The sequence below is a fragment of the Mus musculus genome, chromosome 7, assembly GCF_000001635.26.
Source record: "Mus musculus strain C57BL/6J chromosome 7, GRCm38.p6 C57BL/6J".
Classification (NCBI taxonomy): domain Eukaryota; kingdom Metazoa; phylum Chordata; class Mammalia; order Rodentia; family Muridae; genus Mus; species Mus musculus.
Genome location: NC_000073.6, coordinates 9,315,918 through 9,388,006, shown reverse-complemented (window position 1 = coordinate 9,388,006; position 72,089 = coordinate 9,315,918). Strand labels below are relative to the sequence as shown.

General features: G+C 38.0%; 2 pseudogenes; both read left to right on the top strand.

Moving 5' to 3' along the window:
• Positions 1,579 to 14,459, top strand: Gm3616 (predicted gene 3616; annotated as a pseudogene).
• Positions 40,299 to 61,983, top strand: Gm3623 (predicted gene 3623; annotated as a pseudogene).

Sequence of the window (72,089 nt, the reverse complement as noted above, 5' to 3'; positions counted from 1 at the left end):
TTGTGAAACTTCTTTCAATAATTTTAGTAAATATTAGTACACATGTTCCCAATGTGGTATCAATACCCATTTTTGTGGATTGCTGATCATTGCTTTAAAACACAGCCCTTTAGACTACTAGGCTACAAAGACAGCTTAAGTAACTGATGTTTCCTAAAGTTTATTTGTAGGAAGTAGTTTGACAATTGTACAACATCTACTTTCAAATTCCATTTCTATATTAGTAAAACTTTAATTGAGATTTTGTGTGTCTGTGTGTGTGTGTGTATAGTAATAAAGAATATTCAAAAATGAACCATTGTATTGGTTATAGAATAAAAATACAATAGTTGTATAATTTGTAGTGAAAACCTAATTGTATTTACTTCATTTCAATCATTAAATATGTAGGTGCATATTTAGTGTTTATTCATAAGATTATATGAAATGACAAGGATAAAACAGGTTGCGTTTTTCTCTACATAAACGTAAATGATCTCAATATGGTATTATTCCATTCCCATTGCCTAGTGGCCCACTTTTTATTTTTACAAAGAAATATATGAACATATTCTATAAATTTACACCAAAATCTCTTCTGTTTTATAAGTATATAATACTGGCATATACAAATATCACTGCAATTTCCTTATTTTCCTAGTTCTCAATAGGATGCTAATATTGTTTTATTGTACCTGGAAAGTTTGCCAAAGATATTTCCTATAAATTAATTTATAATGAATGAAGTACCCAGAGTGAATATATCACATTCCTTTGTAAAAAGAAATTAGGAGCAAGATACATTGGTGGTAGGACAACCCCTTAATCTCTGCACTAAATACCTGGCACTACTACATACCTGTGCATTTGAATTTATGATAGTCTACAGGAAAGTATCTTATAAAACATTTGCATGTATTGCAATCTTATAACCTAAATAATACTTGCTCAAATACATACAAACGTAAACATTGACATGTATCAGTTACCAAATTCATGTTTGATATTTGAATTTATTTAAAAATATATCTTTCTAAAAGATATTCTTTGAATAAAAGATTGAAAAAAATAACAAGATGAGGATAGATATGAGGGGACATGTCAAGAATTTTGACCACTAATTATAAGTGATTATAAGTACAAGAATCAAATATTGCTGGAGAGAGACCATTATGCATTGATAATTCATGTTATTACTGCCTTAACAAGTTCAGTTAATTTCACAAGAAAATATGAACTCAGTGGCTCTAATAACAAGTTTTTTATATTGCTCAATAATTTCAAAATGAAGACATGATCAGAATTACTGTTTTGTCAATATCTGTGATTTTCTCTTTACCTTCTGATCAAGCACTCAAAAGAAGAGATGGGAATGTTCTCTGTGGATGAGGTCAATACCATATCTTATTTATGAGAGAAATACTGTCATGAACTTTAAAAGAGTTTACTATTTTCCAGGTTCTCATGTCAATTCAACCTCACAACAAAAACCATTTGTTCCCTTCTTTAGATGTCAGATGCAGAAACTTCCAGTATACCATAGTGCTTCTCTTGAGTACAAATAATCATGTATAATCATCTGGCCATAATAAACACTGTACTCTTTTACAGAAAAACGACTAAAAACCACAAATACGCTTTGGCATTGGCCTTTGCAATGGATGAAATCAACAGGAATTCTGATCTTTTACCAAATATGTCTTTGATTATAAGATACACTTTGGGCCGTTGTGATGGGAAAACTGTAATACCTACACCATATTTATTTCATAAAAAAAAAAACAAAGCCCTATCCCTAATTATTTCTGTAATGAAGAGACTATGTGTTCGTTTCTGCTTACAGGACCCAATTGGGGGGTATCTATAAGTTTCTGGAAGTACCTGGACAGCTTCTTATCTCCACGTGTGAGTTATCATGGGACAGAAATTCTTAACATCATGTTTCTTTGGGAGAATTTGATAGCTATTAAGAAAGTTAATGGATGTGGTTGGACTTATGCTTATGTCAATCTGGGTTGTTCCAGGATACATACTATTCAGAAGTATGATAGGCTTTCAAATAGGGACTACCACCAGAAGTTGACAGATACCTTCATGGAGGAATAGAGAAGGCCATGTAGAATTAAGTCGGGCATGGTGGAAGAGAGAATCTTACAGCCTTGACGGACTGTCAGTCAGAGAGTTTCATTATATATACCAAGCTCAGCAAGAAAAGATTTGTTCGTGCTGTTCCAAAACATAGAGCATATTATTTCTGTCCCCAGATAGGAGTTATCTTCATCTTGGTCACAATTTTACATTATCATTGGTAAACTGAAATAACAGCATTATTATTTACAGTCATGGTAGTTATATAAATTTAGTCATCAGTGATAAACTGTGAGGTTTTAGAAATAAATTTTAACAACATTTCTCTATAACCCAGCTTTTAAATATCTGGGGTATTTTTTTTTGAAAAGGCATGAAATACCATCCTTAGCCTGACTACTCATGACATTTTAGCAACAAGAAAGGATGAAAAACTCCAATCCAGTATGTGGAGTTCGCCATTTGACTACCTGTGAGTGTATAACTAACTATTTAGAGTCAGAATTTAAATTGGCATTAGATCTCTGGCAAAGAATTCAGGCCCATAGTGTTATAGACATATTAAGTCCTTTTCTTTAATAATATAATAATTATATATCTCTGTGAAATTTATTGCTATGTCTCATATATTTTTTATATTCTGTTATTTCTATGTCATAAGATACAAGATTAGAACTTCACAAGTGAATTTCTCTAAGAAAGAGGGGTTATGAGAATTTGATGCATCATTCTTTCATATTTTTTACACTAAAATTTATCTATCATTATAAGACACTTTGGATGTAGGAGATAACTTCATCCAATCTAACTTTATTTCTGTATATTATTATCAAGAGGTACAACTTATAGACCGATTTATTTTGCCCTATAATTACCTGGGTATGACTTTTTCTAATCTGATTTGCTGGTAACACTTTTAGGCTGCCAAATCTTGTTTAAATATTTAGATTTTATTTGATCTTATTATCTGTCTCATGAAGAGGCACAGAGGCAGACATTGCCAGAATATTTCAGAAACTTAGTCTAAATAGGAGATCTCTGACATTTTTATGTGAGTCAAAACCTCTAGTGTACGATATTACCTTCAACTAGGGCAATATAAGAATATCTCTTCGAAATGCTAAATCAGTATTATGTACAGGACTCTCCTGCTCAATAGTAGAAGTAATCCTGAATTATAGCATAAAGACCTTCTTTAAAAAAATATTAATCAAATACCCCAAATTGTAAAAGTATCAAAATCCCTTCAAACATTGGAAACATGGATATCAAGATTAAAACTGGAAGACAGAAAGGCAGATATTATAACATGCAAATATATTTTGTTACTTCTTGTCAAACAGCTATGCTTGCTGTTCCCATTAGAAGTGGATCTGCCAGGATTCCATATTTGCACATTTGAATTAGAGATGAGAGTATAAGTCACAGGTAATCAACAGTTTGCTGGTAAGTATTATTACAAGTGTTTTCAAGGACACTACACCTCATGCTGCTCTCTGTGTTGTAGATCCTTCAGCTTACCTATGGGCCTTTCAGTTCCATCTTCAGTGATGATGAACAATATCCCTATCTCTATCAGATGGCCCCAAAGGACACATCTCTAGCATTGGCAATGGTCTCCTTCATACTTTACTTCAACTGGAACTGGATTGGCCTTGTCATCCCAGATGACGATCAAGGAAACCAATTTCTTTTAGAGTTGAAAAAACAGAAGGAAAACAAGGAAATTTGCTTTGCCTTTGTGAAAATGATCTCTGTTGATGACATTTCATTTGAACACAAAACTGAAATGTACTACAAACAAATTGTGATGTCATCCTCAAATGTTATCATCATTTATGAGGAAACAATCGATTTCGTTGATTTGATCTTCAGAATGTGGGAACCTCCAGGTTTACAGAGAATATGGATCACCACAAAACAATGGAATTTCCCTACCAGTAAGAGAGACATAACTCATGGCATAATCTATGGATCACTTACTTTTCTACCCCACCATGGTGGGATTTCTGGCTTTAAAGATTTTGTACAGACATGGTTCCATCTCAGAAGCAAAGATTTATATCTAGTAATGCCAGAGTGGAAATACTTTAAATATGAATCCTCAGCATCTAAGTGTAAAATACTGAAGAACAATTCATCTGATGCCTCATTTGATTGGCTAATGGAACAGAAGTTTGACATGGCCTTTAGTGAGAGTAGTCATAACATATACAATGCTGTGCATGCCATAGCCCATGCACTCCATGAGATGAATTTGCAGCAGGTTGATAATCAGGCAATAGACAATGGGAAAGGAGCCAGTTCTCACTGCTTGAAGGTAAAGTTTCTTCTATTGGACAAGGTTTGATGTCTTCAATTGCATAGCTGTTTAGAGTCTTTCAGATGCCCAGACTTAAAGAAATAGGAAATGTTTTCCAAAATAATAAGTTTCTGAACATTTTTCCTTAAAGAAAGGCAGTCTAGAGATTGTTATGAATGTGAATGGAAAAAGAATTCATAGACTAGCAATGAAAATGGGTGGTTTTATACAGAGCATGTGAATATCCATTAGCATACCCCTTCCAATATTGAATATAAACTATCCTTACTCATTAATTTTCTCCATGGTTAGAAGATGAGTTTTTATTTATATTTGTCAGTTATATGGAAATCATTTAAGGAGTGGTCTCCAGTGATTCTACCAAGAGTGTAGGCTCTGGAGATCATTCTGGGTTTTCTGAGAGTAACTAAACAAGAAATAGTGTTGGTATTCAGTTCTGTCTGTAGAAAAGTGTTTATATGTGTGAATGTAAGTTTCTCACTGTGTATATGTCTATTTTCTACACTTTCTGTGTATCTGTGTTCATTCTTGTGATACTTTCAACATACATGTTTATCTCTATATGAAAGTGGAAGTAAGTGACAATTTTTTCTATGTAGGAATTTCTTTCTATAAGTGTGTTTGTTTATATATGTGCATATGTTTCTTTGTGGTTTTGTCAGAGTAGGTTTCTTTGTGTACATTGTGTGTATTTTGTGAGTGTTTATAAGTACTTATACGGATTTGTACCTGCTTTGCTGTGTATGAGTCTGCCCTTTGTACTTGGCATGGACTTTGCCTGCCATTTTGTATTTACGTTTGAGTATAAATTTCTCTATGTGTCAATATCATTCATGGCTGGTGCTTATATATTTATGCCTCTCCCAGTGTTTTTATGTCAACGTGTGTGTGTGTCTGTGTGTGTGTATGTGTGTGTTGCATAGCTGTGTTTGGTTCTGCTTTTTTCTGTGTTTGGTATTCTTGACTGAGAGAATTGAAATTCTTGAAATATTATGATAATTTCATTTATCCAATTGCTTTGTTGTGATTTCTCTCTTTCTGTCTTTCTTTCTTTAAATGTAGTTGCCTTTGCTATAAAATCAGAATGCATTTTATGACTTGAAAGTATTTTAAATACATAATAGTACAATGCTTGTATTTTAGGTAAACTCCTTTCTAAGAAAGATCCACTTTACTAATCCTCTTGGGGACAAAGTGATTATGAAACAAAGAGTAATAATGCAGGAAGAATATGACATTTTCCATTTTGGGAATCTCTCACAACACCTTGGGATTAAGGTGAAGTTAGGAAAGTTCAGCCCATACTTTTCACATGGTCGAAACTTTCACTTATATGTAGACATGCTTGAGGTTGCCACAGGAAGTAGAAAGGTGGGTGTTTACTAACTTACTGGTTTGTTATACACAGCAATAAACAGTGTCAAGTGGATTCATGGCAACATATTGAAATGAACAATTATGTCACATCAGAAACCATTTTTCTAGTCTCCTGTATATTTTTTTTTATTTTTGACAATTTTACCAATTTGAAGATTTCAAACATGCATAAAATATACCTTTGTTATATCAGAACCATTATCTGACATTTAATAAATAAAAAAAAACTGTTCTTCACCACTGTTTGATATACTTTCCTTTAAATTGAACATATTTTTCTCCATATAATTGCTCTTTGGACAATGTAATCTCCTCTCTTAATTAAACCTCTGGAACAGATATTCATATGATAGAGTCTAATGTTAAAGTTATGAAATAAAAAGAGTCATAAGAGTTATCCCTTTTCATTGTATCCAAAAATGTTTACAATATAATAAAAGGACACTTACCACATTCACTAATGAACACAACTATGGAAATTCATATTTAAAGAAACATCACTTTTTAATAAATTTGAAGAATCCATTCATGCTTTTATGTAAGATGAACAGAAGGTCAAGGGAGCCTATAAACAGCACTAGAACAACAGACAAAGAAATGGCTATTAACGCACCTCAAATACAGGAAATGCAGTAACCAGACAAAAGCAACAAATAATTTTCCATTATGATAGAACACATTTCTTAAAATTCTCTAAATTAAACCAAGGACAACAAGGCTGGTTTATTTTTTGAGACATTCCTAATTTGCCTACCGAGGGTATGAAGACACATTCATATACAAGAGGAAAACTTTTCTTTATTAAAAAAATGGAGGAAAACATTATAATGTTTAATAAGAGGGAAAAAGGTAATTCAGGAACAATACATTTGATAGATATGCATGGAATAATACTTGACAAAAACATGTAACAAAAGAACACAACACACAACAGAAAGATCATTCTCTGAAAACAGAGAATTTTTTTGTAATTGTGATTGTTTTATTTTTTGACAATCACTTGTTATCCTCACATAATGTATCCTAATTACAATTTACCTCCCTTCTATTGGGATGTGACCAACTGTCAGTTTTGCTGGCAAATATATCATAGTTAATATTCCAAATTCCTTCCCAACTGCCTTTTCCATCAGATCCACTTTCTGTCACTCATTAGAAAATGACAGGATTCTATAGGAGAATACTAAAATAAAACAAGATTAAACAAAAACTAAGCCATCATAATGGGACAAAATTTGCATATCACATTATGGTAACTAGTCATATGAAATGGTGCTAGGTGAAAAGACCAGGAAATCCTACCTCATAGCTTATATGAATAGTAGTGAGTGAAGCATGAGCTAGTGATAGACAATGGAGTGATATTTATTCCCGGTTTAGTACTAAGAATACTTTATTTTTGAAACTATAATTGAAATTGTAAATTCTATAATCAGAACATATGGAATTATTGATGCCAATTATTTATTTCATATTTGCATGTGAATAAGCATAATAAGATGCTCCTAAAAACTATTAATGTCAAACTGCAAAAGGAATTCCTTGGACAAAATTAAGTTATATGTCAATGGGAATTCTACATAAAAACCCTGAAATAGACTGTCCTTTTCAAAGCCAGCCAAAACACAAAAATCTGGTAGTCAAACACTGTTGGTATCTTCTTTTATCACTGATTAACCATAACATAATTTCCAAATACAAAGAACAGTAGGAAATTTTTGTGACTCACAAATGCTCTGTTCCTCTAGCTGGAATTTAATCTTATGTAAACTGAATGTCCTCAGGCCTTGGGAGCATAAGACTTATAATACAATCACATTGACATTTGATCCCAAATGAGACCAACTCATTGCTTCCACTTGACTATTCCATCTATTGTAGACAGGATTTTTTTAACGTTTCTGGGATGAGACCAATTCTCTATTTTGATTGCTAAAATATTAGAGCTAATATTCCTCAAAAACTGCTGATATCCCTGGATTGCTCATTCTTTTCCCTACTTTGGATTTTTGTCAACTTCCTAGCATTCACACAGAAAATAATTATTTTTGGAGTTGTGCTTCTTATAACATATTTAGGAAGCACTACTTGACCATAAATGAGAGTTATATACCCCTCATATGTGTCCATGTCGCACATTGCATGGACATATAAGCATCATTTATTGCAGTATACTTTAGCATTTTATGTGGAGAAACAGTAAGTAAATAACAAGTTTATATATAGAGAAATTTATTATTTTTACCTATTGCCTGATGTATAGTAGCGCTTTGAAAAAAATTGCAATTATATTCCTAACATTCAACTGGTATACTTTTTAAAGGAGGCTATAGACAAAACCAAACCTAGTTTTATTATCAGGGCTAATTTTCAAGTTGGATATCCTAACTCTTTCTTTATTTCTCACATTTAAAACATCATTGCATGACCTACTACAGGCAATGTAGGAATGGGGAATTATCTTTTGACATCATTCTTTCTCCAGACATTCTGAGCTCTTATTCTGAGCTTTCTCTACCTGAAGCATCGCAAAGTATTTATCAGGTCGTCTTAAGTGGTGCTTTATGCTTGAGTTTTACTTCCCTATTGGACTTTTTCCCTTCAAGGTCACATTATAGTACAGTGGTGCTCTAAAGAATGGTGATCTTGAGTTTTGTTACAAACTTCTATATTAATTGTCAGCAAATGAATACATTAAGATTCATGTTTAAATAAGAAAGTTATAAAAATTAGTATTTTATAGCTTTATTCACGATGTAAAATTAGGTTAACAATTTTCAATAAGCATGACAAAAGTCTGAATATAATACTATAAACTAACATATCTATAAGAACATATAAACTGATTATCGTTTGGCTCTTAAAAATATTGATGCCTTTGTTTTGTTTTGTTTTGTTTTGTTTGGTTTTTGTTTTGGGTTTTTGTTTTGTTTTGATTTTTATTTTTTTTTTGAGACAAGGTTTCATTGTATAGTCCTGGCTGACCTGGAATTCACTCTGTAGATCATGCTGGCTGTAAACTATGAAATCTGCCTGCCTCTCCTTCCCAAATGCTTCGATTAAAGACATGAACCATCACTGCCCAGCTGCCTTTAGCTTAATACAAGTATGACATGTAAAGCCTTACTAAATAAAACTGCTTTTATATTACAGTTGTTTATTATATTATTAGGGTTGAAGATTGAAATATACTCCCATTTTTATGGTGATTTTGTATTTGTGGATTTTTTCAATTTTATAAATTGTAGATTGCATTTGTTCACATTTCAAATTTTGTCCCCTTTCACTATTTCCCTTCTGCAAATCCACTATGCCATCCCCCCTTACCATGCTTCTATGAGGGAGCTCCCCTACCCACATACCCACTCTTGCTTCAGCACCCAAGCATTCATCTACACTGGGGAATCAAGCCTTCACAGGGCCAAGGGACTCCCCTCACATTGATGACAGATAGGGAGCTTTAACTACTTCAGTCCTTCCCCTAACACCTTCATTGGAGTCCCTGTGTTCAGTCCAATGGTTGACTGTGAACATCCACATCTGTATTGGTCAGGATCTGGCAGAGCCTCCTAGAAGACAGCTGGATCAGTCTCCTTTCCACAAGCACTTCTTGCCATCCACAATAGTGTCTGGGTTTGGTATCTGCATTTGTGATGGATCTTCAGGTGGGGCAGGCTGTGTGTGGCCTTTAATTCAGTCTCTGATCTTCTCTTTGTCCCATTATTTCCAATAGATAGGAACAATTCTGAGTTAAAATTTTGTAGATGTGTGGGTGGTCCTATCCCTCAACTGGGAGCCATGCCTATCCTCTGGCTATTGTCTCGACAGATTCTCCTTCCCGATTCTGGGATATTTCAGCTAATATCATCGCTGTACGTCCTGGGATGCTCTTGATTTCCTGGCATCTGGGACTTTCTGGTTGCTACAAACAGTTCCCCGTCCCTAGTTGCTACACACCTCTGTTCAATTTCCTGACCTCTGTACAGATCTTCCACCTTCTCTCATACCTGATTCTTCTCTTATTTTTCCCCTCCCACTATTCTCTTCCTCCAGGGAGATTTTATTCCAGGGATGCAAGTATAGTTCAATATCTGTAGATCCATTAAGAGTAGTACACCACAAAATGTGGAATTACATTATTTTACAAAAACCTTCACAAATGGCTCTTAACCAAGTCCAACATTCATTTAGAGATTAAAAAACAAAAATAGTGATAGAACAGGAGGGGCACTTACTGATATAAGAACACTTTCTTTCACAAAATTATTGACAATACTATAATACATGAAGAGAATGTTATTATCCATGAAAATCAGAAATGATATCAGGTTGTTTTTGTGATTCATATTTTATCCAAGCACTTTAGAGGCAGAGATCTGGAAATCTCTGTCTGTTTCTTGCCAGTCTGCCCTATATAGTGAGTACGAAAAAAGCCATGTGTGATATGGAAACACTACCTTAAAATAAATTAACATAAAGTACAAACATATGTCCACATTCCTTACTCTAACTCAAAATAGTCTTTCAAATATTACAAAGGGTTAACATACATTTAAAGAAAATGATGGGAGAAAAGAAAAAATGTGTTTTCATCTTCATTGGTAATGTAAGTGTACTTCATGGTAAGATCCTGTTTCAACAAAACCAAAAACATAGAAAGAATGTTTCAAATCTTCAATTAAACTTATACAAACTAATTTTTATCTGGATTTTTCCAGCATTGAAGCCACTGTAGAGCATTTTGACATCATGGAACACTCCATATTCAAACTCAGTACACATTAACATATCATTTCCAACCATATTAAACCACTGTCTGCATACTCCACTGTTTTTTATATACAGTTTTTCATGCTTTGCGATAGTAATTTATTTGATGCCATATTTGTTATCTGTGACTTAAGGACATGTTTTTCCTGTTTCAAATTTTTTCAAATACTAACATGCTTCTCTGTTGCTTTAATCAAAATTTGATAATAAGCATAGTGAGAAGGAAGGTGTGATTTGAGATATGGCTTATAGTCCTAGAAAGACAAGTGTGGATATCTGGAAACTGGAACTAAAAAATAGATCTTAAAAGAAGACTACATACTGGCCTAACTGCCCACAGTGAGATGGGCACTCCTATATCAATTACCAATTAAGAAAATGCTTCAAAGATATGAGGACAGGCTAGTGTTGGCTGAGAGAATATCTCAGTTAAGTTCCCTCTGTCTGTTCAGAGCACTTAGTACTAAGATGAACATAATTAACTAAAAAACAACAGGTTGCTACTTCTGTAGTTTTTACACACAGCTCAAAAATCAGCTGTTTTTCCTGAATTACTAGACACTCAGAAACTATACAACATTTCTTCAATGCATTTCCAATATTCATATCTGGCCATTAAATAATGGACATAGGGAAATGTCAATCAGATAGTGTGCAAAAAAGGATCTTATTGAAATCTTAAAGTGCTAATATAAAACATAAAAGAAATATATAAGACTCATTATCAGTATATGTCTAATTTTTTCTCAGATGCCATCCTCTGTGTGCAGTGCGGAATATAGTCCTGGATTCAGAAGATTGTGGAAGGATGGAATGGCAGCCTGCTGTTTTGTTTGCAGCCCCTGCCCTGAAAATGAAATTTCTAATGAGACAAGTGAGTTTTTGCTGCTCTGATAAATATTACAAATATGGATTTCTCTTGGTCCACACTGGGATGATGAAGTCAACTCAAAGGAAACTGCAGATATAAAATATTAGTTATCAAATTTACTAGTTGTAGATATAAAAATACTTAAGAAAATCTTGCAAAAACAAACAAACATATCTTATGCCTTAACCCTCATATTGACTTATTGCAAATTCATGGAAGATTATATTGCACAAAGAAATACTTAGAAAATATAACTGCAATTTGCAGGAACACTGCACAAGACTTTCCAAATAAATTATCTATTGTAAAACTACATTTATATTAGATTTTAGTCACAATAGGAGCCCATGAAGAACTGAATATAATATATAATCTACTGGATTAGCTCATGAGACTGCTAGATGCAAAATCTATTTTCTCTGTAAGATTAATATAGAAGACAAAAAATTGCAAATATATGAGAAAATGCTAAGGATGCATCATTTAGAGGGCCATGAAGGATCTTTTAGTACAAAGTATCTACAGAGATAATATTTTCCTTCAGTGCTAAAATTAGTGCATCTCATGAACAATAACCAGAACTTTTGATTAATTATTGCCTTATGAGGAAACTTCTTAAAGCTTATTTCATTAACATTTCCTGCTATTCAAACATAAGCATTATATTTCCTCTCTATTCAAACTTCTTCATATGACTTGTTACAGGAATCACTTAAATTCAATAATGCAAGTGCTACTTTGGCATGAGCACACACATATCAATATTTACACATACACACAGCCGATCTGTTTAATTTAGTGTTGTTTCTATGTCAAGGAGTTTGAACTTGTGAATTCTTGAGTAGCTATTATACTTATCTCAGTAGAGGACAGAGTCTCAATGTGTCACAGGGAATAAATTTATAAAATAGTCAGTGATCTCAGAAAACAGTGAGTGCAGGGTTTTGAAGTTCTAAAATAGACCCGACCACATTGTGGTTTATGAATATATCTTCTCTGAATTAAATAATCTACTTGATATCAAAATAGAAACAAAAATGGCTTAGGAAATTTTTGCTTTCTGATAACATTATTTTTTATTTTTTACATTTCATATTCTATTCCCCACTCCCCCATACCCCATCCAATATGTCACATTCCACACCTCTTCCCCACCCCAACTGTCTTCATGTTGATCCCCCTATCCTCCAACCCACCTGACCTCTAAACTCCCTGTGGCCTCCAGGCTTTTGAGTGTTAGGTGCATCATTTTGGTATGATCACAGACATGGAAGTTCTCTACTGTATATGAATTGAGGGACCCATATCAGCTGGTGTATGCTGTCTGTTTGATGCTCCAGTGTCTGAGAGATCTCTGCAGTCCAGATTAATTGAGACAGCTGGTCTTTCTGCAAAATCGCCTTTCCCCTCAGCTACGTTCAGCCTTCCCTAATCCAGGGGTTAGTTGCTTCTCTCCATTAGTTGGTTGGAAATAACTGTATTTAGGAGGGCAGTCATGACAGATTCTTTTTGTGAATGCTCCATAGCCTCAGTAAAATGTGAGGCCATAGGACCTCCTCTTGACCTAGATCCCACTTTGGTCCTGTAATTGGACCTTCTTTTCCTGAGGCTAATCTCCATTTCATCCTTGCATTCAGACAGGAAAAATTATGGACTGGAGATGTGACTATGGGATGGGAACCCCATCACTCACTTGATGTCCTGTCTTCCCGCTGGAGGTGGGCTCTGTACATTCCCTCTATCTATTGTAGTACATTTCATCTAGGGTCTCTGACCTCCCAAGTCTCTGGTGCATTTTAGTGGGTCCATGCACCCTCCTATTACCTAAGGTTACCTGTTTATATTTTTTATGCTGGTCCTCAGAGCTTGGTTCCCCTGTCACGCCCACACTCCACAAACTCCTTTCTAATAACATCATAAATGATACAAAATGTTAACTAGACAAAGAAAAAATTGCTTGGTTTTATTTCTGTTAAATCTTTATGAATATTATGGATTGAAAGCAATGCTCAGCAACAATATCCTTCACATTACATGCTCAGCATCAAAGGCAGCATTTCAAGGCTTCTCTCATTACCCTTACTTGAAATACCTTGTCAATAAAATTTGTAATTAAGACCTAACTAAGCTTTACTTTGGAAATCAGATATGGATCAATGTGTGAATTGTCCAGAATACCAATATGCCAATACAGAACAGAACAAATGTATTCAGAAAGGTGTCACCTTCCTAAGTTATGAAGACCCTTTGGGGATGGCACTTGCCTTAATGGCCTTCTGTTTCTCTGCATTCACAGCTGTGGTACTTTGTGTCTTTGTGAAGCATCATGACACTCCTATTGTGAAGGCCAATAACAGAATCCTCAGCTACATATTATTGATATCACTCATGTCCTGTTTTCTGTGCTCTTTTTTCTTCATTGGTCATCCTAACAGAGCCACCTGTGTCTTACAACAAATCACATTTGGAATTGTATTCACTGTGGCTGTTTCCAAAGTTCTGGCCAAAACAGTCACTGTGGTTCTTGCTTTCAAAGTCACAGACCCAGGAAGAAGATTGAGAAACTTTCTGGTATCAGGGACACCCAACTACATTATTCCCATATGTTCCCTACTCCAATGTGTTCTGTGTGCAATCTGGCTAGCAGTTTCTCCTCCCTTTGTTGATATTGATGAACACACTCTCCATGGCCACATCATCATTGTGTTCTACAAGGGCTCAGTTACTGCATTCTACTGTATCCTGGGATATTTGGCCTGCCTGGCACTTGGAAGCTTCTCTCTGGCTTTCTTGGCCAAGAATCTGCCTGACACATTCAATGAAGTCAAGTTCTTGACCTTCAGCATGCTAGTGTTCTGCAGTGTCTGGGTCAACTTCCTCCCTGTCTACCATAGCACCAAGGGCAAACACATGGTTGCTGTGGAGATCTTCTCCATCTTGGCATCCAGTGCAGGGATCCTTGGATGTATTTTTGTACCCAAGATTTATATCATTTTAATGAGACCAGAGAGAAATTCTACCCAAAAGATCAGGGAAAAATCATATTTCTGAACAAATATTTAGGAATTCTGTCAAATGTAAAGTTGGTGCATACCCACCAAATATTGGGTTATAGTGCATGTGTCTAGTTTTTGAATCACTCTCACTGGTTGCTCTAGTGATATCAGGAAGTATCATATCTACTGAACTTCCATACAGTGTCCATAAAATCTTGCACTCATTCACTTTCTTCATTTTCTCTCAGAGAACTAAACTCTCTAATTATTACAATTTTATTCTTCGTTTTGCTTTCATGGAGATTGCCCTCTGGTAACTTCCAAAAAATGTTGATAAGGCAATTGAATCCACCACTTTGCGTAGAAAAATGAGATCTAGGACAGACATGGTTACACATAGAAACAATCTACCAAATCAAATAATCAATGAGAAACAGACAGAGAGTAACTAAATAATCAGCAAAGATGAAATCTGAACATATTTTCTGATTTCCCGTAAGAGCACACACTGAAGAAAATACTGACTTTTTTCTTTTGTTCTTCAAGCTACTGGCCAATATTCTAAGGAGGAAATGTTCCTTTTCTGCTGTCAAATACAAATATATTATATCCAACAATGATCAGAAGCCCAGGGACTCTGTGGATGAATTGGGAATATGTGGAAGAAGCTGAAGAGGAGGGTGACCAGCATTCTCAACAAACCTGGAAAAGCAAGATCTCTCAGACATTGAGCCTCTAACCAGAGATCATACACTAGCTGATGTGAAGCCCCCAACAAATATGCAGCATAAGACTTCCTGGTCTAGCATCAGTGGGAGAGAAACACCTAACCCCAGAGAGACTTAATTCCCCAGGGATTGGGAAGGACTGGATGTTGGGGATGTAGTGATATCATTTTGGAAATGGGGGAGGAAATGTTAGATGAGGAAGTCAGGGGGCAGACCAGGAGGGGGATAACTACTAGATTGTAAAAAAAATTGAGTAACAATAAATAAAAAATGAAATGAAATAAGCTTGTAGATATGTCAACATGCTATTCATATTGTAATTATGGAAGGGATAGGTAAAACTACTGACATTTGCATGAACTTAATTTCTTTCAGAGATTGCCCTCTGTGTGCAGTTCTGATTAAGGTTCTGGACTCAGAAAATTCTGGAAAACAGAATGAGAGTCAGATGCTTTAATTACGCTGCATTCTAGGAAACGACTTTTCAAAAAGACCATTGAGTGTTTGTGGCTACACTAAATATTTCACATTTATCAATTCTCATTATATAATGGGAAACCAAATGGGTCTAAAGTGCATTAACAAAAACAGTCACTTCCCTCAGTCAGTCTTCATATAAATATGATCATTAGCAATGTCCCTTTAAGGAACACATTCTTCATTAACATCCATATTTTACTCATTGAAAATTCATGGAAGGTGGCATTGTTGCAAGAAAGATTTGATATTCAAACTACAGTTTAATGGAATTCTTCACGAATTTATTCTTTTTAATTTTTTTATTTTTTTATTAGATATTTTCATCATTTACATTTCAAATACTATCCCCTATAAACTCTCACCACCCTGCTCCCCAACCCACCCACTCCTGCTTCCAGACACTGGCATTCCCCTCTACTGGGGCATATAATCTTCACAAAATCAAGGGCCTCTCCTCTCAATCATGGTGGAGTAGCCCATCTTCTGCTACATATGCAGCTAAACAAATGAGCTCTGGGGATACTGGTTAGTTCATATTGTTGTTCTTCCTATAAGGTCGCAGACCCCTTCAGCTCCTTGGGTACTTTCTCTAGCTCCTGCATTTGGGGCCCTGTGTTCCATACAATAGATGACACTGAGTATCCACTTCTGGATTATCCAGGCACTGGCATAGCCTCACAAGAGACAGCTATATCAGGATCCTGTCAGAAAATGTTGCTAGCATAGGCAATAGTGTCTTATCAAAACTTATAATAACTTACTCTCTTATATGATATATATATCTTATATTTATATATAAATATGTAATATAAAAATAATATAAATATACTAATATATAATTATAATATATAATATATGAAATTATAATATATAAAAATATAAATGTATAATATAAACATATATGGACTCTACCAAAGGCATAGATGAGTTATACCATGGTGGTGCAAATTTCAGACCTGTCTAGGCTATTGGTGATGACGTCATATCTGATGTGTATAACTGAGAAGAGTTTGAATTCTTGAGATCAGTGGTGAAACGATACTTGATTCCAAATATGTCCTTTCTTTCTTCTTCTGTGGTAATTTCCCGAGTTTTCTTTGCAAGAAGACCTGTCAAGTATCATTCCCACAAAGACCTATAACCTGTTGGGTCTTAATTTCAAGGCAAAAATGTTGAACTAAAGTGTCCATTAACATATCAAACTGTGCAGTGGACTCAGCATCCCTCTGTCTCTACTGCACATAGGTCCCTGGCTGGCATGCCTCCCTCCCTGCAGCCACCCCCCCAAAAAAAAATAACTCCCCAGTCCAGGTGATCCCCTGGGCTTTACTCGTTCCAGCTCCTCTGACACCTATATAACTCAGCCACTTTTAGCTGTGCTAGTCTCTTGGCTCAGGTGGTCCCTCTTGGTTGGAGTCCCCTCTTTCTCTTTTCAGATCTCCTCTCCTCACATGGCCCAGTTTAGGGTCATGTTTACTCTGTTAGGTTTCCTGTATGGTCTGGAACTCACTGTGACAAGCTAGTCTCTAATCCCAAACATCAACTTGCCTCTGCCAGCAGTTCTGGAATTTAGGAGTGTTTCAGCAAGCCGGGCTTTTGGAGCTCAAGGAAATACTGACACATCTATAATCACAACACTCTCCCTAACTGATTGAGTGTAAGGCTCCATCTGGGGAGGTGTGTCCACTTCCTGGCGCTTGATCACACCACACAACTGAACTACATTGTCCAGAAGACATTGCACCGAGAATAGCCAATTAAAATAGGCGCATTAGTGACAACAAAAGGACTCTGGGCGGGACTTTCGACTTTGCATGCAGGAGGTTCTTTGAAACTTTTTTTTTTTTATTCAGCTTCACAGAAAACTGGTTTTATCAGTATTGGTCATGGCAGAAAAACGCTAGAGTTGAGGCATTTTTCCTCCGTCACGGAGACGGAGCTGAGGTTTTCGAAAGCCCGTGTGATCTAATCCAAGCTTCGAGGAGGGATGTCCACGTCCCATGGCCGCCTGGCCAGTGGAGCCCAATGGTGATTGTGGAGACTGCAGGTAGAACCCTGCCCCAGGTGAGTGCCTTGTGATCTCCCACCTACCTGAGTTCTAGAGCGCTGAGATCAGGGTCAGGAGCCAACAGGGTAGACTCCATGTCCCCGACTGTAGGGCACTGGTGGACAAAATTATGGTAGTTTTGGTAATGTTTTTGTTTGTTTTTTGTTGTTTTGTTTGTTTGTTTGTTTGTTTGTTTTTGTTTTGTTTTGTTTTTGACATCTGTGTGCTAGATTGCTAAGGCTTGTGGGCAGGCCTGGGCTTGGAGGGAGAGCCCTGGGATGACCTCTACTGGCATTAGATGAGGGAAAGGGCTCAGTGCACCTAAGGACCTGACTTTTGTATACAGAGACTCTGGTGGCCAAAAAGATTAGAACAGGTGAGAGATTCGATCTAGTCAGTTTTCCAAGGGTGGTGTGGGGGTAATTTGGGTGTAGGCAGAGACCTGTGAATCCTTTGATAAATCCTGTGCACTTATGTTTCATTTCGAATGCAAGCTGTAGCAGGGGTGGGGGAGTTGTAGGGTGGGTGCTGGTGGTGTTCAGATCTTTGATGGAGTTATTTTATTCTCTCAGTATGCCCCTCTCCCCCACCTCCTTTCCTCCTCCATCGCCCCCAGGAGCTCTGGTGGGCTCCTGCTCTCCCTCCCTCCCTCTCCCCTTTCCACTCTGTCCTCTTCCCTCTTCCTTCACCCCTCTGCCTATTCATTTGCCCCTCTCCCTCCCCCTCCACTGCCCCTCCCCCTCCCCCTCTCCCTCTCTCTTTCCCCTCATCCCTCCCTCTCCCTCAGACTGGGCCTCTCTATGTAGTCATGGCTGTCCTGTCTCTCTATGTACCAGGGTGTCTTCAAACTCAGAGAGATTCTTCTATCTCTTAACTCACAAGTGATGAGATTAAAGAACCCTTTGTTATATTTTACTTTATTTATTCACATTTAATCTTGCCTCAAAATCACTGTTTACACCAGACTGGCCTCAAATTCACAGAGATTTGCCTTCTTGTGGGTTAGGGTCTACTTTGAGTAAGGGCTGCCAACTGAACGCTGGTTCATGGTGGAAGTGCCCTAATCGGAGCCAACCTCTTCTACATTTCCAAAGAGTTTTAAAAACTCAGCCATCAGGATGTGCTGCTGTGCTAAGCATAGCTGTGAGGGAAAAATTAAATTAAAAATGAATTTTATTTTTTTAAATAATATTACTAAGTTATATTAGTAATTGTCTTAGTTAGGGTTTTACTGCTGTGAATAGACACCATGACCAAGGCAAGTCTCATAAAATAACAACATTTAATTGGGGCTAGCTCACTGGTTAGATCTGGTAATCTCTGGAGTCAGTTATTATAGTTGTCTCTGGTTAGAGCTTGATCCTTTCATGATTCTGTTAGCCTTTATCAGCAGACCCTCGAGACTAGCTCACTCCTGATTTTCCGTGGTTAGAGCCCTCTCTGCAGGCAAGCTCTCCTCTTGCACAGAAGGTGCACAGATATCTGTTGTTCAGGTTTGCTTCCAGGCACAAGATGAAGGCCTGAAACAGGGCCTGTCCCAGAAACTGTTAGCTTCTGTAGTCCATACTCTCACAAGTGCAGACTATTCTTGGTGGGATCCGGGAAGGAGGATGGCTCCCATGGATGCTAAGGCAAAACCCTCCTCAGCGGGGTGAATACCTCTCCTCTGGCATGGCAGGTGCCCGGATGTCTGGAGCATGAAAGAGGGTGGACCACAAAAGCTCTGTGGCTCCTGCCTGACCCAGAAGCTGTTAGCTTCTGTAGTCTACACTCTCACCTCTGCAGACTTGTCTTGGCAGGATCCAGGAACCAAGATGTCCCTGGCAGATGTTCTGTCACTGTCTTCCTGGGCTGGGCCAAGGCCTCTCCTCTAGCAGAGAAGGTACCTGGATGTCTCATTAAAGTCCTTGTTGATGTCCTCTACCATAATCATGAGATATGCTTTTAAATCCAGGTCTAGTTTTTGGGTGTGTTGCAGTGCCCAGGACTGGGCGAAGTGGGAGTACTGAGTTCTGATTATGGTGAGTGGTCTTGGTTTCTGTTAGTAAGATTCTTATGTCTGCCTTTCGCCATCTAATAATCTCGGGAGTTTGTTGTTATAGTTGTCTCTGGTTTAAAGATTGTTTCTCTCGTGATTCTGTTAGCCTCTATCAGAAGACCTGGGAGACTAGGTCTCTCCTCTGAGTTTCAGTGGTCAGAGCCCTCTCTGCAGGCAAGCTCTCCTCTTACAGGGAAGGTGCACAGATATCTGGAGTTCGGACCTCCCTCCTGCCAGAAGATGAAGGCCTGAAACAGGGCCTGTCCCAGAAGCTGTAAGCTTCTGTAGTCCACACTCTCACCTGCACAGACTAGTTTCAGGGATCCGGGAACCAAGATAGTGCCTCCAGGTACTCCTGGAAAGCCCTTCTGGGTGGGGCAGGCACCTCTCCTCTGGCAGGGAAGGAGCTTAGATGTCTGAAGCCCAAAATGGGGTCTGCCTCAGAAGCTATCCTCTAGGGACCTTGGGGATGTCTACCGACCCGCACCTAGGTGACCCATTGCTGGCACTGACTGGAAGGGATTTGTGACCCTGGTCAGGCCGGCTTTTCTGCTTCCCTAATGCTGTCTCAGGTCTCACACGATTGGATTGGAGAGGAAGTTGTGTTACACTCACAGATGGTCCTAAGATGGTATGGAGAGTCCTCTAGGGACCTTGGGGGTGTCTGCCGACTCTGCACCCAAGGTGACCTAGAGCTTGAAGTCATTGTTTTTAATAGCTCTACTGTGTAAATGGAGTGAAATGACACCATAATCAAGGCACCTTTTATAAAGGACAGTGTTTAATTGGAGCTGGCTTACTGCTTCCAAGATTTAGTCCATTGTGATCATGGTGGAAGCGTGGCAACATTCTGGCAGACTTGGTACTCTAGAAATCAAGAGTTTCCAGCAGTCTTAAGGTAGAAAGAAGGAGACTGTCTTCTGCAGGTAGCCAGGATGATGTTGTCTTCTACACTAATCAGAGCTGACATGTAGAAGGCTTCAAAGTTCACCTATGCAGTGACATGCTTCATCCAACAAGGTCTCCAATAAGGACACAACTCCAAATAGCACCACTCCCTATTGCTAAGAATTCAAACCATCTCACTATGTTTATCCTGATTTTATTATCCATCACAGTGTTGTGTTAGATATTATCCCTGTATTATTACTATTTAGTAGTAGTAGTAGTAGTAGTAGTAGTAATAGTAGTAGTAATTGCCTTATTTTATTTGTTTACTTTACATCCCAATTGCAGCCTCTCCTCCCTTTCCTCCTTTCAGTCCTCTCATTACATCCCCTCCACTATCCACTCCACTTCACTTACCTTTCTCCTCAGTAAAGGGGAGGCCTCTCATTGATATCAGTCCACTTTGGCATATCAAGTTGCAGTAAAACTAGGTAAAGTTTCTCCTACTGAGGCTGGACAAGCCAGCCCAATTATGGGAAAGAATTCCAAGAACAGGAAGCAGAGTCAAAGACAGTTTCTACTCCAGGTGGTAGGGTTCCCACATGAAGATTCTGCTGCATATCTGAATGTTTCAGTTTAAATAATTGGTGGGTTTTATTTGGTATTTATTATGGGTTGACAAAAAATAGCTTTGTACATAAAGCACCTATGAAACAGATAGATATACTTCCCAAGCGTGTAATCAAGTGGTTCTTTAAACCTTTCTAAAATTTTAAGCTTCATATAGTGGTGATCCCAACAAAAATATTCAGTTTTTACTTCACAACTATGATTTTGCTGCTGTTATGAATCATTTTGTAAATAACTGATATGCAACCCCAAAGGGGTTACAGCCCACAGATTGAGAGGCACTTTATTCCAACACTTTGGAGGCAGGGGCAGACAGATACACTAAGATACAAACAAGCCTGGACTACATATTGTATTCCAGGCCATCCTGGGCTTTACAGTACACATTTCTCAAATAACAAGATACAGAAACTTTTTTTATTCCCTCAGCATTAGCAACAGAGAATTGAATAACAAGTAGTTCTGCTGAATGCACATTTGAAGATAATACACAGTACATGATATCACTTCTTTTATAAGCTATATATGATTTCATATTCTAATTCCTTTCAGATTACTGTGATAAAATCCAATGAATTATTTGATTTATCAAAGAAAGCCTTTAATTTGGTTTACAGTGTCAGTGGGTTAGAGTGCATGCAGAACAGATGGAACAGCTGAGAGCTCTCCTTTTGGACCACAAATACAATTGAAAAAAACTGGCAATTTTAGGTATAAGTATGTAATAACTCAAATCTTAGTGCAGTGGCAGATCATTTCCAACAACATCAGTTCTCTTCTACCTTACCAAACATATCTCCAATCTGTGGACCAAGAATACAAACATACCAGGTTAGGGAGTCACTTTCATTCAAACCACCATATACATTAATCTAATTTTCCTAAATCATGAGGAAACTAGAAATTTCCAAGATACTAGGTTGAGCCATTGATGCCAACATATAAATATTGAGGACCTCGAGGGAGTAATACTATACACCACATCTTAAGATTTAAAGGTTTTGAAGCATCTGCAGGAGATATCTTGGATCCCGGACTCCATCAAGACTACTCTGCACATGTGAGAGTGTGGACTACAGAAGCTAACAGCTTCTGGGACAGGTCCTGTTTCAGGGCTTCATCTTCTGCCAGGAGGCAAGTCTGAACACAACTTGTCTGTGCACCTTCAGTGAAAGAAGAGAGCCTGCCTGCAGAGAGCGCTGTGACCACTGAAACTCAGGAGAGAGCTAGTTTCCCAGCCAATAGGAAATAACAGAATAACAAGAGGAACAATCTCTCACCAGAAACAACTATAACAACTGACTCCAGAGTTTACCAGATGGCGAAAGGCAGACATAAGAATCTTACTAACAAAATCCAAGACCGCTCACCATCATCAGAACCCAGTACTCCCACCTCAGCTAGTCCAGGGCACCCCAACACACCCGAAAACAAAGACCCGGATTTAATGGCATATCTCATGATGATGGTAGAAGATATCAAGAAGGTCTTTAATAACTCACTTAAAGAAATACAGCAGAACACAGCTAAAGAGTTACAAGTCCTGATAGAAAAACAGGAAAACACATCCAAACAGATGATGGAAATGAACAAAACCATACTAGGCCTAAAAAGGGACGTAGACACAATAAGGAAACCCCAAAGTAAGGCAACACTGGAGATAGGAACTCTAGGAAAGAAATCTGGAAACATAGATGCGAGCATCAGCAACATAGTACAAGAGATGGAAGAGAGAATCTCAGGTGCCAAAGAGTCCATAGAGAACATCGGCACAACAATCAAAGAAAATACAAAATTCCAAAAGATCCTAACTCAAAACATCCAGGAAATCCAGGACACAATAAGAAGACCAATCCTACAGATAATTGGAGTAGATGAGAATGAAGATTTTCAACTTAAAGGGCCAACAAATATCTTCAACAAAGTTATAGAAGAAAACTTCCTAAACCTAAAGAAAGAGATGCCCATGAACATACAAGAAGCCTACATGACTCCAAATAGACTGGACCAGAAAAGAAATTCCTCCCGACACATAATAATCAGAATAACAAATGCACTAAATAAAAAGAGAATATTAAAAGCAGTCAGGGAAAAAGGTCAAGTAAGATATAAAGGCAGGCCTATCAGAATTACACCAGATATTTCACCAGTGACTATGAAAGACAGAAGATCCTGGACAGATGTTATACAGACACTAAGAAAACACAAATGCCAGCCCAGGCTACTATGCCCAGCCAAACTTTCAATTACCATACAAGGAGAAACCAAAGTATTCAAAGACCAAACCAAATTCACTTTGCACAAACCCAGCCCTTCAAAGGATAATAACAGGAAAAAAAATACAAGGACGGAAACCATGCCTTAGAAAAAACAAGAAAGCAATCCTTCAACTAACCTAAAAGAAGACAGCCACAAGAACAGAATGCCAACTTTAACAAAAAAAAAAAATAGTAGGAAGCAAAAATTACTTTTCCTTAATATCTCTTAATATCAATGGACTCAATTCCCCAATAAAAAAACATAGACTAACAGACTGGCTACACAAACAGGACCCAACATTTTTCTGCTTACATGAAACCCATCTCAGGGAAAATACAGACACTACCTCAGAATAAAAGGCTGAAAAACAATTTCCCTAGCAAATGGTCTGAAGAAACAAGCGGGAGTAGCCATTCTAATGTCCAATAAAATCGACTTCCAACCCAAAGTCCTCAAAAAAAGACAAGGAGGGACACTGCATGCTCATCAAAGGTAAAATCTTCCAAGAGGAACTCTCAATTCTGAATATCTATGCTCCAAATACAAGGGCAGCCACATTCATTAAAGAAATTTTAGTAAAGCTCAAAGCACACATTGCACTTCACACAATAATAGTGGGAGACTTCAACACACCGATTTCATCAATGGACAGATCATGAAAACAGAAACTAAACAGGAATGCAGTGAAACTAAAATAAGTTATGAAACAAATGGATCTACCACATATCTACAGAACATTTTATCCTTAAAAAAAAAGATATACCTTCTTCTCAGCACCTCATGAGACCTTCTCCAAAAATGACCACATAATTGGTCACAAAACAATCCTCAACAGATACAAAAATATTGAAATTGTCCCATGCATCCTATCAAATCACCATGAATTAAGGCTGATTTTCAATAACAAGATAAATAATAGAAAGCCAACATTAAAGTTGAAACTGAACAAAACTCTTCTCAATGATACCTTGGTCAAGGAAGGAGTAAAGAAAGAAATTAAGTACATTTTAGAGTTTACTGAAAATGAATCCACAACATACCCAAACTTATGGGACACAATTCAAGCATTTCTAAAAGAAAAAGTCATAGCTCTGAGTGCTTCCAAAAAGAAACTAGAGAGAGGACACACTAGCAGCTTGAAAACACACCTAAAAGCTCTAGAACCAAAGGAAGCAAATTCACCCAAGAGGAGTAGAAGGCAGGAAATGATCACACTCAGGGGTGAAATCAACCAAATGGAAACAAGAACTATTGAAAGAATCAACCAAAGAAGGAGCTGGTTCTTTGAGAAAATCAACAAGATAGATAAAACCTTAGCCAGACTCACTAGAGGGCACAGGGACAGCATCCTAATTTAAAAAATCAGAAACAAAAAAGGGAGAGATAACAACAGAACCTAAAGAAATCTAAAACACCATCAGATCCTTCTACAAAAGGCTATACTCAACAAAACTGGAGAACCTGGATGAAATGGACAAGTTTCTAGATAGATACCAGGTACCAAAGTTAAATCAAGATCAGTTTAATGATATAAACAGTCCTATATCTCCTAAAGAAATAGAAGCAGTCATTAATAGACTCCCAACCAAAAAAAAAAAAAAAAAAGCCCAGGACCAGATGGGTTTAGTGAAGAGTTCTATCAGACCTTCAAAGAAGATCTAAACCCAGTTTTTCACAAACTATTCCACAAAATAGAATCAGGAGGTATTCTACCCAACTCATTCTATGAAGCCACAATTACTCTGATACCTAAACCACAGAAAGACCCAACAAATATACAGAACTTCAGACCAATTTCTCTTATGAATATCAATGCAAAAATCTTCAATAAAGTTCTCGCTATCAGAATCCAAGAACACATCAAAATAATCATCCATCCTGACCAAGTAGATTTCATCCCAGGGATGCAGGGATGGTTCAATATATGGAAATCCACCAATGTAATCCGGTATATAACCAAACTCAAAGACAAAAACCACATGATCATCTCGTTAAATGCTGAGAAAGCACTTGACAAAATCCAACACCCATTCATGATAAAATTCTTGGAAAGATCAGGAATTCAAGGCCCGTACATAAACATGATAAAAGCAATCTACAGCAAACCAGTAGCCAACATCAAAGTAAATGGTGAAAATCTGGAAGCAATCCCACTAAAATCAGAGACTAGGCAAGGCTGCCCACTTTCTCCCTAGCTTTTCAACATTGTACTTGAAATCCTAGCCAGAGCAATTCGACAAGGTAAGTAGATCAAGGGAATACAAATTGGAAAGGAAGAAGTCAAAATATCACTTTTTGCACATGATATGATAGTATATATATATATGTGATCCTAAAAATGCCACTAGAGAACTCCTAAGCTTGATAAAGAGCTTCAATGAAGTAGCTGGATATAAAATTCACTCAAACAAGTCAATGTCCTTTGTCTACACAAAAGATGAACAGGCTGAGAAAGAAATTAGGGAAACCACACCCTTCTCAATAGTCACAAATAATATAAAATACATTGGTCACCTTCCTTGCAAGAGGAGAGCTTGCCTGCAGGGAGTACTCTGACCACTGAAACTAAGGAGAGATCTAGTCTCCCACGTCTGCTGATAGAGGCTAACATAATCACCTGAGGAACAAGCTCTAACCAGAGACAACAATTAAAACTAGCTCCAAGATTACCAGAAGGTGAAAGGCAAACGTAAGAATCCTACTAACAGAAATCAAACTGCTCAACATCATCAGAATGCAGCACTCCCACCCCACCTGGTCCCGGGCAACCCAACACAATCTAAAAGCTAGACTCGGATTTAAAAGCATATCTCATGATGATGGTAGAGGACATCAAGAAGGACTTTAATAACTCACTTAAAGAAATGCAGGAGAACACAGTTAAACAGGTAGAAGTCCTTAAAGATGAAACACAAAAATCCCTTAAAGAATTACAGGAAAACACGACCAAACAGGTGATGGAATTGAATAAAACCATCCAAGACCTAAAAAGGGAAGTAGACACAATAAAGAACACCCAAAGTGAGGCAACAATGGAGATGGAAACCCTAGGAAAGAAATCTGGAAACATAGATGCAAGCATCAGCAACAGAATTCAAGAGATGGAAGAGAGAATCTCAGGTACAGAAAATTCCATAGAGAACATCAGCACAAAAATCAAAGAAAATAAAAAACGCAAATGGATCCTAACTCAAAACATCCAGGATATACAGAACACAATGAGAAGACCAAACCTACAGATAATAGGGGTTGATGAGAATGAAGATTTTCAAATTAAAGGGCCAGCAAATATCTTCAACAAAATTATAGAAGAAAACATCCCAAACCTAAAGAATGACATGCCCATGTACATACAAGAAGCCTACATAACTCCAAATAGACTGGACCAGAAATGAAATAACTCCCGACACATTATAATCAGAACAACAAATGCACTAAATAAAGAGAGAATATTAAAAGCAGTAAGGGAAAATGGTCAAGTAACATAAAAGGCAAGCCTATCAGAATTACACAAGATTTTTCACCATAGACTATGAAAGCCAGAAGATCCTAGACAGATGTTATACACACACTAAGAGAACACAAATGCCAACCCAGGCTACTATACCTGGCCAAACTCTTAATTACCATAGATGGAGAAACCAAAGTATTCCACGACAAAACCAAATTTACCCATTATCTTTCCATGAATCCAGCCCTTCAAAGAATAATAACAGAAAAAAACAATACAAGGATGGAAATCAAGCCCTAGAAAAAGCAAGAAAGTAATCCCTCAACAAACCAAAAAGAAGACAGCCACAAGAACAGAATGCCAACTCTAACAACAAAAATAAAAGGAAGCAACAATTACTTTTCCTTAATATCTCTTAATGTCAATGGACTCAATTCCCCAATAAAAAGACATAGACTAACAGATTGGCTACACAAATAGGATCCAGCATTCTGCTACTTACAGGAAATCCATCTCAGGGAAAAAGACAGACACTACCTCAGAGTGAAAGGCTGGAAAACAATTTTCCATGCAAATGGTCTCAAGAAACAAGCTGGAATAGCATTCTAATATTGAATAAAATCGACTTCCAACACAAACTTATCAAAAAAGACAAGGAGGGACACTCATACTCATCAAAGGTAAAATCCTCCAAGAGGAACTCTCAATTCTGAATATCTATGCTCCAAATACAAGGGCAGCCACATTCATTAAAGACACTTTAGTAAAGCTCAAAGCACACATTGCACCTCACACAATAATAGTGGGAGACTTCAACACACCACTTTCATCAATGGACAGATCGTGGAAATAGAAACTAAACAGGGATACAGTGAAACTAACAAAAGTAATGAAACAAATGGACTTAACAGTTATCTACAGAACATTTTATCCTAAAACAAAAGGATATACCTTCTTCTCAGCACCTCACGGGACCTTTTCCAAAATTGACCATATAATTGGTCACAAAACAGGCCTCAACAGATACAAAAATATTCAAATTGTCCCGTGCATCCTGTCAGACCACCATGGATTAACGCTGATCTTCAATAACAACATAAATAATGGAACTCCAACATTCACGTGGAAACTGAACAACACTCTTCTCAATGATACCTTGGTCAAGGAAGGAATAAAGAAAGAAATTAAAGACTTTTTAGAGTTTAATAAATAAGAAGCCACAACATACACAAACCTATGGGACAAAATGAAAGCATTTCTAAGAGGGAAACTCATAGCTCTGAGTGCCTCCAATAAGAAACTGGAGAGAGCACACACTAGCAGCTTGATAACACATCTAAAAGCTCTAGAAAAAAAAGGAAGAATATTCACCCAAAAGGAGTAGACGGAAGGAAATAATCAAACTCAGGGGTTAAATCATCAAAGTGGAAACAAGAAGAACTATTCAAAGAATTAACCAAACGAGGAGTTGGTTCTTTGAGAAAATCAACAAGAGAGATAAACCCTTAGCTAGACTCACTAGAGGGCACAGGGACAACATCCTAATTAACAAAATCAGAAATGAAAAGGGAGACATAATAGATTCTGAAGAAATCCAAAAGACCATGAGATCCTTCTACAAAAGGCTATACTCAACAAAATTGGAAAACGTGGACGAAATGGACAAATTTCTAGACAGATACCAGGTAGCAAAGTTAAATCAGGATCAAGTTAACGATCTAAACAGTCCTATATCCCCTAAAGAAATAGAAGCAGCTATTAATAGTCTCGCAGCCAAAAAAAAAAAAAAAAAAAAAAAAAAAAAAAAAAAAAAAAGCCCAGGACCAGATGGGTTTAGTGCAGAGTTCTACCAGACCTTCAAAGAAGATCTAATTCCAGTTCTGCACAAACTATTCCACAAAATAGAAGTAGAAGGATCTCTACCCAACTCATTCTATGAAGACACAATTACTCTGATTCCTAAACCACAGAAAGATCAAACAAAATAGAGAACTTCAGACCAATTTCCCTTATGAATATCAACGCAAAATACTCAATAAAATTCTCACTAAATGAGTCCAAGAACACATTAAAGCAATCATCCATCCGGACCAAGTAGGTTTTATTCCAGGGATGGAGGAACGGTTTAATATACAGAAATCCATCAACGTAATCCATTGTATAAGCAAACTCAAAGGCAAAAACCACATGATAATCTTGTTAGATGCTGAAAAAGTATTCGAAAAGATCCAACACCCATGCATGATAAAAGTCTTGGAAAGATCAGGAATACAAGGCCCATACCTAAACATGATAAAAGCAATCTACAGCAAACCAGTAGCCCACATCAAAGTAAATGGTGAGAAGCTGAAAGCAATCCCACTAAAATCAGGGACTAGACAAGGGTGACCAGTGTTTCCCTACCTCTTCAACATAGTACTTGAACTCCTATCCAGAGCAATTTGAAAACAAAAGGAGATCAAGGAGATACAAATTGGAAAAGATGAAGTCAAAATATCACTTTTGCAGATGATATGATAGTATATATAAGTTGCCCTAAAAATTCCACCAAGAGAACTCCTAAACCTGATGAACAGCTTCGGTGAAGTAGCTGGATATAAAATTAACTCATACAAGTCAATGGTCTTTCTCTACACAAAGAATAAAGAGGCTGAGAAAGAAATTAGGGCAACAACTCCCTTCTAAATAGTCACAAATAATAAAAAAAAATATCTTGGCGTGTATTTAACTATGAAAGTGAATAATCTGTATGATAAGAACTTCAAGTCTCTGAAGAAAGAAATTAAAGAATCTCTGAGAAGATGGAAAGATCTCCAATGCTCATGGATTGGCAGGATCAACATTGTAAAAATGGCTTTCTTGCCAAAAGCAATCTACAGATTCAATGCAATCCCCATTAAAATTCCATCTCAATTCTTCAACGAATTAAAAAGAGCAATCTGCAAATTCATCTGAAATAACAAAAAACCTACGATAGCAAAAACTCTTCACAAGGATAAAAGAACCTCTGGTGGAATCAGCATGCCTAACCTAAAGCTTTACTACAGAGCAATTGTGATAAAAATGCATGGTACTGGTATAGTGACAGACAAGTAGAAAAATGGAATAGAATTGAAGACCCAAAAATGAACCCACACACCTATGGTCACTTGATCTTCGACAAGGGAGCTAAAACCATCGAGTGGAAGAAAGACAGCTTTTCAACAAATAGTGCTGGCACAACTGGTTGTTAACATTTAGAAGAATGCGAATCTATCCATTCCTATCTCCTTGTACTAAGGTCTAATCTAAGTGGATCAAGGAACTTCACATAAAACCAGAGACACTGAAACTTATAGAGGATTAAGTGGGGAAAAGCCTCGAAGATAAGGGCACAGAGGAAAAATTCCTGAATAGAACAGCAATGGCTTGTGCTATATGATCGAGAATTGAGAAATGGGACCTCATGAAACTACAAACTTCTACAAGGCAAAAGACACCGTCAATAAGACAAAAAGGCTACCAACAGATTGGGAAAGGAACTTTACCTGTCCTAAATCAGTTAGGGGACTATTATCCAATATATATATAAAGAAATCAAGAGGGTGGACTCCAGAAAATCAAATAACCGCATTAAAAATGGGGCTCAGATCTAAACAAAGAATTCTCACCAGAGAAATAGCAAATGGCTGAGAAACACCTGAAAAAAAGTTCAACATCCTTAATCATCAGAGAAATGGAAATCAAAACAACCCTGAAATTCCATTTCACACCAGTCAGAATGGCTAAGATCAAAAATTCAGGTGATAGCAGATGCTGGTGAGGATGTGGAGAAAGAGGAATACTCCTCCATCGTTGGTGGGATTGCAAGTTTGAACAACCACTCTGGAAATCAGTCTGGCGGTTCCTCAGAAAATTGGACATAGTACTACCGGAGGATCCCGCAATACCTCTCCTGGGCATAAATCCAGAAGATGTCCCAACTGGTAAAAGGACACATGCTCCACTATGTTCATAGCAGCCTTATTGAAAATAGCCAGAAGCTGGAAAGAACCCAGGTGCCCCTCAACAGAGGAATAGATACAAAAAATGTGGTACATTTACACAATGGAGTACTACTCAGGTATTAAAAAGAATGAATTTATGAAATATTTAGGCAAATGGTTGGACCTCACATCATCCTGAGTGAGGTAACACAATCACAAAATAACTCAAATGATATGTATTCACTGATAAGAGGATATTAGCCCAGAAACTTAGTATACCAAGATATAAGATACAATTTGCAAAACACTTGAAACTGAAGAAGAATGAAGACCAAAGTGTGGACACATTGCCCCGTCTTAGAATTGGAAAAAATCACCCATAGAAGGAGTTACAGAGACAAAGTTTGGGCTGAGACAAAAGGATGGACCATCTAGAGACTGCCATATCCAGGGATCCATCACATAGTTAGCCTCCAAACGACGACACCATTGCATACACTATCAAGCGTTTGCTGAAAGGATTGTAATATAGCTGTCTCTTTTGAGACTATGCCGAGGCCTAACAAACACAAAAGTGGATGCTCACAGTCAGCTATTGGATGGATCACAGTGCCCCCAATGGAGGAGCTAGAGAAAATATCCAAGGAGCTAAAGAGATCTGCAACCCTGTAGTTGCAACAACATTATGAACTAACCAGTACCCCGGAGGTCTTGACTCTAGCTGCATATGTATCAAAAGATGGCCTAGTTGGCCATCACTGGAAAGAGAGGCCTATTGGACACGCAAACTTTTTATGCCCCAGTACAGGGGAATGCCAGGGCCAAAAAAAATGGGAATGGGTGTGTAGGGAAGTCGGGGGGAGTGTATGGGGGACTTTTGGGATAGCGTTGGAAATTTAATTGAGGAAAATACTTAATAAAAATAAAATAAAATAAAATATAATAAAATACATTGGTGTAACTCTAACTAAGGAAGTGAAAGATCTGTATGATAAGAACTTCAAGTCTCTGAAGACAGAAATTAAAGAAGATGTCAGAAGATGGAATGATCTCCCATGCTCATGGATGGGCAGGATCAATATAATAAAAATAGCTATCTTGCCAAAAGCAATCTTCTGATTCAATGCAATCCCCATCAAAATTCCAACTCAATTATTCAAAGAATTAGAAACGGTAATCTGCAAATTCATCTGGAATAACAAAAAACCTAGGATTGCAAAAACTCTTCTCAAGGATAAAAGAACCTCTGGTGGAATCACCATGCCTGACCTAAAGCTTTACTACAGAGCAATTGTGATAAATATTGTATGGTACTGGTATAGCAATAGAAAAGTAGACCCATGAAATAGAACTGAAGACTCAGAAATGAACCCACACACCTATGGTCACTTTGTCTTTGACAAAGGAGCAAAAACCATCCATTGAAAAAAGGACAGCCTTTTCAACAAATGGTGCTGGCACAACTGGCGGTTATCATGTAGAAGCATGTGAATTGATCCATTCCTATCTCCTTTTACTAAGGTCAAATCTAAGTGGATTAAGGAACTCCAAATAAAACCATAGACCCTGAAATTTATAGAGGAGAAAGTAGTGAAAAGCCTCCAAGATATGGGTACAGGGGAAAAATTCCTGAATAGCAGAACAATGACTCATTCTGTAAGATCTAGAATTGACAAATGGGACCTCATAAAATTGCAAAGCTTCTGCAAGGCAAAAGACACCATTAATAAGACAAAAAGGCTACCAACAGAATGGGAAAGTATCTTTACCTTTCTTAAATCAGATAGGGGACTAATATCCAATATACACAAAGAACTCAAGAAGGTGGACTCCAGAAAATCAAATAACCCCATTTAAAAATGGGGCTCAGAGCTAAACAAAGAATTCTCACCTGAAGAATACAAAATGGCAGAGAAGCACCTGAAAAAATATTCAACATCCTTAATCATCAGGGAAATGCAAAGCGAAACAAACCTGAGGTTCAATCTCACACCAGTCAGAATGGCTAATATCAAAAATTCAGTTGACAGCAGATGCTGGCGAGGATGTAGAGAAAGAGGAAAACTCCTCCATTGTTGGTGGGATTGCAAGCTTGTGCAACCACTCTGGAAATCAGTCTGGTGGTTCCTTAGAAAATTGGACATAGTACTACCAGAGGATCCAGCAATACCTCTCCTGGGCATATATCCAGAAGATGTCCCAACCAGTAAGAAGGACACATGCTCCACTATGTTCATAGCAGCCTTATTTATAATAGCCAGAAGCTGGAAAGAACCCAGATGCCCCTCAACAGATGAATGGATACAGAAAATGTGGTACATTTAAACAATGGAGTACTACTCAGCTATTAAAAAGAATGAATTTATGAAATTCCCAGGCAAATGGATGGACCTGGAGGGCATCATCCTGAGTGTGGTAACACAATCACAAAGGAACTCATACAATATGTACTCACTGATAAGTGGCTATTAGCCCAACACTTAGGATACCCAAGATATAAGATACAATTTGCTAAACGCATGAAACGCAAGAAGAGTGAAGACCAAAGTGTGGACACTGAGCCCCTTCTTAAAATTGGGAACAAAACACCCATGGAAGGAGTTACAGAGACAAAGTTTGGAGCTGTGACAAAAGGATGGACCATCTAGAGACTGCCATTTCCAGGGAACCATCCCATAATCAGCCTCCAAACAAAGACACCATTGTATACACCAGCAAGGTTTTGCTGGAAGGACCCAGATAAAGCAGTCTCTTGTGAGAATATGGCGGGGCCTAACATACACAGAAGTGTATGCTCACAGTCAGCTATTGGATGAATCACAGAGCCCCCAATGGAGGAGCTAGAGAAAGTACCTATGGAACTGGGGTGATTTGCTACCCTATAGGTGGAACAACAATATGTAACCGAGTACCCCCCAGAGATCGTATCTCTAGCTGTGTATGTATCAGAAGATGGCCTAGTAAGCCATCAGTGGAAATAGAGGCCTATTGGACTTGCAAACTTCATCTGCCTCAGTACAGGCGAACACCAGTGTCAAGAAGTGGGATTGGGTGGGGGAGCAGATGGGGGATTTAGGATAGCTTTGGAAATGTAAACAAAATAAATACCTAATTAAAATAAAAGAAGCACCTAAAGAAATGTTCAACATCCTCAGTCATCAAGGAAATGCAAATCAAAATGATCTTGTGATTCTACCTCATAAGAGACAGAATGGCTAAGGTCAAAAATTCAGGTGACAGCAGGCACTGGTGAGCATGTGCCGAATGAGGAACACTTCTCCAATTCTCTAAGATTGTAAGCAGGTACAACCACTCTGGAAATCATTCTAATGGTTCCTCAGAGAACTGGAAATAGTCCTACTTGAGGACCCTGCCATAGCACTCCTGGGCATATAACCAAAAGATGCTCCTACATATAACAAGGACACATCCTATACATATAACAAGGACACATCCTCCACTATGTTCATAGCAGCCTTATTTATAATAGCCAGAAGCTGGAAACAAACAAGATGTCCCTCAAAAGAGGGATAGCTACAGAAAATGTGGTACATTTACATAGTGAGGTACTACAGAACTTCTAAAAACAATGACTTCATGAAATTCACAGGCAAATGGATGGAACTAGAAAATGTCATCCTGAATGAGGTAACACAGTCACAAAAGAACACACACAGTATATACTCACTGATAAGTGGATATTAGGTAAAAAGATTGGAATACCCATGATACCACTTACAGACCATGTAAAGCTCAAGAAGTAGGAAGACCAAGTGTGGATTCTTTAGTCCTATTTAGTAGTGGGAGCAAAATAATCACAGGAGGTACAAAGTGAAAAGGGTTTGGGAGAAAGAGACAAGGGGAGAAGAAAAAAAGGGGCAGGATCAAGTGTGAGGGGAGATGGGGGAGATATATGAAGGGTCAATGAATTAAAGAGAGTTGTGTAGCAATGGGAGATGGGAAACTGGGGGTAGCCAACAGAAAGTCCCTGATGATAGAGAAGCAAAAGGCTCTCAAGACAAAACTGTGATGACATTAGCTGAAATGCCCAACCAAGGGGAGAGATCAGTAGAGACCAAATCCAGAGGTTAGGAATGACCACCAGTTGAGGGTTGGATCCACCCCCACCCCTTCTCAAAATTTAGCCCAGAATTTCTTCTGACTAAAGGAAATGGAGGGAAAAAGAGTAGAGCAGAAACTGAAGGGAAGGCCATCCAGAAACTGTCTGACCTTGGGATCCATTCCATATGCAGTCAACAATCCCAGTCACTATTGCTGATGTCAAGAAGTGCTTGCTCACAGGAAACTGTTATGGATGTCTCCTGAAAGACACAATAAGATCCTGACAGATACAGTTGCAAATGTTTGCAGACAACCATTGGATGAGTACAGGAACCCCAGTGGGTGAGTTAAAGAAATACCAAAGAAGCTGAAGGGGTTTGCAACTCCATAGGAAGAGCAATGATATCAACCAACTAGACACCCCAGAACTCCCAGGAACTAAAACACCAACCAAAGAATACACATGGAGAGACCCATGGCTCCAGCTGCATATATAACGGGGGGGGGGGCTTATCCGGCATCAATGGGAGAGGAGGAACTAAGTTCCATGAAGGCTTGGTGCCATTGCTTAAGAAAAACAGAGCAGTAAGGTGGGAGTGGGTGCATCGGTGGGCATACACCCTCATAAAATCAGAAGGGAGGGAATTGTGCTGTGGGTGTTTGAATGGGAAAGTTGGAATGAGGATAACATTTGAAATGCAAAGAAATAAAATAAGCAATAATTATTAATAAAGCATGCATATACATAGAAATAAAATAAATGAATAGATCTAAAAGTAAAAAACTGAAGAAAGTGGGAAATTATTTGCCTAAAAGGGCATAAAGGAATTGGGAAGGCATAAAGGAATAAAGGAAATACAAAGACTATGGTCAGAAAATTTAAAGAAAAATATCATTCTTGATTTGCAAATTGAGCATGACACAGAATGTCTTGAAGGGAGAGAAAGGTGGATTGAACTGAGGAATATGACAGCGGCAAGATGGGCAACAGACATGGCCCATGCAGGTGCAGATACCAGCAAAGTACATGCTACATTTGTGTCAATGTGCCACAATAAATCACTCAATAATGTATGGTAATTTACAGGAAATAATAATTATTAAACAAAAAGAATTTAACAAAATTGAACTACTGAAAATTTCATTTGCACACTTGAAAAACAAATTTCCTCTGTATTCTTATGAAAGACTGCTACATTATCATTCCCCTAGATAAAAAGTCTCTGCACTCTGAATTTATCACAGATTCAGCAGTCATACACAGAAAAACCAGTGACTTTTACATAATGCAGAAATATACAATGCAAAACACTAAACTTGTTTGTGTCACTCAGACATAAAATGGAGCATATTATCACCCAAACTGATGAACTTACTATATAAACTCTGCTTGTTTCCAGTCCAAATCCAATGTAACAGGTTCATGAGTGTACAATATTCAGTAAACTCTCATATTGTCACTGTTGACTCTAGACTGCAACCAAATATACATGGGTAGAGAGAATGTAAAAGAATGTATAGGAAAAGTTTACACATTGAAACACAGTGCTCTTTAACAATCAGTATTTATTTCTAAGATATTTAATAGATATTTGTAAATAAGTTTCCTTAATACCCACTACCTCAATGTAAAATGACAAAAAACAATGTAGTAAAACAAATATAATGTAGAATAGATGGGTCAACCTAGGATATTAAGTAGAAAAAAATTGAGCAAGTTGGAGGGAGATAATGGTTTGGAACTCAAATATTAACATGAGTTTTTCATTACTAACTATTTTTTGGAAAGTGGAGTGACTTTTTATTTTATTGGAAATAAAGAACAAAGCATGGCATATTTTCTGGGTCTTGTTGAGCCTTTAAAACTCAATCTTTACCGTGTAAATTAACGGTGGATATGTGAAGAGTGTGTGACTTCAGATAGAGCTGGATTACATATACTTGAGATTTGATCTGCTTATAGATTTTCAAGATAATGGAAGCACAGGTCTTGTTTAGATATTCTAACTATCACTTCTGTAACATAGTCCACACTGTACATGGTCTGTGGATCTCAGTGACTGTAAACATGAGTCTGCCTCTGCATGACTTGGACTGTGTAATAAAGAGTACCATGTGTCCTCAGTAGCTCCAGTTTTGCTATTACTGGATGTCTCACTGTGAATAATGTGATACAATCCACTGACATCATTTCTAACTGTGTTCACATAATCAGATTGTTGAAACTTTCTGAGGACTAAATTTGAACACAGGGGCTTCCTTCCACAGATTCACAAACATGAATGATATCATGGAGACTGAGAATGAATTATCCTCCTAAGTATTTACCTACATGTGTTTATTACATGGGCTGTGGACACCAGTTGCAGAGCCCCAGGGAAGAAAGTATTTAAGTTTCTTCCAGGGCTCAGGAGAAACCTGAAAATAAAATGAGTCATGAATATGCAATAAACCTCACCTTTGCACAAAGAAATAAATGCAAGCAGAAATTTGATGTGCTGATATGCATGGCTCATCACAATCCGCACTGCCCAGATTTAACACAGGAAAAATATGTTCACTTTGATGGGGGTCTTCTTCTTCCTTAATATTCCACTTTTCATGGCCAATTTTATTGATCCCAGGTGCTTTTGGAGAATAAATTTGAATGAAATTCAGGATGAATATTTGGGATTAACTTGTTATTTCATCCTGGCAGCAGTTCAGAAACCTATTGAGAAAGAATATTTCAACAAAACTCTGAATTTCCTGTAAGTAAATTTGAGTTTCAAATTGAAATGACAACTTCAGTACTTCTTGAGTGCTCCGAGGATATTAGTCAAATTCTTTAGTCTTCTGTCCTGTTGCTAAGTCTGAACACCAAGAACCAACCTTAATTCCTTTACAGATTCAATCCTATTTTCTCCTTTTAATGAATCCAATGGAGGTTTTGATTTTCTTTCAGGTTTCTTCTAATTTAAAGGTTGGAAGCTTTGGAATAAAGGAATATCTACATTGATCTTTAACATAAAGCCTGCCTTCTGACACTTTATATTGCACTCTAGACAGTGATGGCTTATTGACATTGATCCTGTAATATTGCATTATGTTTTATCCCAAGTACATGTAAATAAATGGTCATAAATTCTGTTGACAGTCCTTCCATAAGTGTGTTGCTCCTAGAGCATATGCTGGTTCCAGTAATATTCATGGCACATATAGTTGTCAAAAACTTTACATACATACAAACTTACTGTCTCAAATTCATTGCATGTGGTCACTTATTGACTTCTAAAGCTTCATCAGATTTAGAAAGAGATTTTTACATTGAGAAATTCCTATTTCATATGAATACCTGGATGGAATTTTTTGTATGTATATGAGCAAGAATATGTACCTCATTGGGGGTCAAAACAGCAAAGTGTTTTAAAAGATAAAATCTAAAAGCACTGTGGCTTCATGCTTCACACTGTTCATGCAAAATTACTGGCTTTTATGTTTTATAAAGTTCAGCTCAGGACTCTCTCTTTAGAATAAACCATACTTGGAACATATATAATCCAGTGATATGATTACATTCTTTGAATAGTCAGAGTGTCAATAACAGTGGTTACTGCTTATGTCCCTTGTCACTGGCATGGGTGACAGTTGTATTGTGAGAGAGTTGGAACATTTGAGAGCAGTAATACCGGGAGCTTTCTATTAGGTTTTTTTTTTTTTTGTCATTAAGAGAAATATATTCTCTATTTTCATGTCTAAGTTGGCTATTTTCTGACCCTTTTAAAACATTTAAATCTTGTGAAACTTCTTTCAATAATTTTAGTAAATATTAGTACACATGTTCTCAATGTTGTATCAATACCCTTTTTTTTGTGGATTGCTAATCATTGCTTTAATACACAGCCCTTTAGACTACTAGGCTACACAGATAGCTTAAGTAACTGATGTTTCCTAAAGTTTATTTGTAGGAAGTAGTGTGAGAATTGTACAATGTCTACTCTCAAATTCCTTTTCTATATTAGTAAAATTTTAATTAAGATTTTTTTATGTGTGTGGTAATAAAGAATATTCAAAAATGACCCATTTTATTGGTTATAGAATGAAAACACAATAGTTGTATAATTTTTAGTGAAAACCTAATTCAATTTACTTCATTTCAAGCATTAAATATGTAGGTGCATATTTAGTGTTTATTCATAAGATTATATGAAATGACAAGGATGAAATAGGAAATATTTTTCTCTACATAAACATAAACAATCTCAATATGGTATTATTTCATTCCCATTGCCTAGTGGCCCACTTTTTTTTTTTTTACAAAAAAAATGAACATATTCTATAAATTTACACCAAAATCTCTTCATGTTATAAGCATATAATACTGGCATATACAAATATCACTGCAAATTCCTAATTTTCCTAGTTCTCAATAGGATGCTAGTATTGTTTTACTGTACCTGGAAAGGTTGTCAAAGATATTTCCTATAAATTAATTTATACAGAATGAAGTACTCAGAGTGAATATATCAATTATTTTGTAAATAAAAAGTAGTAGGAAGATACATTGGTGGTGGGACAAGCCCTTAATCTCTGCACTAAATACCTTGCACTACTACATACCTGTGCATTTGAACTGAGGGTAGTCTACAGCATGGTATCTTATAAAGCATTTAGATGTATTGCAATTTTATAATCTAAATAATCCTTGCTCAAATATATACAACCTTAATCATTGACATGTATAAATTACCAAATTCATATTTGATTTTTGATTTTATTTAAAAATAAATCTTTCTAAATATTTTCTTTCCATTAAGATTGAAAAATAACAAGATGAGTATAGATATGAGGGGACATGTCAAGAATATTGACCACTAATTATAAGTGATTGTAAGTACAGGAATCAAGTGTTGCTGGAGAAAGACCATTAGGCATTGATAAATCATGTTTTTACTTCCTAAACAAATTCAGTTAATTTCACAAGAAAATGTGAACTCAGTGGCTCAAATAACAAGTTTTTTATATTGCTCAATAATTTCAAAATGAAGACATGATCAAAATTACTGTTTTGTCAATATCTGTGGTTTTCTCTTTGCCTTCTGATCAAGCGCTCAAAAACAAAAATGGAAATTATCTCTGTGGATGAGGTCAATACCATCTCTTATTTATGGGACCAACAACATCATGAACTTTTAAAGTGCTTTCTATATTCTAGGTTCTTCTGTCAATCCAATCTCACAACAAAGTCATTTGTTCCAGTCTTTAGATGTCAGATGCAGAAATTTCCAGTATAGCATAGAACTTCCATTGAGTACTAATATTCATGTATAATCATCTGTCCATAATAAACACTGTACTCTTTTACAGAAAAACAACTAAAAACCACAAATATGCTTTGGCATTGGTCTTTTCAATGGATGAAATCAACAGGAATCCTGATCTTTTACCAAATATGTCTTTGATCATAAGATACACTTTGGGCCGTTGTGATGGGAAAACTGTAATACCTACAAAATAGTTATTACATAAAAAAAAAAAAAACAAAGCCCTATCCCAAACTATTTCTGTAATGAAGAGAGTATGTGTTCGTTTCTGCTTACAGGACCCAATTGGGAGGTATCTTTAAATTTCTGGATGTACCTGGACAGCTTCTTATCTCCACGTGTGAGTCATCGTCCAGGAATTCTTAACATCATGTCTCTTTGGGGGACTTTGATAGCTATTAAGAAAGTTAATGGATGTGGTTGGACTTATGCTTATGTCAATCTAGGAAGTTCCAGGATACTTACTATTCAGAAATATGATAGGCTTTCAACTAGGGACTACCACCAGAAGTTGACAGATACTTTCATGGAGGAATAGAGAAGGCAATGTAGAATTAATTCGGGCATGGTGGAAGAAAAAATCTTACAGCCTTGACTGACTGTCAGTCAGAGTGTTTCATTATTTATACCAAGCTCAGCAAGCAGAGATTTGTTCGTGCTGTTCCAAGATATAGAGCTTAATATTTCTGTCCCCAGATAGGTGTGATCTTCATCTTGGTCACAATTTTACATTATCATTGGTAAACTGAAATAACAGCATTATTATTTACAAACATGGTAAATAATAATGTGATATAAATTTTGTCATCAGAGATAAACTGTGATGGAACAGAAATGAATTTTATCAACATTTCTCTATAACCCAGCTTTTAAATATCTGGAGTTGTGGTTTTTTTTTTTTTTTTTTTTTTTTTTTTGCAAAGGCTTGAAATACCATTCTTAGCCTGGCTACTCATGACATTTTAGCAACGAGAAAGGATGAAAAACTCCAATCCAGTATGTGAAGTTCGACATTTGACTACCTGTGAGTGTATAACTATTTAGAGTCAGAATTTAAATTGGCATTAGATCTCTGGCAAAGAATTCAGGCCCATCGTGTTATAGATATAGTAAGTCCTTTTCTTCAATAATATAATATTTCTATATCTCTGTGAAATTTATTGCTATGTCTTATATAGTTGTTTTTTTTTTATTTTCTGTTGTTTCCATGCCATAACATACAAGATTAGAACTTCACAAGTGAACTTCTCTAAGAAATAGGGGTTATGTGGACCTGATACATAATCCTTTCATATTTTTCTACACTATTATTTATCCATCATTATAAGACACTTTGGATATAGGAGATAACTTCATCCAAACTAACTTTATTTCTGTATATTTTCGTCAAGAGGTACAACTTATAGTCTGATTTAATTTGCCCTATAATTACCTGGGTATGAGTTTTTTCTACTCTGATTTGCTGCTAACACTTTTAGGCTGCCAAATCTTGTTTAAATTTTTACACTTTCTTTGATCCTATTATCTGTCTCATGAAGAGGCACAGAGGCAGACATTGCCAGAATATTTCAGAACCTTAGTCTAAATAGGAGATCTCTCTCATTTTTATGTGAGTCAAAACTCTAGTGTACAATATTACCTTCAAGTAGGGCAATATAAGAATATCTCTTCAAAATGCTAAATCAGTATTATGTACAGGACTCTCCTGTTCAATCGTAGAAGGAATGCTAGATTATAGCATAAACACCTTCTTTAAAAAAGTAATAATCAAATATCCCCATATTGTAAAAGGATCAAAATCCCTTCAAACATTGAAAACATGGATATCAAGATTAAAACTGAAAGACAGAAAGGCAGATATTATAACATGCAAATATATTTTGTTACTTCTTGTCAAACAGCTATGCTTGCTGTTCCCACTAGAAGTGGATGTGCCAGGCTTCCAATGTTTGCACGTTTGAATTAGAGATAAAACTTCACAGGTAATCAACAGTTTGCAGGTAAATATGGTTACAGGTTGAACTACACCTCATGCTGCTCTCTGTGTTGTAGATCCTTCAGCTTACCTATGGACCTTTCCATTCTATCTTCAGTGATGATGAACAATATCCCTATCTCTATCAGATGGCCCCAAAGGACACATCTCTAGCATTGGCAATCGTCTCCTTCATACATTACTTCAACTGGAATTGGATTGGCCTTGTCATCCCAGATGATGATCAAGGAAACCAATTTTTTTTAGAGTTGAAAAAACAGTGTGAAAACAAGGAAATTTGCTTTGCCTTTGTGAAAATGATCTCTGTTGATGACATTTCATTAGAAGAAAAAACTGAAATGTACTACAAACAAATTGTGATGTCATCCTCAAATGTTATCATCATTTATGAGGAAACAATCAATTTCATTGATTTGATCTTCAGAATGTGGGAACCTCCAGTTTTACAGAGAATATGGATCACCACAAAACAATGGAATTTCCCTACCAGTAAGAGAGACATAACGCATGACACATTCTATGGATCACTTACTTTTCTACCCCACCATGGTGGGATTTCTGGCTTTAAAAATTTTGTGCAGACTTGGTTCCATCTCAGAAGCAAAGATTTATATCTAGTAATGCCAGAGTGGAAATACTTTAAATATGAATCCTCAGCATCTAACTGTAAAATACTGAAGAGCAAATCATCCAATGCCTCATTTGATTGGCTAATGGAACAGAAGTTTGACATGGCCTTTAGTGAGAGTAGTCATAACATATACAATGCTGTGTATGCCGTAGCCCATGCACTCCATGAGATGAATTTGCAGCAGGTTGATAACCAGGCAATAGACAATGGGAAAGGAGCCAGTTCTCACTGCTTGAAGGTAAAGTTTCTTCTATTGGACAAGGTTTAGTGTTTTCAACTGCAGAGCTCTTTAGAGTCTCTCAGATGCCCAGACTTAAAGAAATATGAAATATTTTCCAAAATAATAGGTTTCTGAATGTTTTTCCTTAAAGAAAGGCAGTCTAGAGATTTTTATGAATGTGAATGGAAAAAGAATTCATAGACTAGAAATGAAAATGGGTGGTTTTATACAGAGCATGTGAATATCCATTAGCATACCCCTTCCAATATTGGATATAAACTGTCCTTACTCATTAATTTTCTCCGTGATGAGAAGATGATTATTTATCTATATTTTTCAGTCATATGGAAATCATGTTAAGGAGTGGTCTCCAGTGATTCTGCCAAAGCTATAGGCTCTGGAGAACATTCTGGGTTTTCTGAGAGTAACTAAACAAGAAATAGTGTTGGTATTTAGTTCTGTCTGTAGAAAAATGTTTATATGTGTGAATGTATGTTTCTCACTGTGTATATGTATATTTTCTACTCTTTCTTTGTATCTGTGTTTATATTTGTGTTACTTTCAACATACATGTTTTTCTCTATATGAAAGTGGAAGTGAGCAACAATTTTTTCTATGTGTGAATTACTTTTTATAAGTGTTTGTTCATATATGTGCATATGTTTCTTTGTGGTTTTGTCAGAGTAGGTTTCTTTGTGTACATTGTATGTATTTTGGGAGTGTTTATAAGTACTTATACAAATTTGTACCTGCTTTACTCTGTATGAGTCTGGTATTTATTTGTACTTGGCATGGACTTTGCCTGCCTTTTGGTATTGAGGTTGAGTATAAATTTCTCTGTGTGTCAATATCATTCATGGCTGATACTTATATATATATATGCCTCTCCCAGTGTTTTGATGTCAGTGTGTGTGTGTGTGTGTGTGTGTGTGTGTGGTTGTATTGTGCCGGTGTATTCTTTTTTGTGAGTTCATGTCTGTGGTGTTTTTTTGAGTGAATATGTTTGTATTTTATGGTCCTGAATATTTACACATATTTCTCAACATGTATGTATATTTGTTTGTAAATAAATATATAACTGTATTATATGTGTGACTTAGAAAAGATGTGAGCCTCTCTCAGTGTTAATGTGTGTGTGTGTGTATGTGTGTTGCATACCTGTGTTTGGTTATGTTTTTTTCTGTGTTTGGTATTCTTCACTGAGAGAATTGAAATTCTTGTAATATTATGATAATTTTATTTATCCAATTGATTTGTTGTGATTTCTCTCTTTCTGTCTTTCTTTCTTTAAACATAGTTGCTTTTGCTATAAAATCAGAATGCATTTTATGACTTGAAGGATTTTTATATACATAATAATATATAATATTAATATATAATAATAATATATAATATATAAAATACAATTCTTGTATTTTAGGTAAACTCCTTTCTAAGAAAGATCCACTTTACTAATCCTCTTGGGGACAAAGTGATTATGAAACAAAGAGTAATAATGCAGGAAGAATATGACATTTTTCATTTTGAGAATCTCTCACAGCACCTTGGGATTAAGGTGAAGTTAGGAAAGTTCAGCCAATATGTTTCACATGGTCGAAACTTTCACTTATATGTAGACATGCTTGAGGTGGCCACAGGAAGTAAAAAGGTGAGTGTATACTAACTTACTGGTTTGTTATATACAGCAGTAAACAGTGTCAAGTGGATTCATGGCAACATATTGAAATGAACAATTATGTCACATCAGAAACCAATTTCTAGTCTCCTGTATAATTTTTTTTTATTTTTGATAATTTTACCAATTTGAAGATTTCAAACATGCATAAAATATACCTTTGTTATATCAGAACCATTATCTGACATTTAATAAATAAAAACTGTTCTTCACCACTGTTTGATATACTTTCCTTTAAATTGAACATATTTTTCTTCATATAATTGCTCTTTTGACAATGTAATCTCCTCCCTTAATTAAACCTCTGGAACAGATATTCATATGATAGAGTCTAATATTAAAGTTATGAAACAACAACAGTCATAATAGCTAACCATTGTCATTGTATCTAAAACTGTTTCCCATGTAACAAGAGGACACTCGCCACATTCACTAATGAACACAACTAAAGAAATTCATATTCACAGGAACAGCACTTTTTAATAATATGGAAGAATCCCTTCACACTTTTAAGTAAGATGAACAGAAGGTCAAAGGAGCCTATAGACAGCACTAGAGCAACAGACAAACAAATGGCTATTAACACACCTCAAATACAGAAAAAACAGCAACTAGACAAAAGCAACAAATAATTTTCTGTTATAATTGAACAATTTTATTAAGGTTCTCTAAATGAAATCAAGGACAACGATCTTAAACGCGTTCTCACGACTGGCCAGGAAGAACACAACAAACCAGAATCTTCTGTGGCAAAACTTTATTGCTTACATCTTCAGGAGCAGGAGCGCAAGCCCCCAGCCCCAAAAACGAAAGCCCCCCCAAAACGAAAGTGAAACCCCGTCCCTATTTAGGAGAGTTATCCTTCGCCTAGGACACATCACTCCCTGATTGGCTGCAGCCCATGGCCGAGTTGACGTCACGGGAAAGGCAGAGTACATATAGTGGAAAATTACTCTTGGCACATGCACAGATTATTTGTTTACCACTTAGAACACAGGATGTCAGCGCCATCTTGTGACGGCGAATGTGGGGGCGGCTCCCAACATCTCCCCCTTTCCTTTTAATAAGAGCAATAGGCCACCCATATTAATGAGAGTGGAGATAGAGGTCAAATCCCCAGTGTGCAGGTAAAGGAGCCATGTACAGGATTAGCTCTTAGGCTCACAGGCTTTTACCCAGAGCAACCCTGACCTGCTCCCGTGTCGTTTTGCCTGGAGAGAAGGACACTTGGACACTCAACCTTCTTGAAAGATGACATGTCTCCCTAGAATAGGCTCATATATGCCGCAGAGCCCTTCTACTGCAGTGCTTAGCCGTGCAACTCTCTCGGGCTGCTGAAGCACACTCACTCTATCCCGTGCAATGAGACTAGCCTCGTGGGATGCAAGAGCTGAGTGGCCAGCGACCTATTGCCTAAGCATAGATAACCATATATCAGGGGAAGCACCATGTTCTAGTACTGCAAGTGCCTGGGCAATAACCACCTTGTCTCTCCTAGTTTGGGCCTTAAGCTTACAGACCAACCAAAGAAGCAACACTAATCCACAGCAAAGGGTATCTCCAAATAATATCAATCCCACCCATTCTTTAAAGAAGGGAAATGTTGGGAGCCGCCCCCACATTCGCCGTCACAAGATGGCGCTGACATCCTGTGTTCTAAGTGGTAAACAAATAATCTGCGCATGTGCCAAGGGTATTTTACGACTACTTGTACTCTGCCTTTCCCGTGAACGTCAGCTCGGCCATGGGCTGCAGCCAATCAGGGAGTGATGCGTCCTAGGCGAAATATAACTCTCCTAAATAGGGAAGGGGTTTCGGTTTCGTTATTGGGGTGGCTTTCGCTTTTGGGGCTGGGGGTTTGCGCTCCTGGCTCCTGAAGATGTAAGCAATAAAGTTTTGCCGCAGAAGATTTTGGTTTGTTGTGTTCTTTCCTGGCCGGGCGTGAGAACGCTAGTAAGAATTGGTGCCGAAATCCGGGACGAGGAAATCCGGGACGAGAAAATCCGGGACGAGAAAATCCGGGAAGAAAAAACCCGGGAGGAAACTCGGGACGGGAGTTTCACCGGCGCAAGGAAGATCCCTCATTCCAGAACCAGAACTGCGGGTCACGGTAATAAAGGTTCCCGTAAAGCAGACTGTTGAGAAGGATTCAACTGCATGAATTCAGAACTTTTCAGCTGGGGAACGGCGGTAACCCGTAAGTATAGCTTTACAAGGTAAGTCTGGCCTTGAACTTTCTAACGAGATTCAAGACAGTCTATCAGAAGTAAAGTGGAAAATAGCTTTACAAGGTAGGTCTGGCCTTAAACTTTCTAACGAAATTCAAGACAGTCTATCAGAAGTAAAGTGGAAAATAGCTTTACAAGGTATGTTTGGCCTTGAACTCTCTCTAGTGTTAGAAGCCCTTTTGTTCCTTTTCACATGTTATCAAGTGGTTAAGGCAGGGCGGATTCTAGATGAAATTCAGGACAATCTATCAGAAGTAAAGCGGGGAGAGAGAGTAGGAGCAAAGAGAAAATATGGTACACAAAATAAGTATACAGGCCTTTCCACGGGTCTTGAACCTGAGGAAAAGTTTAGGTCAGGTAAGAATACCTGGGGAGAGATTAGAAGGAAGAAGAAGGAAAAAGAAAAGAAAAAAGATCAATCAGCGGAGGCTTCTAGGAGAAGGAGCCTCTACTCATCACTAGATGAGTTCAAGGAGCCAGTTCTTAATAGTTCTGAATCAGATGAAAAGGCTATTAGGGCCTGGAAGGCGCTCTCCCGAGCAGGTGAAGCCACTGGACAATAATGACAGAGGCAGGCTCTTGCAGCCTACAAGGTCTTATTGTCCACCCTGGAGTTGTAGATCAAGATAATAAAGGGGAACTTCAGGTTCTCTGTTCTTGTCCTCAAGTTGTCTTTTCTATATCACAAAGAGACAAAATAGCTCAACTAATAATTTTGCCAAGCCTACATGGCTGTTTTTTCTTCCTCTGGTATTCCTAGAGCTGCAAGAGGGATTGGTTCTACTAAAAATGATTCTGATTACTTAATAATGCCTTTAGATTGTTGTCAAATTTTATCTACTCACGTAGGGGTAAACCCTCGTGGCGTCAGGCCATTACAGGTCTGACAAATGGATGTCACACATATTTCCTCCTTTGAGAGAAATCAATATTTACATGTTTAGATAAAAAGAGATCACCTCCATACCTTAAATGATTTTCAAAAGCTGTTGGGAGATATTAATTGGCTCAGACCTTTTTTAAAGATTCCTTCCGCTGAGTTAAGGCCTTTGTTTGGTATTTTAGAAGGAGATCCTCATATCTCCTCCCCTAGGACTCTTACTCTAGCTGCTAACCAGGCCTTACAAAAGGTGGAAAAAGCCTTACAGAATGCACAATTACAACGTATTGAGGATTCGCAGCCTTTCAGTTTGTGTGTCTTTAAGACAGCACAATTGCCAACCGCAGTTTTGTGGCAGAATGGGCCATTGTTGTGGATCCATCCAAACGTATCCCCAGCTAAAATAATAGATTGGTATCCTGATGCAATTGCACAGCTTGCCCTTAAAGGCCTAAAAGCAGCAATCACCCACTTTGGGCGAAGTCCATATCTTTTAATTGTACCTTATACCGCTGCACAGGTTCAAACCTTGGCAGCCACATCTAATGATTGGGCAGTTTTAGCTACCTCCTTTTCAGGACAAATAGATAACCATTATCCAAAACATCCAATTTTACAGTTTGCCCAAAATCAATCTGTTGTGTTTCCACAAATAACAGTAAGAAACCCACTTAAAAATGGGATTGTGGTATATACTGATGGATCAAAAACTGGCATAGGTGCCTATGTGGCTAATGGTAAAGTGGTATCCAAACAATATAATGAAAATTCACCTCAAGTGGTAGAATGTTTAGTGGTTTTAGAAGTTTTAAAAACCTTTTTAGAACCCCTTAATATTGTGTCAGATTCCTGTTATGTGGTTAATGCAGTAAATCTTTTAGAAGTGGCTGGAGTGATTAAGCCTTCCAGTAGAGTTGCCAATATTTTTCAGCAGATACAATTAGTTTTGTTATCTAGAAGATTTCCTGTTTATATTACTCATGTTAGAGCCCATTCTGGCCTACCTGGCCCCATGGCTCTGGGAAATGATTTGGCAGATAAGGCCACTAAAGTGGTGGCTGCTGCCCTATCATCCCCGGTAGAGGCTGCAAGAAATTTTCATAACAATTTTCATGTGACGGCTGAAACATTACGCAGTCGTTTCTCCTTGACAAGAAAAGAAGCCCGTGACATTGTTACTCAATGTCAAAGCTGCTGTGAGTTCTTGCCAGTTCCTCATGTGGGAATTAACCCACGCGGTATTCGACCTCTACAGGTCTGGCAAATGGATGTTACACATGTTTCTTCCTTTGGAAAACTTCAATATCTCCATGTGTCCATTGACACATGTTCTGGCATCATGTTTGCTTCTCCGTTAACCGGAGAAAAAGCCTCACATGTGATTCAACATTGCCTTGAGGCATGGAGTGCTTGGGGGAAACCCAAACTCCTTAAGACTGATAATGGACCAGCTTATACGTCTCAAAAATTTCAGCAGTTCTGCCGTCAGATGGACGTAACCCACCTGACTGGACTTCCATACAACCCTCAAGGACAGGGTATTGTTGAGCGTGCGCATCGCACCCTCAAAGCCTATCTTATAAAGCAGAAGAGGGGAATCGAGACTCTACCCCGAGCACCGAGCACCGAGACTGTCTGTGTCTATGGCACTCTTTACACTCAATTTTTTAAATATTGATGCTCATGGCCATACTGCGGCTGAACGTCATTGTTCAGAGCCAGATAGGCCCAATGAGATGGTTAAATGGAAAAATGTTCTTGATAATAAATGGTATGGCCCGGATCCTATTTTGATAAGATCCAGGGGAGCGGTTTGTGTTTTCCCACAGAATGAAGACAACCCATTTTGGATACCAGAAAGACTCACCCGAAAAATCCAGACTGACCAAGGGAATACTGATGTCCCTCGTCTTGGTGATGTCCAGGGCGTCAATAATAAAGAGAGAGCAGCGTTGGGGGATAATGTCGACATTTCCACTCCCAATGACGGTGATGTATAATGCTCAAGTATTCTCCTGCTTTTTTACCACTAACTAGGAACTGGGTTTAGCCTTGATTCAGACAGTCTTGGCTCTGTCTGGACAGGTCCAGATGACTGACACCATTAACACTTTGTCAGCCTCAGTGACTACAGTCATAGATAAACAGGCCTCAGCTAATGTCAAGATACAGGGAGGTCTCATGCTGGTTAATCAACTCATAGATCTTGTCCAGAAACAACTAGATGTATTATGGCAAATAGCTCAGCTGGGGTGTAAACAAAAGTTTCCGGTATTGTGTGTTACTTCCATTCAGTATGTTAAATTTACTAGGGCAGCTAATTTGTCAAAAAGTCTTTTTCAGTATATGTTACAGAATTGGACGGCTGAATTTGAACAGATCCTTCGGGAATTGAGACTTCAGGTCAACTCCACGCGCTTGGACCTGTCCCTGACCAAAGGATTATCCAATTGGATCTCCTCAGCATTTTCCTTCTTTAAAGAATGGGTGGGATTGATATTATTTGGAGATACACTTTGCTGTGGATTAGTGTTGCTTCTTTGATTGGTCTGTAAGCTTAAGGCCCAAACTAGGAGAGACAAGGTGGTTATTGCCCAGGCGCTTGCAGGACTAGAACATGGAGCTTCCCCTGATATATCTATGCTTAGGCAATAGGTCGCTGGCCACTCAGCTCTTATATCCCATGAGGCTAGTCTCATTGCACGGGATAGAGTGAGTGTGCTTCAGCAGCCCGAGAGAGTTGCACGGCTAAGCACTGCAATAGAAGGGCTCTGCGGCATAAAATGAGCCTATTCTAGGGAGACATGTCATCTTTCAAGAAGGTTGAGTGTTCAAGTGTCCTTCCCCCAGGAAAAACAACACGGGACCAGACCAGGACCCCTCTGGGTGATGAGCCTGGGAGGAGGTTATGTGTACGGCTCCTTTACCTACACACTGGGGATTTGACCTCTATCTCCACTCTCATTAATATGGGTGGCCTATTTGCTCTTATTAAAAGAAAAGGGGGAGATGTTGGGAGCCGCCCCCACATTCGCCGTCACAAGATGGCGCTGACATCCTGTGTTCTAAGTGGTAAACAAATAATCTGCGCATGTGCCAAGGGTATTTTACGACTACTTGTACTCTGCCTTTCCCGTGAACGTCAGCTCGGCCATGGGCTGCAGCCAATCAGGGAGTGATGCGTCCTAGGCGAAATATAACTCTCCTAAATAGGGAAGGGGTTTCGGTTTCGTTATTGGGGTGGCTTTCGCTTTTGGGGCTGGGGGTTTGCGCTCCTGGCTCCTGAAGATGTAAGCAATAAAGTTTTGCCGCAGAAGATTTTGGTTTGTTGTGTTCTTTCCTGGCCGGGCGTGAGAACGCGAATAAGAGGGAAATGCTGAGGAGATCCAATTGGGTAATCCTTTGGTCAGGGACAGGTCCAAGCGCATGGAGTTGACCTGAAGTCTCAATTCTCGAAGGATCTGTTCAAATTCAGCTGTCCAATTCTGTAACATATACTGAAAAAGACTTTTTGACAAATTAGCTGCCCTAGTAAATTTCTCATACTGAATGGAAGTAATGGACAATCCCGGAAACTTTTGTTCACATCCCAGCTGAGCTATTTGCCATAATACATCTAGTACTAAGCCCTGCAAGGTGAGTGAACCCCGGCCGAGAATAAGGCCCATGGTTCCCGGGGGCAAGGATGGTATAGGCTCCACTGGCACCGGCTGAATACTCATTTGAGGCATTAATAGGAAGTCGGAGGCGGCACGCAGGTCCACCCTTGTGGGTCTTCCTGGGTCGCCTCTCTGACTGCTTCCTGGGTCCTGACAAACCGGTTCCCATATCTTTGAGGGCCCTGGGACCGAGGGCCCGATGACCCGTTTTTTGGCACATAAGCTGATTGACTATCAGGTGGGGGAAGGATTCTGCCCTTTATATCCCTCACAGAGCGACACTGGTCGGCTCTATGATAACCCTTGCCACACTTAGAGCAAAGAGTGAGAGTCCCTCCCTGTTTATCTGGAGCTCTGCAATCTTTCTTAAGATGCCCAGGCTTTCCGCAGTTAAAACATGTCCTCTGATTATTTCTGCCCATGGAGCGGTTTTGGGATTGAAGGATGGCAGCCGCTAAACCTGCATTGCTGAGAGGTCCCCCAAGCTCTCGACAAACCCTGAGCCAGTCTTGTAAGCCTTTGTTCTTTCTTGGGGCTATGGCCGCTCGGCACTCCTTTGTGGCTTGCTCATAGATGAGCTGTTCTACCAGAGGTGCGGCTTGCTCTGAATCTCCAAAAATACGCTCTGCTGCCTCTGTCATTCTGGCCACAAAATCTGAGAAGGACTCCTGAGGTCCCTGGACGATCTTTGTTAATTGCCCAGTGGCTTCACCTGCTCGGGAGAGCGCCTTCCAGGCCCTAATAGCCGTGGAGGAAATTTGGGCATAAGCTCCCCAATGGTAGTTTGTCTGATCAGCAGAATAAGCTCCCTGACCCGTTAACAAATCAAAAGTCCAATCTCTCTGCTCTGGAGTCAAAGCAGCTGCGTTTGCTCGGGCCTGCGCTTGTGCAGCTTCATGCCAAAGAGCTCTCCATTCCATATATTTGCCCATACTAGGGAGAGCGGCTTTTACAATCGTTTGCCAGTCGGCAGGAGTTAGTGCCATGCCGGCAATCCTGTCTAACTGCACCAAGGTAAAATTAGCATTGGTTCCGTATTTACGGACCGACTCGGCAAGTTCTTTAATCTGCACATATTCTACCGGAGCGTGGACACGCCCAACCTCGGCTCCTTCAAAGACCGGAAATGCCTGTTGTATTTTCCTTTGTTCCTCTCTGGGAATGAATGAGTCTGCACATTGCCTCTCTGCGCATTGTCTCTCTGCGCATTGTCTCTCTGCGCAGGGCTGACGCACTACGCAGGGCGGGGGCTCCACATAGGGCGGACCTTGAAGCCGACTGCCCGGAGGCTGAACAGCATGCTGGCCTTCGCCAGCCGCTTTTGGCTTTTTTCTTGACCGATTAGCTAGCACTTTATCTGGCTGGTAATGAGCTGCTTCTTCCTCCCAGTCTGTTTCTTCAGAGGAGAATTCTTCATCTACTTCAGAGCTACTAAGAGCTGGCTTCCTGAGCTCATCTAGTGACGAGTATCTCCTAGAGACCTCCGCTAATTGATCTTTTTTCTTTTCTTTTTTCTTTGCCTTCCTTCTAATCTCTCCCCAGGTATTCTTACCTGACCTAAACTTTTCCTTGGGTTCAAGACCCTTGGAAAGGCCTGTATACTTAGTTTGTGTACCATATTTTCTCTTTGCCCCTACTCTCTCTCCCCGCTTTACTTCTGATAGATTGTCCTGAATTTCATCCAGAATTTTCAGCCCTATCTTAATCACTTGATAACATGTGAAAAAGAACAAAAGGGCTCCTAACACTAGAAAAAGTTCAAGGCCAAACATACCTTGTAAAGCTATTTTCCACTTTACTTCTGATAGACTGTCTTGACTTTCCTTAGAAAGTTCAAGACCAGACTTACCTTGTAAAGCTGTACTCACTGGTACTCCTGTTCCCCAGCTGAAGAGTTCTGAATTCATGCAGTTGAATCCTTCTCAACAGTCTGTTTTACGGGAACCTTTATTACCGTGACCCGCAGTTCTGGTTCCGGAATGAGGGATCTTCCTTGCGCAGGTGATGGTTAACTCCCGTCCCGAGTTTTCTTGTATTTTCTCGTCCCGGATTTTCTCGTCCCGGGTTTCAGCACCAACTCTTAAACGCGTTCTCACGACCGGCCAGGAAGAACACAACAAACCAGAATCTTCTGCGGCAAAACTTTATTGCTTACATCTTCAGGAGCAGGAGCGCAAGCCCCCAGCCCCAAAAACGAAAGCGAAACCCCGTCCCTATTTAGGAGAGTTATCCTTCGCCTAGGACGCATCACTCCCTGATTGGCTGCAGCCCATGGCCGAGTTGACGTCACGGGAAAGGCAGAGTACATGTAGTGGAAAATTACTCTTGGCACATGCGCAGATTATTTGTTTACCACTTAGAACACAGGATGGCAGCGCCATCTTGTGACGGCGAATGTGGGGGCGGCTCCCAACACAACGAGGCTGATTTATTTTTTAAGACATTCCTAAGTTGCCTGCAGAGGGTAGGAAGACACATTCATATACAAGAGGAGAAATTTTCTTTCTTAAAAAAATGGAGGAAAACATTATAATGTTTAATAAGGGGGGAAAAGGTAATTCAAGAATTTGATACATATGTATGGAATAATACTTGACAAAAACACGTAACAAAAGAACACAACACACAACAGAAAGATCATTCTCTGAGAACAGAGAGAATTTTTTGAAATTGTGATTGTTTTATTTTTTGAAAATAAATTGTTATCCTCACATAATATATCCTAATTACAGTTTCACTCCCTTCTATTGGAATGGAACTCTCAGCTTTGCTGGCAAATATATCTTAGTTAATATTCCTATTTACATCCCAACTCCCTTTTCCATCAGATCCACTTTCTGTCACTCATTAGAAAATAAAAGGATTCTATAGGAGAATACTAAAATAAAACAAGAATAAACAAAATCTAAGCCATCATAATAGGACAAAATTTGCATATCACATTATGGTAAGTAGTCGTATGAAACGATGCTAGGTGAAAAGACCAGGAAATCCAACCTCATACCTCATATGAATAGTAGTGAGTAAAGCATGAGTTAGTGATAGACAATTGAGTGATATTTATTCCAGGTTTAGTACTAAGAACACTTTATTTTTGAAACTATACTTTAAATTGTAAATTCTATAATCAGGACATATGGAATTATCGATGCCAGTTATTTATTCCATATTTACATGAGATAAACATAATAAGATGCTCCTATAAACTATTAATGTTAAACTTCAAAAGTAATTCCTTGGACAAAATCAAGTTAAATGTCAATGGGAATTCTACATAAAAACCCTGAAATAGATTGTCCTTGCCAGCCAAAACACAAAACTCTGGTAGTCAAACTCTCTTGGTATCTTCTTTTATCACTGATTAATCATAACACAATTCCCAAATACAAGGGACAGTAGGAAAATTTTTGTGACTCACAAATGCTCTGTTCCTCTAGCTGGAAATTAATCTTATGTAAACTGAATGTCCTCAGGCCTTGGGAGCATAAGAGTTATAATACAATCACATTGACATTTGATCCCAAATGAGACCAACTTGACTATTCCATCTATTGTAGACAGAGTTTTTGAGGTTTCTGGGATGAGACCAATTCTCAGTTTTGCTTGCTAATATATTTGAGTTAATATTCCTCAAAAACTACTGATACTCCTGGATTGCTCATTCCTTTCCCTACTTTGGATTTTTGTCAACTTCCTATCATTCACTTAGAAAATAATCATTTTTGGAGTTGTGCTTCTTATAACATATTTAGGAAGTACTACTTGACCATAAATGAGAGTTATATACCCCTCATATGTGTCCATGTGGCACACAGCATGGACATATAAGCCTCATTTATCACAGTATACTTCAATATTTTATATGGAGAAAGAGTAAGTAAATAGCAAGTTTATTTATATATATATAACTTTATTATTTTTACCTTTGTACCTGATATATAGTAGGGCTTTTGTAAAAAAAATAATGCAATTATATTCCTAACATTCAACTGGTATACTTTTTAAAGGAGGCTAAAGACAAAAACAAATCTAGTTTTATTATCAGGGTTAATTTTCAAGTTGTATATCCTAAATCTTTCTTTATTTCTCACATTTAAAACATCATTGCGTTACCTACTAAAGGAATGTAGGAATGGGGAATTATCTTTTGACAAACATTCTTTCTCCAGACATTCTGAGTGAGCTCTTATTCTAAGTTTTCTCTACCTGAAGCATCACAAATTTTTTATCAGGTCGTCTTAAGTGGTGCTTTATGCTTGATTTTACTTCACTATTGGACTTTTCCCTTCAAGGTCACATTATAGTAGAGTGGTGCTCTAAGGAATAGTGATCTTGAGTTTTGTTACAAACTTCTATGTTAATTGTCAGCAAATGAATACATTAAGATTCATGTTTAAATAAGAAAGTTATAAAAATTAGTATTTTATAGCTCTATTCATGATGTAAAATTAGGTTAACAATTTTCAATAAGCATGACAGTAGTCTGAACATAATACTATAAACTAACATATTGATAAGAGCATATAAACTGATTATCATTTGGCTCTTAAAGAAAACATTAATGTCTTTTGTTTTGTTTTGTTTTTTGGTTTCTGTTTTGGGTTTTATTTTGTTTTGATTTTTTGTTTTACTATTTTTGAGACAGTGTTTCTCTGTATAGTCCTGGCTGTCCTGGAACTCACTCTGTAGACCATGCTGGCCATAAACTCAGAAATCTGACTGGCTCTTCTTCCCAAAAGCTTCAATTAAAGGCATGCACCATCACTGCCCAGCTGCCTTTAGCTTAATAGAAGTATGACATGTAAAGCCTTACTAAATAAAACTGCTTTTATATTACAGTTGTTTATTACATTATTAGGGTTGAAGTTTGAACCTACAATGTGTTAGGCTAGAAGCTACCCATGAAATATACTCCCATTTTTATGGTGATTTTGTATTTGTGGATTTTTTCAATATTATAAATTGGAGATTTTATTTGTTTACATTTCAAATTTTGTCCCCTTTCACTGTTTCCCCTCTGCAAATCCACTATACCATCTCCTCTTACCCTGCTTCTATGAGGGTGCTCCCCTACCCACCTACCTACTCCTGCTTCAGCACCCAAGCATTCCTCTACAGTGGGGAATGAAGCCTTCACAGGACCAAGGGACTCCCCTCCCATTTATGACAGATAGGAAGATTTAACTACTTCAGGCCTTCCCCTAACTCCTCCATTGGAGTCTCTGTGCTCAGTCCAATGGTTGACTGTGAGCATCCACATCTGTATTGGTCAGGATCTGGCAGAGCCTCCTAGGAGACAGCTGTATCAGTCTCCTGTCCACAAGCACTTCTTGCCATCCACAATAGTGTCTGGGTTTGGTATCTGCGTTTGGGATCAATCTTCAGGTGGGGCAGGCTGTGTGTGGCCTTTAATTCAGTCTCTGCTCTACTCTTTGTCCCATTATTTACATTAGACAGGACCAATTCTGGGTTAAAATTTTGTAGATGTGTGGGTGGCCCTATCCCTCAACTGGGGGCCATGCCTAACCTCTGGCTATTGTCTCGACAGATTCTCCTTCCTGATTCTGGGATATGTCAGCTAATATCATCGCTGTAGGCCCTGGAATGTTCTTGATTTCCTGGCATCTGGGACTTTCTGGTTGCTACAAACAGTTCCCCATCCCTAGTTGCTACACACCTCTGTTCAATTTCCTGACCTCTGTACAGATCTTCCACCTTCTCTCATACGTGATTCTTCTCTTATTTTTCCCCTCCCACTATTCTCTTTCTCCAGGGAGATTTTATTCCAGGGATGCAAGTATAGTTCAATATCTGTAGATCCATTAAGAGTAGTACACCACAAAATGTGGAATTACATTATTTTACAAAAACCTTCAGAAATGGCTCTTAACCAAGTCCAACATTCATTTAGAGATAAAGAAACAAAAATAGTGATAGAACAGAAGGAACACATATTGATATAAGATCATTTTTTTTCACAAAACTAATGACAATACTATAATACATGAAGAGAAAGTTATTATCCATGAAAATCAGAAATAATGTCAGGTTGTTTTTGTGGTTTCATGTTTTATCCAAGCACTTTAGAGGCAGAGATCTGGAAATCTCAGTCTGTTTCTTGCCAGTCTGCCCTATATTGTGAGTACAAACCAGCCATGTGTGATATGGAAACACTACCTTAATATAAACATAAAGTACAAAGGTATGCCCACTTTCCTTACTCTAACTCAAAATAGTCTTTCAAATATTACAAAGGGTTAACATACATTTAAAGAAAATGATGGGAGAAAAGAGAAAATATACTTTCATCTTCATTGGTAATGTTAGTGTACTTCATGGTAAGATCCTGTTTCAACAAAACCAAAAACATAGAAAGAATGCTTCAAATCTTCAATTAAATTTAAACAATCTAATTTTTATCTAGCTTTTTTCCAGCATTTGAAGCCACTGTAGAGCATTTTGACATCATGGAACACCCCATATTCAAAGTCACTACACATTAACATATCATTTCCAAACATATTAAACCAGTGTCTGCATAGTCCACTGTTTTTTTATATACAATTTCTCATGCTTTGCAATAGTAATTTATTTGATGCCATAGTTGTTATCTGTGACTTACGGACATGTTTTTCCTGTTTCAAATTTTTCAAATACTAACTTGCTTCTCTGCTGCTTTAATCAAAATTTGATAATAAGCAAAGTTAGAAGGAATGTGTGATTTGACATATAGCTTATAGTCCTAGAAAGACAAGTGTGGATATCTGGAAACTGGAACTAAAGAATAGATCTTAAAAGAAGACTACTTACTGGCCCAACTGCCCACAGTGAGATGGGCACTCCTATATCAATTACCTATTAAGAAAATGCTTCAAAGATATGAGGACAGGCTAGTGTTGGCTGAGAGAATATCTCAGTTAAGTTTCCTCTGTCTGTTCACAGCACTTAGTACCAAGTTGAACATAATTAACTAAAAAGCAACAGGTTGCAACTTCTGTAGTTTTTACACACAGTTCAAAAATCAGCTGTTTTTCCTGAATTACTAGACACTCAGAAACTATACAACATTTCTTCAATGCATTTCCAATATTCATATCTGGACATTACATAATGGACATAGGGAAATGTCAATCAGATAGTGTGCAAAAAAGAGCTTATTGAAATCTTAAAGTGCTAATAAAAAACATAAAAGAAATATATAAAACTCGTTATCAGTATATGTCTAATTTTTTTCTCAGATGCCATCCTCTGTGTGCAGTGCAGAATGTAGTTCTGGATTCAGAAGAATGTGGAAGGAGGGAATGGCAGCCTGCTGTTCTGTTTGCAGCCCCTGCCCTGAAAATGAAATTTCTAATGAGACAAGTGAGTGTTTGCTGCTCTGATATATACTACAAATGTGTATTTCTATTGTAAAACACTGGGATGATGAAGTCAACTAAAAGGAAACTGCAAATATAAAATATATTACTTATCAAATTTACTAGTTGTAGATATAAAAATCCTTAAAAAAAAAACCTTGCAAAAACAAACATATCCTGTGACTTAACCCTCATATTGACTTATTGCAAATTCATGGAAGATTATATTTCACAAAGAAATACTTTAGAAAATGTAACTGCAATTTGCAAGAATTCGGCCCAAGAATTTCCAAAAGAATAATCTATTGTAAAACTACATTTACATTAGGTTTTAGTCACAATAGGAGCCCATGAAGAACTGAATATAATCTCTAATCTGCTGGATTATCTCATGAGACTGCTATGTGCAAAACCTATGTTCTCTGTAACATTAATATTGAAGACAAAAAATTGCAAATATATGAAAAAATGCTAAGTATACACTATTAAGAGGACCATGAAGGATCTTTTAGCACAAAGTATCTACAGAGATAATTTTTTCCTTCAGTGCTAAAATTAGTGCATCTCATGAACAATAACCAGAACTTTTGATTAATTATTGCCAGATGAGGAAACTTCTTAAGGCTTATTTCATTAACATTTCCTATTATTCAAACGTAAGCATTATATTTGCTCTCATATTCAAACTTCTTCATATGACTTATTACAGGAATCACTTAAATTCAATAATGCAAGTGGTACTTTGGCATGTGCACCCACATATCAATATTTACACATACACACAGCAGATCTGTTTAATTTAGTGTTGTTTCTATATCAAGGAGTTTAAGCTAGTGAATTCTTGAGTAGCTATTATACTTCTTGTCCCAGTAGAGGACAGAGTCTCAATGTGTCACAGGGAATAAATTCATAAAATAGTCAGTGATCTCAGAAAACAGTGAGTGTAGGGTTTTGTAGTTATAAAATAGACCCAACCACATTGTGGTTTATGAATGTATCTTCTCTGAATTAAATAATCTACTTGATATCAACATAGAACCAAAAAAATGGCTTAGGACATTTTTGCTTTCTGATAACATTATTTTTTATTTGACATTTCATATTCCATTCCCCACGCCCCCATACACCCTCCAATACTTTACATTCCACACCTCCTCCCCACCACAACTGTCTTCATGTTGATCCCCCCATCCTCCCCCCCACCTGACCTCTAAACTCCCTGTGGCCTCCAGGCTTTTGAGTGCTTTTGAGGCTTTCTGTATGATCACAGACATTGTATTCCTCTACAGTATATGAATTGTGGGACCCATATCAGCTGGTGTATGCTGTCAGTTTGATGCTCCAGTGTTTGAGAGATCTCTGGGGTCCAGATTAATTTAGAGTGCTTGTCTCTCTGCAAGATCGCCTTTCCACTGAGCTGCTTTCAGTCTTCCCTAATTAAGGGGATAGTTGCTTCTGTCCATTGGTTGGGTGCAAATAACTATTTAGGAGGACAGTCATGATAGATCCTTTTTGTGAGTGCTCCAGAGCCTCAGTGAAATGTGAGGCCATAGGACTTCCTCTTGACCTAGATCCTACTATGGGCCTGTCATTGGACCTTCTTTTCCACAGGCTCCTCTCCATTTCATCCTTGCATTCAGACAGGAATAATTATGGGTCAGAGATGTGACTATGGGATGGGAACCCCATCACTCACTTGATGTCCTGTCATCCCGCTGGAGGTGGGCTCTGTACATTCCCTCTATCTACTGTAGTACATTTCATCTAGGGTCTCTGACCTCCCAAGTCTCTGGTGCATTTTGGTGGGTCCACCCACCCTCCTTTTACCTGAGGTTACCTGTTTATATTCTTTTTGCTGGTCCTCAGGGCTTGGTTCTCCTGTCACCCACACACTCCACAAACCCCTTTCTAATAACATCATAAATGATACAAAAAGTTAACTAGACTAAGAAAAAATTGCTTGGTTTTCTTTCCTTTAAATTTTTATTGACATTATGAATTGAGAGCATTGCTCGGCAGCAATATCCTTCACATTACATTCTAAGCATCAAAGGCAGCATTGCAAGACTTCTTTCATTACCCTTACTTGAAATACCTTGACAATAAAATTTCTAAAGGAGACCTAACTAAGCTTTCCTTTGGAAATCAGATATGGATCATTGTGTGAATTGTCCAGAATACCAATATGCCAGCACAGAACAGAACAAATGTATTCAAAAAGTTGTCACCTTTCTAAGCTATGAAGACCCCTTGGGGATGGCACTTGCCTTAATTGCCTTCTGTTTCTCTGCATTCACAGCTGTGGTACTTTGTGTCTTTGTGAAGCACCATGACACTCCTATTGTGAAGGCCAATAACAGAATCCTCAGCTACATATTATTGCTATCACTCATGTCCTGTTTTCTGTGTTCCTTTTTCTTCATTGGCCATCCTAACAGAGCCACCTGTGTCTTACAACAAATCACATTTGGAATTGTATTCACTGTGGCTCTTTCCACAGTTCTGGCTAAAACAGTCACTGTGGTTCTCGCCTTCAAAATCACAGACCCAGGGAGAAGATTGAGACACTTCCTTGTATCAGGGACACCCAACTACATTATTCCCATATGTTCCCTACTCCAATGTGTTCTGTGTGCAATCTGGCTAGCAGTTTCTCCTCCCTTTGTTGATATTGATGAACACTCTCAGAATGGCCATATCATCATTGTGTGCAACAAGGGCTCAGTTACTGCATTCTACTGTGTTCTTGGATACTTGGCCTGCCTGGCACTTGGAAGTTTCACTGTGGCTTTCTTGGCCAAGAATCTGCCTGACACATTCAATGAAGCCAAGTTCTTGACCTTCAGCATGTTAGTGTTCTTCAGTGTCTGGGTCACCTTCCTCCCTGTCTACCATAGCACCAAGGGCAAGGTCATGGTTGCTGTGGAGATCTTCTCCATCTTGGCATCCATTGCAGGGATGCTTGGATGTATTTTTGCACCCAAGATTTATATCATTTTAATGAGTCCAGAGAGAAATTCTACCCAAAAGATCAAAGAGAATAATTCTACCCAAAAGATCAAAGAAAAATCATATTTCTGAATGAATAATTTAGGAATTATGTTAAATGTAAATTTGGTGCATACCCACCAAATATTGGGATATAGTGAATGTGTCTAGTTTTAGAATCACTCTCACTGGTTGCTCTAGTGATGTCATGAAGTATCATATGTACTGAACTTCTGTATAGAGTCCACAAATCTTGCACTCATTCACTTGTTTCATTTCCTCTCACAGAACTAAACTCTCTAATTATTACAATCTTATTCCTCATTTTGCTCTCATGGAGATTCCCCCATGGTAACTTCCAAAAAAAGTTGATAAGGCAGTTGAATCCATCACTTTGTGTAGAAAAATGAGATCCAGGTTAGACAGGGTTAGACATGGAAACCATCTACCAAATCAAATAATCAATCAGAAACACAGACTAACTAAATAATCAGCAAAGATGAAATCAGAATATATTTTCTGTTTTCCAGTAGGAGCACACACATAACAAAATACTGTCTTTTTTTTTTTCAGCTGTTCTACAAGCTATTGGTCAGTAGTCTAAGGAGGAAATGTTCCTTTTCTTCTGTCAAGTACAAATATATTATATCCAACAATGGACAGAAGCCAGGGGCCCCTGTGGAAGAATTGGGAATAGTTGCAAGAAGCAGAGTAGGAGGGCAACCCATAGAAACACCAGCAGTCTCAACAAACCCGGACAAGCAAGATCTCTCAGACATTGAACCTCTAATCAGAGATCATACACTAGCTGATGTGAAGCCCCCAACAAATATGCAGCATAAGGCTGCCTGGTCTAGCATCATTGGGAGAGACACACCTAACCCCAGGCAGACTTAAGTCACCAGGGATTGGGAAGTGCTGGGCGTTGGGGATGTAGGGATATCATCTTGGAAATGGGGGAGGAGATGTTAGATGAGGAAGAGTCAGGGGAGCAGACCAGGAGGGGGATAACTACTAGACTGTTAAAGAAAAGATTAAATAATAAGAAATAAAAAATGAAGTAAAATAAGTTTGTAGATATGTCAACATGCTATTCATATTGTAGTTACGAAAGGGATAGGAAAACCTACTGACATTTGCATGAACCTAATTTCTTTCAGAGATTGCCCTCTGTGTGCAGTTCTGATTGAGGTCCTGGACTCAGAAAATTCTGGAAAACAGAATGAGAAACAGATGCTTTAATTATGCTGCTTTCTAGAAAATGACATTTCCCGAAAAGACAATTGAGTGTTTGTGGCTACACTAAATATTTCACATTTATCAATTCTCTTCCCATAAAGGGAACCAAATGGGTCTAAAATGCATTAACAAAAACAACCCCTTCCCGGAGTCAGTCTTCATGGAAATATGATCATTAGCACTGTCCCTTTAAGAAAAATATTCATCATTAACATCCACATTTTACTCATTGAAAATTCGTGGAAGATGGCATCGTTTCAAAGAAAGATTTGATATTCACACTACAGTCTAATTGAATTCTACGCAAATTTATTCTTTTTATTTTTTTTAATTAGATATTTTCTTTATTTGCATTTCAAATTCTATCCCAAAAGTCCCCTCTACCCTCCCCCTGCCCTGCTCCCCAACCCACCCACTCCTGCTTCCTGACCCTGGCATTCCCCTCTACTAGGGAATATAATCTTCATAAGAACAAGAGCCTCTCCTCCCAATGATGGTCGAGTAGGCCATCTTCTGCTAAATATGCAGCTAAAAACATGAGCTCTGCGGGAACTGGTTAGTTCATATTGTTGTTACTCCTAAACGGTTGCAGACACCATTAGTTCCTTGGGTACATTCTCTAGCTCCTCCATTGGAGGCTCTATGTTCCGTCCAGTAGATGACAGTGAACATCCACTTCCGGATTAGCCACGCACTGTCAGAGCCTCACAAGAGACAGGTATATCAGGGTCCTGTCAGAAACTGTTGCTAGCATAGGCGATAGTGTCTTATAAAAATTTATAAAAACTTACTGTCTTATATGATATATAAATATCTAATATAGAAATTATATAAATATATACTTCTCTAATTATATAATTATAACATATGATATAGAAAATTATAAGATACAAATAATATAAATGTATAATATAAAATATATATAAATATAAAGACTTAAGACAATATACATACAATATATATACTAAAGTCTTATGTACAATATATACACATTTAATATAAAAATAATATGAATATATAAATATATAACTATAATATATAACATATATCCTAAGTATAATACAAAATAATATAAATATATATTGATATATAATGTAAAATATATAAATATATGTTTATATATATAATAAATAGTGTCTTTTAAAAATGTAAAAAACACTAAAACTTGTAGTGGAGAATGTGGGGAAAAACCTCGAAAATATTTTCCAGGGGAAAAATTCCTGAACAGAACAGCAGTGGCTTGTACTGTAAGATCAAGAATTGACAAATGAGACCTAATAAAATTGGATCAGGTGATAGAAGATGCTGGCGAGGATGTTGTAAAAGAGGAACATTCCTCCATTGTTGATGGGATTGCGAGCTGGTACAACCACTCTGGAAATCAGTCAGGTAGTACCTCAGAAAATTGGCAGAAATACTAGTACCAGAGGATCCATCAATCCCTCCCCTGTGCATATATCCAGAAGACATTCCAACTTGTAATATGGACACATGCTCCACTGTGTTCATAGCAGCCTTATTTATAATAGCCAGAAAATGGAAAGAACCTGGATGACCCTCAATAGAGGAATGGGTACAGAAAATTTATTCTAATAACTGATCTCCTCTAAAATAACATTTATTCTAAATTCCAATCTTGAATTTTAATAATATTTACTTATTCTCGTTTACATTTAAGTATATGCCCCTGTTTATTTTCTAGTCACCATGTAAGTGCAGGATCCAGTGGAGAACAGAGAATAGCAAAGGTCAATAGGAGAGTATGAGTTGGATGTGGAAATCAAGGTTTGAAACCTGTGTTATATTAATGAAGAGGACAAATGATGACTTGTAACATTAAAAGAATCCAGCTAAGGAAGTGACTTAAGACTTCATTCATGATCTAGACACCTCCATTTCTAAAATTCACATGACTTGATATCTAAATTTTGGGGATAATTTTTGATAAATGACATGTAAAATATGATGAATGCTGTATTTGGTATTAATAAACACATCCAGTTTATTATGCTGCATTGTAATGGGTGAAAATATTATTGCACATTTATTCAAATTGATTTGTAAACTACAAAACCAACATTACCATAAAGATTTTTGTTTACCTTTCGCTACATATAAATGAGAGACTGATAGATTTAGCCTATAATCATTTGTAAGGAAATCAATGTCTTTAAAGGACATTTGTGGCCAGTATGATAGATAAGAAGTTAAATCCCTTAACATTAAATATGATGAACTGAGTCCTTCCTCAGGTTATTATACAATTATTATAAAATGATTACATTTTTACTAGATATTTTCTTTATTTACATTTCAAATATTATCCCTACCATAGTTTACACTCCAAAAATCCCTTATACACTCCTCCCTCCCCCTGCTTCCCATCCCACCCACCCATGCTTCCTGGCCCAGTCATTCCCCTATACTGGGGCAAAGAACCTTAACAGGACCATGAGACTCTCCTCCCATGGATGACTGACTAGGACATCCTCTGCTACACATGCACACACTAATCCTTCCCTGTGTTTTCTTTGATTGGTGGTTTAGTCCCAGGGAGCAATGGGGTTACTGGTTAGTTCATATTGTTGTTCCTTCTAGGGAGCTGTAAACCTCTTCAGCTCCTTGGGTACTAACTCTGGCTCCTTCATTATGAATCCTTTGCTCTGTCTAATGGAAGACTGTGAACACCCACTTCTGTATTAGTCAGGCACTGGGAGAGCCTCTCAGAGGACAGCTATATCAGGCTACTGTCAGCACGCTTGACAGTACTTGATGGAATCTGTCAGTGTCTGGCATAGGTGGTTGTTTATGGGATAGATCCCCGGGTGGGGCAGTATCTGGATGATATCTGATTCAAACTATGTCTCTGTAACTCCTCCCATGAGTATTTTATTCCACCTTCTATGAAGGATCAAAGTATCCACCCTTTGGTCTTCCTTCTTCCTGAATTTCATATGTATTGCAAATCGTATCTTGGGGATTGTGAGTTTCTGGGAAAATAGCCACTTATCAGTGAGTTCATATCAAATGATTTTTTTGAGATATGGTTACCTCCCTGAGGATGATATCCTCCAGAGTCATCCATTTGTCTGAGAATTTTATGAATTCATTGTTTTTAATAGCTGAGTAGTACTCCGTTATGTAAATGTACCACATTTTCTTTATCCATTCTTCTGTTGAGGGGCATCCGGGTTCTTTCAATTTTCTGGCTATTATAAATAAGGCTGCTATGAACATAGTGGAGCATGCATCCTTATTACAAGTTGGAACATCTTCTATGTATATGCCCAAGTGAGGTATTGATGGATCCTCCGGTAGTACTATGTCTGCCAATTTTCTGAGGAACTACCAGACTGATTTGCAGAGTGGTTTTACCAGCTCGCAATCCCATCAGCAATGGAGGAATGTTCCTCTTTTACTACATCCTTGCCAGCATCTTCTATCACCCGAATTTTTGATCTTAGCCATTCTGAATGGCGTGAGGTGGAATCTCAGGGTTATTTTGATTTGCATTTCCCTGGTGATTAAGGATGTTGAACATTTTTTATGTGCTTCTCAGACATTTGGTATTCCTCAGTTGAGAATACTTTGTTTAGCTCTGTCTGTTCTCCAATTTTTAATGGGGTTATTTGGTTTTCTGGAGTCCAGCTTCTAGAATTGTTTATATATATTGAATATTAGTCCCCTATCAGATTTAGGGTTGGTAAAGATCTTTTTCCCAATTTGTTTGTTGCTGTTTTGTCTTACTGACATACTTTGCCTAACAGAAGCTTTGCAATTTTATGAGGTCTCATATGTCAATTCTCGATCTTACAGCACAAGCCATTTCTGTTGTTCAGAATTTTCCACCTGAGCCAATATCCTCGAGACTCTTCCCTACTTTCTCCTCTAGAAGGCCATTGTCTCTGATTTTACATGTAGTTCCTTGATCCACTTAGACTTGATCTTTGTACAAACATATAAAAATGGATTAATTCACATTCTTCTACATGACAACTTCTAGTTGTACCAGTGCCATTTGTTCAAAATGCTGTCTTATTTCCACTGGATGATCGTAGCTCCTTTGTTAAAGATTAAGTAACTATAGATGTTGAGTTCATTTCTGTGTCTTCAATTCTATTCCACGGATCTACCTGTCTGTTGTTGTACCAGTATCATGCAGTTTTTAATCACAATTGCTCTGTAGTACAGCTTGAGGTCACTCATGGTGTTTCCACCACAGGTTCTTTTATAGTTGAAAATAGTTTTTTGTTGGGAGCCGCCCTCACATTTGCCATTATAAGATGGTGCTGACAGCTGTGTTCTAAGTGGTAAACATAATCTGCACACGTGCAGGGGCAGTTTTCCCGCCATGTGTTCTGCCTTTCTCGTGATAACTGGGCCGATGGGCTGCAGCCAATCAGGGAGTAATACGTCCTAGGCGGAGAATAATTCTCCTTAAAGGGGACGGGGTTTCGCCCTTTTGCTCTCTTGCTCTGGCTCTTGCTTCTTGCTCCTAAAGATGTAAGCAATAGAGCTCTTGCTCTCTTGCACTCTTGCTCCTGAAGATGTAAGCAATAAAGTTTTGCCGCAGAAGATTCTGGTTTGCTGAGTTCTTCCTGTCCGGTCATGAGAACGTGGGTAAGAGTTGGTGCTGAAACCAGGGACGAGAAGACCCGGGACGAGAAGACCCGGGACGAGAAGACCCGGGACGAGAAAACCTGGGACGGTTACCATCACCGGCGCAAGGAAGATCCCTCATTCCGGAACCAGAACTGCGGGTTATGGTAATGAAGGTTCCCGTAAAACAGACTGTTGAGAAGGATTCAACTGCGTGAATTCAGAACTCTTCAGCTGGGGAACGGTGGTAATGAAGTGTTCCCGCAACACAGACTGTTGAGAAGGATTCAACTGCGTGAATTCAGAACTCTTCAGCTGGGGAACAGGGTACCCGTAAGTATAGCTTTACAAGGTAAGTCTGGCCTTGAACTTTCTAACGAAATTCAAGACAGTCTATCAGAAGTAAAGTGGGAAATAGCTTTACAAGGTATGTTTGACCTTGAACGTTTTCTAGTGTTAGAAGCCCTTTTGTTCCTTTTCACATGTTATCAAGTGGTTAAGGCAGGGCTGAAAATTCTGGATGAAATTCAGGGCAATCTATCAGAAGTAAAGCGGGGAGAGAGAGTAGGAGCAAAGAGGAAACATGGCGCACAAAATAAGTATACAGGCCTTTCCACGGGTCTTGAACCCGAGGAAAAGTTTAGGTCAGGTAAGAATACCTGGGGAGAGATTAGAAGGAAGGAAAAGAAAAAAGAAAAGAAAAAAGATCAATTAGCGGAGGTCTCTAGGAGAAGGAGTCTATACTCATCACTAGGTGAGCTCAAGGAGCCAGTTCTTAATAGTTCTGAATCAGATGAAAAGGCTATTAGGGCCTGGAAGGCGCTCTCCCGCGCAGGTGAAACCACTGGACAACTAATAAAGATCGTCCAGAGACCTCAGGAGTCATACTCAGATTTTGTGGCCAGAATGACAGAGGCAGCAGAGCGTATTTTTGCAGATTCGGAGCAAGCCGCACCTCTGGTAGAATAGCTTATTTATGAGCAAGCCATGCAGGAATGCAGAGCGGCCATAGCCTCAAGAAAGAACAAAGGTTTACAAGACTGGCTCAGGGTTTGTCGGGAGCTTGGGGGACCTCTCATTATGCGTTACTTCCATTCAGTATGAGAAATTTACTAGGGCAGCTAATTTGTCAAAAAGTCTTTCTCAGTATATGTTACAGAATTGGACGGCTGAATTTGAACAGACCCTTCGGGAATTGAGACTGGCCATTATTCAGGTCAACTCCACGCGCTTGGACCTATCCCTGACCAAAGGATTACTCAATTGGATCTCCTCAGCATTTTCCTTCTTTAAAGAATGGGTATGGGTGGGATTATTTGGAGATATACTTTGCTGTGGATTAGTGTTGCTTCTTTGGTTGGTCTGTAAGCTTAAGGCTTAAACTAGGAGAGACAAGGTGGTTATTGCCCAGGCACTTGCAGCTCTAGAACATGGTGCTTCCCCTGATATATCTATGCTTAAGCAATAGGTCGCTGGCCATTCAGCTCTTGCACCCCACGAGGCTAGTCTCATTGCACAGGATAGAGTGAGTGTGCTTCAGCAGCCTGAGAGAGTTGCACGGCTAAGCACTGCAGTAGAAGGGCTCTGCGGCACATATGAGCCTATTCTAGGGAGACATGTCATCTTTCATGAAGGTTCAGTGTCCTAGTTCCCTTCCCCCAGGTAAAACGACACGGGAGCAGGTCAGGGTTGCTCTGGGTAAAAGCCTGTGAGCCTAAGAGCTAATCCTGTACATGGCTCCTTTACCTGCACACTGGGGATTTGACCTCTATCTCCACTCTCATTAATATGGGTGGCCTATTGCTCTTATTTTCTTATTAAAAGAAAAGGGGGAGATGTTGGGAGCCGCCCTCACATTTGCCATTATAAGATGGTGCTGACAGCTGTGTTCTAAGTGGTAAACATAATCTGCACACGTGCAGGGGCAGTTTTCCCGCCATGTGTTCTGCCTTTCTCGTGATAACTGGGCCGATGGGCTGCAGCCAATCAGGGAGTAATACGTCCTAGGCGGAGAATAATTCTCCTTAAAGGGGACAGGGTTTCGCCCTTTTGCTCTCTTGCTCTGGCTCTTGCTTCTTGCTCCTAAAGATGTAAGCAATAGAGCTCTTGCTCTCTTGCACTCTTGCTCCTGAAGATGTAAGCAATAAAGTTTTGCCGCAGAAGATTCTGGTTTGCTGTGTTCTTCCTGGCCGGTCGTGAGAACGCGTGTAAGAGTTTTTTTCTATCCTCATTCTTTTGGTTGTTTGTTTGGTTGTTTTTGTTTTTGTTTTTGTTTTTGTTTTTGTTTTTGTTTTTGTTTTTATTCCAGATGAATTTGCAATTGTCTTTTCTAACTCTGAAGAATTGAGTTGGAAATTGATGTGAATTGCATTGAATCTGTAAATTGCTATTGACAAGATGGCCATTTTTAGTATATTAATCCTGCCAATTCATGAACATGGAAGATCTCCATATTCTGAGATCATCTTCAATTTCCTTCTTCACATACTTGAGGTTCTTATCATACAGATCTTGAGTTCCTTAAGTAGAGTCACAGAAAGGTATTTTATATTATTTGTGAGTATTTTGAAGGGTGTTGCTTCCCTACTTTGTTTCTCAGCCTATTTATCTTTTGTGTAGAAAAAGGCCACTGATTTATTTGAGTTAATTTTAGGTCTATTTACTTCAGTGAAATAGTTTATCAGCTTTAGGAGTTCTCCAGTTGAATTCTGGGGGTCACTTATAAATGTGATTATATCATATGCAAACAGTGATATTTTGACTTCTTCCTTTCCGAATTGTACCCCTGTAATATCCTTTTGTTGTCCAATTGCTCTGGCCTGGACTTCAAGTGCTATATTGCATAGGTAGGGAGAGAGTGGACAGCCTTGTCTAGTGAATGATTTTAGTGGGATCACTTCAAGTTTCTCTCTATTTAGTTTGATGTTGACTACTGGTTTGCTCTATATTACTTTTATTATGTTTAGGGATGGGCGTTGACTTCCTGATATTTCCAAGACTTTTATCTTGAATGTGTGTTGGATTTTGTCAAATGCATCTCAGCATCTAATGAGATTATCATGTAATTTTTGACTTTGAGTTTGTTTATATAGTGGGATACATTGATGGATTTCTGTATATTGAACCATCCCTGCATCACTGGGATGGAGCCTACTTGATCATGATGGATGATCATTTTGATGTGTTCTTGGATTCTGTTTGCAAGAATTTTATTGAGTAATTTTGCATTGATATTCATATGGAAAATTGGTGTGATGTTCCCTTTCTTTGTTTTGTCTCTGTGTGGTTTAGGTATCAGAGTAATTGTGGCTTCATAGAATGAATTGGATGGAGTACCATGAAATTAGGTCCTTTTTGAAGGTATGATACAACTCTGCACTAAACCCATCAGGTCCTGGGCTGTTTTTCCTTGGGAGACTACTAATGAGTGTTTCTATTTCTTTTGGGGATATGGGAATATTTATATTGTTAATTTGTTCCTCATTTAACTTTGATATCTGGCGTGTATCTAGAAAATTGTCCATTTCATCCAAGTTTTCCAGTATTGTTGAATATAATCTTTTGTAGAAGGATCTGATGATTTTTTTAAATTTCCTCAGATTCTGTTGTTATGTCTCCCTTTTCATTTCTGATTTTCTCAATTAGGATACTGTCCTGTGCCCTCTAGTTAGTCTAGCTAATGGTTTATGTATATTGTTGATTTTCTCAAATAATTATCTTCTGGTTTGTTGATTCTGTGCATTGTTCTTCTACTTTCTATTGAGTTGATTTCAGCCCGATTTTGATTGTTTTCTGATGTCTGCTCCTCTTGGGTGAATTTGCTTCCTTTTGTTTTAGAGCTTTTAGGTGTTCTTTTTTGCTCTCTCCAGTTTTTTTTTTTTTCCCCAGCACTCAGAGCTATCAGTTTTTCTCTCAGGACTTCTTTCATTGTGTCTGATAAGTTTGGATATGTTGTGGGTTCCTTTTCCATTAGACTCTTAAAAAATTAATTTCTTACTTTATTTCTTCCTTGACCAAGTTATCATTGAGTAGAGTGTTGTTCAGCTTCCATGAGGATGTTGGATTTCTATGATTTATGGTGTTATTGCAGATCAGCCTTTGTCTATAGTGATCTGATAGGATGCATGGGATTATTTCAATATTTTTTATATATTGAGGCTGGTTTGGTGGCTGATTATATATATGGTCAGTGTTGCAGAAAGTACCATGAGGTGCTGAGAAAAAGTTATATCCTTTTGTTTTAGGATAAAATGTTCTATAGATATCAGTTAAATCCATTTGTTTCATAACTTCTGTTAGTTTCACTGTAACTCTGTTTAGTTTCTGTTTCCAGGATCTGTTCATTGATGTGAGTGGGTACT